Below are 66,842 nucleotides of genomic sequence, written 5' to 3' on the forward strand. Positions count from 1 at the left end.
TACTTTTGTCTAAGGATAAGGATAACCCAGTGAAATTATCTTCAAAAGGAAAATACGGGGGATCACCAATCACAGCCAATCACAGCTCACCTTTCATCAGTTTAGGACACTTAGAACAATGAAAAGATAATTTCTGATTGGCCGCTTTTGCTTCCTGTATATTTTGTATTGCTTTCTGTCTAAATACATAAAATCACATGCTATACCACAGAATATTGACTCACCTGCCTATACACGGGATGTGGTGGCCAGGTCTTGGAAGACGGTATGGTTCTCACCTCCATTTTATCAGTTCCCATTGCTGTAGAAGAAATGGAGTAGATGTTAAAGTTATATAAATATCAATAACAAAATGAATACAAGAAAATATAAATATATTTAACTGCCACTGGGTGAGTATTTTTATTTTATGGATAGAATCTTTATTTGGGTTACAGTAGACAGTTGACCTGTAAGCTATTGTAGCCCGTTGACCGTTTTTCCGATTTCTCAAAGCCTAGGCTAGGAAATTTAGCAAAGATTTTACACGCCGGTGGTAATAGGGTAGTGAACTGGTTAAAAACAATGTGCCGAAGGCTTCTGAGGGTTTTAGGGTTACAGTAGACAGTTGACCTGTAAGCTATCGTGGCCCGTTGACCCATGTTTCTGATTTCCTGCAGCCTAGGCTAGGAAATTAAGGGAACATTTGATACGCCGGTGGGAGTAGGGTAGTGATCTGGTAAAAAACAAATTGCAAAGGCTTCTGAGGTTTTTTGGGCTACAGTAGACAGTTGACCTGTAAACTATCGTGGCCCGTTGACTATTTTTCAGGTTTCTCAAAGCCTAAGCTAGGAAATTCAGCAAAGATTTTTACACTCCAGTGGTAGTAGGGTAGTGAACTGGTCAAAAACGAATTGCTGAAGGTTTCTGAGGGTTTTTGGGTTACAGTAGACAGTTGACCTGTAAACTATTGTAGCCCATTGACCAGCCCATTGACAATTTTTCCAACTTCTCAAAATCTAAGCTAGGAAATTCAGCAAAGACTTTACACACCGGTGGTAGTAGTGAACTGGTCAAAAACAAATTGCTGAAGGCTTCTGAGGGTTTGTGGACTACAGTAGACAGTTGACCTGTAAACTATCGTAGCCCATTTACCATTTTTCCAATTTCTCAAAATCTAAGCTAGGTAATTCAGCAAAGATTTTACACACCGGTGGTAATAGGGTAGTGAACTGGTCAAAAACAAATTGCTGAAGGCTTCTGGGGGTTTTTAGATTACAGTAGATAGTTGACCTGTAAGCTAGTGTAGCCTGTTGCCCGTTTTTCCCTTTTCCCAAAGCCTAGGCTAGAAAATTCAGCAAAGATTTTACACACCGGTGGTAGTAGGGTAGTGAACTGGTCAAAAACAAATTGCTGAAGGCTTCTGAGGGTTTGTGGACTACAGTAGACAGTTGACCTGTAAACTATCGTAGCCCATTGACCATTTTTCCAATTTCTCAAAATCTATGCTAGGAAATTCAGCAAAGATTTTACACGCCGGTGGTAGTAGGGTAGTGAACTGGTCAAAAACAAATTGCTGAAGGCTTCTGGGGGTTTTTAGGTTACAGAAGAGAGTTGACCTGTAAGCTAGTGTAACCTGTTGCCCGTTTTTCCCTTTTCCCAAAGCCTAGGCTAGAAAATTCAGCAAAGATTTTACACACCGGTGGTAATAGGGTAGTGAACTGGTCAAAAACGAATTGCTGAAGGCTTCTGAGGGTGACAGTTGACCTGTAAGCTATTGTAGCCCGTTGAGCATTTTTCCGATTTCTCAAAACCTAAGCTATGAAATTCAAAGATTTTAGATGCTGATGGTAATAGGGTAGGGAACTGGTAAAAAACAAGGAAATTTGAATGTGCCGCTCAAACCTGGAGCTCATAGAAACCTAAATCCCCAAAAAAGGATATACTTTGAAACTAGTTAAAAACTGGCTAAAAACAAATTGTCGAAGACTTCTGAGGGTTTTTAGGCTATAGTAGACCTACTGTAAGCTATTGTAGCCCACTGACCGTTTTTCCAATTTCTCGAAGCCTAGACTAAGAAATTCAGTGACAATTTTTACACGCCGGTGGTAGTAGGGTAGTGATCTGGTTAAAAAAAAAAAAGCTTCTGAGGGTTTTTGGACTACAGTAGACAGTTGACCTGTAAGCTATTGTAGCCGTTGGGTATTTTTCAGATTTCTCAAAATCTAAGCTAGGAATATCAGATAGATTTTACACGTCAGTGGTAGTAGGGTAGTGAACTGGTTAAATGCAAATTGCTAAAGGCTCCTGAGGGTTTTTTGGCTACAGTAGGCAGTTGACCTGAACTGATTGTAGCCCGTTGACCGTTTTTATGATTTCTCAAAGAAATTTAGCAAATATTTTGCACGCTGGTGGTAGTAGGGTGGTGAACTGTTTAAATACAAATTTCTGAAGGCTTCTGAGGGTTTTTGGGTTACAGTAGACAGTTGACCTATTGTAGCCGGTTTTTCAGATTTCTTGAAGCCCAGACTAGGATTCTCAGTGACAATTTTACACGCCGTAGTAGTAGGGTAGTTAACTGGTTAAATACATATTGCTGAAGGCTTCTGAGGATTTTTAAGTCACAATAGACATTTGACCAATTGTAGCCCGCTTTTCAGATTTCTTGAAACCCAGACTAGGGATTTTACACGTCGTAGTAGTTAAACACAAATTGCCAAAGGCTTCTGAGGGTTTTTGGGTTACAGTAGACAGTTGACCTGTAAGCTATTGTAGCCTGTTTTAGTTTTTTCCAATTTATCAAAATCTAAGCTAGGAAATTCAGCAAAGATTATACACGCCGGTGGTAGTAGGGCAGTGAACTGGCTAAACACAAATTGCTGAAGGCTTCTTAAGGGTTTTTAGGCCACAATAGACAGTTGACCTATTGTAGCCCGTTGACCGTTTTTCGATTTTTCTTGAAGCCTATACTAGGAAATTCTGTGACAATTTTACACGCCGTAGTAGTAGGGTAGTAAACTGGTTAAACACAAATTGCCAAAGGCTTCTGAGGGTTTTTGGGTTACAGTAGACAGTTGACCGGTAAGCTAATTTAGCCCGTTGACCGATTTTCCGAGTTTTCAAAACCTAAGCTAAGAAATTTAGCGAAGATTTTACACGTCGGTGGTAGTAGAGTAGTGAACTAGTTAAAATAAAATTGCCGAAGGCTTCTGAGAGCAACTGGAACGTGTTACTATTTGGCCGCATGCTAAATAGTTTGAAAGGCTGACACAGCTGTCCTCTAGGCCCTGTTTCGGATGTCCCTTTTAACCACCACCGCCGACACTATTGACCCTCAGCAATGACAGAAGACGTCTCCCTCACAATAAACATTTGCTTCAGTTTCTGCTCTTTATTTACATGTGTGGGGAGAAGTTGTCCTCACCTCCTTTGAGCCGCCGCGTTCCGTAGGATTTCCGTTGGTCCCGCGCTCTCCGAGTGCCCCGTTTGACCTGGAGTCATGGCTTGGTTGGTGGCTGCCTAAATCATCAGCCTCTGCTCCTCACCTACATCTGGGCTCCCACAGACCTTCATGAAAAGGCTCAGTCTTTTATCTCAAGAGGGCCCTTTCATCTTGAAGCCAGGTACTGACGTCATATCAACCTGTTTTGCCCGGCAGAGGGACACCAGATCTTCTGTAACCAGGCAGAGAACTTAATCGGGGACAACGGCAATCTCATTTCATTACCATAAGGCCGTGCAGCTCGACGACTGCTGATGGTATTGTCAGTGTTTTCGTTTTATAAGACTCATTTCAAGACAAGAACTTTGTGCCTATTAAATGTTAACACTTATTTTTGGAACTGTGCCAATTATAATTAAAGAAGCGCTGTAGGCAAAAATACAAAGTTCAGTCCTAAATATACATTCACGTTTTACTTGCGTCTGTTTATTGCTTTGGGGTGCATCACCTGGAGGAAAATAATAAGATTCCCGATTTTTTTTTTTTTACTAGTAATGGCGGCGATCAGCGATTTATAGTGGGACTGTGACATTGTGGCGGACAGATCAGACCCCTAACTGACATTTTTGACACGTTTGGGGGGACCAGTAACATTACCACAGTAATCAGTGCTACAAATATGCACTGTTACTATAATAATGCCACTGGCAGGGAAAGGGGATAACCCAGGGGCGATCAAAGGGTTAAATGTGTCCCTAGGGAGTGTTTTCTAACTGTTGGGGGATTGGCTTGTGAAATCAACACAGAGACCGGTGTACCTGTGTTCCTAAATAGGAGGAACACAGAAGCTCTGCGTTGATAGCTAAGAGAATAACGGTCTGCTGTGTTTACAACAGCAGACCGCCGTTCTCTCTTCACGGGAAGCGATCGCAGGTTCCCGGCTGCAATCGTGGCCCCCGGCCCCAAGGATCGGCTTCCCAGCTTCCCCGGCTTCCCCGCTGATGAGTGATTGCGGGCACGGCGATTCGCGGGTACATGCCGACCTCCCGACATATAACTGTGGCGGCTGATCGACAAGTGATTAAAATTATTTATAATATTTGTTATTTATTCCTTTTTTTCTTTACTTTTTTTTTTACATACAGTGACCAGAGCAATACAGTATTACCATAGTAAGATTGTACTACTCTAGTGGGTTGTTCAAGATTTTTTTTCTTTTTTTTTACACATTATGGTTGCTTATACCTATGAATTTTACAGTTATAAGCAACATTTTTATTCTGAATAAAAAAATTAAATAATAATAATAATAATAAAATTCAGTGTTTACTATTGTGATTAGCTCTGTGATTGGCCACAGGCTGCTATCTGATCGTTTAGGTCCTGCACACTCTGCCAAATGAATGAAGATTTACAGAACCCAGAACATACTTCTGTTTTCAATACTACATAGGCTGTTATCTGATCGCTCAGCTCCTGCACACTCTGCCAAATGAATGAAGCTTTACAGAACCCAGAACAGACTTCTGTTTTCAATACTACATAGGCTGTTATCTGATCGCTCAGCTCCTGCACACTCTGCCAAATGAATGATTTATGCAAGATAAAAGTAAGGTAGAAGAAAAAAATTGATGGCTGTGTATTATTGAGAACAGTGATCACTGATTGTATAAGGAAAGCATGCACCTGAGGGGGGACGACAGCTGCAGGGTGTGTGCTAATCAGGTCAGCTAGTTAATCCCTTGTGCCTAAACAGTTTTCACATCCTTAGGGGCGTCCAGGAACTAATGGAGACTTGTTTTTATACAACAAGCTGGACACTGAGGTAAGGAATGTGTGGGATAAATAGAAAGATTTTTCTTTTTTGAAAAAGAAGTACAATAATGGTATGTTGGTACATAGGGGAGCTAGAATTTAGCAAAAAAATAAAAAAAAAAAGTGAATGTAATGGGGTGAGGTCTGCTGCAACTGTGAATGAGCCCTTTGCCGACCGGCCCATAGTAAATATATGTCATTACTTTTTTATTTCGGTCTTATCGCAATTGGCTGAAATAACACCAGTATCATTTTTTTTACAATGGCGGATTCTGCGTCTGATAAAAGTGATCCCGCGGTCGGATCACTTTTAGAAGCGGCGGTAGGGGTGCCCCACTTCCTTTCACTTTCCGGTCGTTTCTGGGCTTCCCAGAGCCATCAGTAATGTGAGGTTTGCTGGGCAGGGAATTAAGTTAGGGCAAGATGGCCACCCCTCGTCTCTATGGCCTTGGAGGACCAGAGCAACCTATGACATCACTTCCCGTTCTTGGGCCAAAACAAATAATTATTATTTTGTTTTTTGTTTTTTTTGTCAAAATTACCCCAAATCTCTCCATAAAGGGGACGGTCATCCTTATTTCTATTACAAGGAATATTTAAATTTGTAATAGGAATAAATTGAAATAAAAGTGATAAACAAAAAATGAAATAAAAGTGATAGAAAAAAAAGGTACAGTATAAAAATAAAAAAATTAAAAGGTAAAATAAATAAGAAAAAAAAAATACATTTAAAGCACCCCCATCCCTCCGTGCTCACGTGCAGAAGCAAGCCCATATGCAAGTCACTCACGCATATGTACACAGTGTTTGAACCACACATGTGAGGTATTGCCATTTTATTCTCTAGGGTCTCTACTAAAAAAAATAAAAATAATAATTATATATTATATATATATATATATATATATACATACATACATATGTATAATATATATATATATATACACACATATTATATATATATATATATATATATATATATATATATATATATATACATACATACACACATACATACATACATATCTATAATATATATATATATATATATATATATAAAAAAAATGTTTGGGGGTTATAAGTAATTTTCTAGCAAAAAATACTAATTTAAACTTGTAAACAAAAAGTTCCAGAAAAGGCCTGGTCAGTAAGCTGTTAAGAGGTCCGTACCACCACTGCCACGCTCACCAGCTGCCAAGGAAGAGCAGCAAACAGAATCTCCAGCCCTTCACACCTGGTCATCCAGCTCCTCCACCGTGTTTATTTTGCCTGGTAATACCACCTCTTGCCACTAGAGACAGTAACATGGCATATTCAATGAAAGACGGCCGCCCCAACACGTTTCGTCTCCAGAGGACACTAGAAGCATTTCTGGTTTTGATTTATGTTATTTGCTTATCAGATTTGTGTGATATATTTATTGATTAGAGAGCATTTGTTGTTATTTTGGCGCGGCACTAGGGTCGTCTTTAACACAGGGCAAAGGGGGCAGCTGCCCTGGGCCCAGTGATTGTTGTGGGGCTCAAAGCAGCTGCCCCTCGAGCCCTGCGCTGCCTGCAAATAGTTGATAAGTGAATTTTAGAGGGCCTAAGAAAATATTTGCCCAGGGTCCAATCAGTATTAAAGACAGCCCTGCGCGGCACGATTATTTATTTTACACGTTTGGGTCAAAAAGTTATGGCTGATCGGTGCAAATCCGTTTTAAAACAAAAAATTCTGTTCTTTGTCTGGTAAATGATTCCCGTACAAAACATCCAGCGAGTGTTATTGATTTTGGCGCCTTTTGAGATATTCCAGAAATTAGGGGGCTAAAGGTTAATTTTCTTCCGAAAGACGAACTGCTAAACCCTGGAAATGTTTTCAGTATTTCTTCAACACTTCATTAGTATGAGATACCTCCATCCAGATCCATCCGCTGGTCAGAGGCCGATCGCTGATCCATGGCGCTGGATAGAGAAATATAGAAGAATAAGAAACATTGGATAAACAAAGAAACCATTCTTTAACAAAGTATCGGAATGTTCACCCTTCCAAGGTCCTAGAAATGTGTAAACCTTCATAACGATCGTCCCCGGGGCCCTCCAACCGTTCCTTAATGCTGAAATAGCAACGTACTAACCCGCCGCTGTCTCATTATTCGGGTTGCTTCGCCGCACAGCAAATCCTGGCTTTACTTTCCTCTACGGCGGCTAAAGAGAAACGGTCACCAAATAAAAGATTTCAGGTTTGATTTAAATGTCTGAACCACTTCTGCCTTGGAAGCCGTTCCCTATTCCCCATGTGACAGGCACTCACTCCAAAATCCACCCATTCCTTCCTATGCGGGTCTACCTCCCCTCCGCCTCCCCCTCCCTCCTCCTCCTCCTCCTCCTCCTCCCTATCAATGTCATCACTTGACAAAGAAATAAAATTAAATTAACTATTTCGTCCACTGGCACCAATGCTGGGGGTTATTACATCCGTGTCTCCATCCATCCTTCCACTCCCCCGTCCATCCATGTCTCCATCCATCCTTCCACTCCCCCGTCCATCCATGTCTCCATCCATCCTTCCACTCCCCCGTCCATCCATGTCTCCATCCATCCTTCCATTCCCCCATCCATCCATGTCTCCATCCATCCTTCCACTACCCCACCCATCCATGTCTCCATCCATCCTTCCACTCCCCCATCCATCCATGTCTCCATCCATCCTTCCACTACCCCACCCATCCATGTCTCCATCCATCCTTCCACTCCTCCATCCATCCGTGTCTCCATCCATCCTTCCACTCCCCCGTCCATCTATGTCTACATCCATCCTTCCACTCCCCATCCATCCATCCTTCCACGCCCCCATCCATCCATCCTTCCACTCCCCCATCCATCCTTGTCTCCATCCATCCTTCCACTCCCCCACCCATCCGTGTCTCCATCCATCCATCCACTCCCCCACCCATCCATGTCTCCATCCATCCTTCCACTCCCCCCATCCATCCATGTCTCCATCCATCCTTCCACTCCCCCGTCCATCCATGTCTACATCCATCCTTCCACTCCCCCACCCATCCATGTCTCCATCCATCCTTCCACTCCCCCCATCCATCCATGTCTCCATCCATCCTTCCACTCCCCCCATCCATCCATGTCTCCATCCAACCTTCCACTCCCCCCATCCATCCATGTCTCCATTCATCCTTCCACTCCCCCGTCCATCCATGTCTCCATCCATCCTTCCACTCCCCCCATCCATCCATGTCTCCATCCATCCTTCCACTCCCCCATCCATCCATGTCTCCATCCATCCTTCCACTCCCCCATCCATCCATGTCTCCATCCATCCTTCCACTCCCCCCATCCATCCATGTCTCCATTCATCCTTCCACTCCCCATCCATCCATGTCTCCATCCATCCTTCCACTCCCCCGTCCATCCATGTCTCCATCCATCCTTCCACTCCCCCCATCCATCCATGTCTCCATCCATCCTTCCACTCCCCCATCCATCCACTCCCCCCATTCATCTATTTCTCCATCCATCTTTCCAGCCCTCCATCCATCCTTCCACGCCCTTATCCTTCCATATCTCCATCCATCCTTCCACTCCTCCATCCATCCTTCCACTCCCCCATGTATCCTTCCACTCCCCAATCCATCCATGTCTCCATCCATCCCTCCACTCCTCCATCCTTCCACTCCCTCATCCATCCATCCATGTCTCCATCCATTCTTCCACTCCCCCCATCCATCCATGTCTCCATCCATCCTTCCACTCCTCTATCCATTCACTGACACCACCGTTGGGGGTTATTATTGCGTCCACTGACACCAATGCTGGGGGTTATTATTGCATCCACTGACACCGATGTTGGGGGTTATTATTGGATCCACTGAGACTAGTGCTGGGGGTTATTATTGCGTCCACTGACACCAATGTTGGGGGTTATCATTGCGTCCACTGACACCAATCCTGGGGGTTATTATTGCGTCCACTGACACTAGTGCCCGGGGTTATTATTGCTTCCACTGACACCAATGCTGGGGGTTATCATTGCGTCCACTGACACCAATGTTGGGGGTTATCATTGCGTCCACTGACACCACTGCTGGGGGTTATTATTGCGTCCACTGACACTAGTGCCCGGGGTTATTATTGCTTCCACTGACACCAATGCTGGGGGTTATTATTGCGTCCACTGACACTAGTGCTGGGGGTTATTATTGCATCCACTGACACCAATGTTGGGGGTTATTTTTGCGTTCACTGACTCCAATGTTGGGGGTTATTATTGCGTTCACTGACACCAATGTTGGGGGTTATTTTTGCGTTCACTGACTCCAATGTTGGGGGTTATTATTGCGTTCACTGACACCAATGTTGGGGGTTATTATTGCGTTCACTGACACCAATGTTGGGGGTTATTATTGCGTTCACTGACACCAATGTTGGGGGTTATTTTTGCGTTCACTGACTCCAATGTTGGGGGTTATTATTGCGTTCACTGACACCAATGTTGGGGGTTATTTTTGCGTTCACTGACACCAATGTTGGGGGTTATTATTGCGTTCACTGACACCAATGTTGGGGGTTATTATTGCATCCACTGACACCAATGTTGGGGGTTATTTTTGCGTTCACTGACTCCAATGTTGGGGGTTATTATTGCGTTCACTGACACCAATGTTGGGGGTTATTTTTGCGTTCACTGACTCCAATGTTGGGGGTTATTATTGCGTTCACTGACACCAATGTTGGGGGTTATTTTTGCGTTCACTGACTCCAATGTTGGGGGTTATTATTGCGTTCACTGACACCAATGTTGGGGGTTATTTTTGCGTTCACTGACTCCAATGTTGGGGGTTATTATTGCGTTCACTGACACCAATGTTGGGGGTTATCATTGCGTCCACTGACACCAATGCTGGGGGTTATTATTGCGTCCACTGACACTAGTGCCCGGGGTTATTATTGCTTCCACTGACACCAATGCTGGGGGTTATCATTGCGTCCACTGACACCAATGTTGGGGGTTATCATTGCGTCCACTGACACCAATGCTGGGGGTTATTATTGCGTCCACTGACACTAGTGCCCGGGGTTATTATTGCTTCCACTGACACCAATGCTGGGGGTTATCATTGCGTCCACTGACACCAATGCTGGGGGTTATTATTGCGTCCACTGACACCAATGTTGGGGGTTATTTTTGCGTTCACTGACTCCAATGTTGGGGGTTATTATTGCGTTCACTGACACCAATGTTGGGGGTTATTATTGCGTTCACTGACACCAATGTTGGGGGTTATTTTTGCGTTCACTGACTCCAATGTTGGGGGTTATTATTGCGTTCACTGACACCAATGTTGGGGGTTATTTTTGCATTCACTGACACCAATGTTGGGGGTTATTATTGCGTTCACTGACACCATTGTTGGGGGTTATTATTGCGTTCACTGACACCAATGTTGGGGGTTATTATTGCGTTCACTGACACCAATGTTGGGGGTTATTATTGCATCCACTGACACCATTGTTGGGGGTTATTATTGCGTTCACTGACACCAATGTTGGGGGTTATTATTGCATCCACTGACACCAATGTTGGGGGTTATTTTTGCGTTCACTGACTCCAATGTTGGGGGTTATTATTGCGTTCACTGACACCAATGTTGGGGGTTATTTTTGCATTCACTGACTCCAATGTTGGGGGTTATTATTGCGTTCACTGACACCAATGTTGGGGGTTATTATTGCGTTCACTGACACCAATGTTGGGGGTTATTATTGCATCCACTGACACCATTGTTGGGGGTTATTATTGCGTTCACTGACACCAATGTTGGGGGTTATTATTGCATCCACTGACACCAATGTTGGGGGTTATTTTTGCGTTCACTGACTCCAATGTTGGGGGTTATTATTGCGTTCACTGACACCAATGTTGGGGGTTATTTTTGCATTCACTGACTCCAATGTTGGGGGTTATTATTGCGTTCACTGACACCAATGTTGAGGGTTATTTTTGCATTCACTGACACCAATGTTGGGGGTTATTATTGCGTTCAATGACACCAATGTTGGGGGTTATTATTGCGTTCACTGACTCCAATGTTGGGGGTTATTATTGCGTTCACTGACACCAATGTTGGGGGTTATTTTTGCGTTCACTGACACCAATGTTGGGGGTTATTATTGCGTTCACTGACTCCAATGTTGGGGGTTATTATTGCGTTCACTGACACCAATGTTGGGGGTTATTTTTGCGTTCACTGACACCAATGTTGGGGGTTATTATTGCGTTCACTGACACCAATGTTGGGGGTTATTTTTGCGTTCACTGACACCGATGCTGGGGGTTATTGTACTCCAATTTGAATTGCGATACACTGCAAAAAATGGCAGCAGGACCAACATTTTTGGATATTGAGTTGTGAAAACACACGGCTGTTGTTCCGTCCTCTGGGGGTGTCAGCTGACCACAACTGCCATGTATCAGCCAATCACATCCATCCCTCTCTGTGCCTCCTTCCTCATATACAGCCAGAGATCACACCGGGACAATCTGGGGAGCGCTGTGACCACATTGTATCCATCTTCTCTCCTCGTCCCCTGACAATGATTGGGTGGCGGGACGGTGGGATGGGAGCAGATGGGAGATGCTGATTTATTTATAGAGGTCACAACACCCCGAGGGAGGGGGGGGGGCAGGAGAGTCCCTCCACACTGCCAGGATTTACACCTTTGCTGGAACCCGAGGCAACCAAGCCCATCCATCCATCCATCCATCCACTCCCCTATCCATCCATTCCATCCATCCTTCCATTCCCCTATCCATCCATCCATCCACTCCATCCATCCTTACACTCCCCTAGCCATCCATCCAATCCATCCATCCTTACACTCCCCTATCCATCCATCCACTCCATCCATCCTTACACTCCCCTATCCATCCATCCACTCCATCTTTCCTTCCACTCCCCTATCCATCCATCCACTCCATCCTTCCACTCCCCTATCCATCCATCCACTCCATCCATCCTTCCACTCCCCCATCCATCCATCCACTCCATCCATCCTTCCACTCCCCTATCCATCCATCCACTCCATCTTTCCTTCCACTCCCCTATCCATCCATCCACTCCATCTTTCCTTCCACTCCCCTATCCATCCATCCACTCCATCCTTCCACTCCCCTAGCCATCCACTCCATCTTTCCTTCCACTCCCCTATCCATCCATCCACTCCATCCATCCACTCCCCTAGCCATCCACTCCATCTTTCCTTCCACTCCCCTATCCATCCATCCATCCATCCATCCACTCACCTAGCCATCCACTCCATCCTTCCTTCCACTTCCCTATCCATCCATCCACTCTATCCTTCCTTCTTCCCCCTTCCACCATCCACCCCCCTCCCCCATCCCTCTATGTCTCCATCCTTCCACTCCCCCATCCATCCATGTCTCCATCCATCCTTCCACTCCCCCATCCTTTCATGTCTCTATCCATCTTTCCAGTCCCCCATCCATCCATCCATCCATCCATCCATGTCTCCATCCATCCTTCCACTCCCCCATCCATCCATAGATGTCTCCATTCATCCCTCCATGTCTCCATTTATCCATGCATCCACTCCCCCATTCATCCATGTCTCCATCCATCCTTCCACTCCCCCATCCATCCATGTCTCCATCCATCCTTCCACTCCCCCATCCATGTCTCCATCCATCCTTCCACTCCCCCATCCATCCATGTCTCCATCCATCCTTCCACTCCTCCATCCATCCATGTCTCCATCCATCCTTCCACTCCTCCATCTATCCATGTCTCCATCCATCCTTCCACTCCCCCATTCATCCATGTCTCCATCCATCCTTCCACTCCCCCATCCATCCATGTCTCCATCCATCCTTCCACTCCACCATCCATCCATCCTTCTACTCCCCCATCCATCCAGGTCTCCATCCATCCCTCCACTCCCCCATCCATCCATGTCTTCATCCATCCTTCCACTCCCCCATTCATCCATGTCTCTATCCATCCTTCCACTCCCCCATCCATCCATCCATCCATCCATCCATCCATGTCTCCATTCATCCTTCCACTCCCCCACCCATCCATGTCTTCATCGATCCTTCCACTCCCCCATCCATCCATGTCTCCATCCATCCTTCTACTCCCCCATCCATCCTTTCACTCCCCCATCCATCCTTGTCTCCATCCATCCTTCTACTCCCCCATCCATCCATGTCTCCATCCATCCATCCACTCCCCCATCCATCCTTCCACTCTCCCATCCGTATCCATGCTTTATGTTGTGAGAAATCACTTCGAATTCCCCCCCCCCCCAGCATTTCTGGCAGTGGCCATCTTGAGTAAGGGCAGATGATGATTCATGTAGCATTTGCTTTCTGGAATCCATCTGCCCTTAGCTCAGGCATGCAGACAGGAGGGTGTGCCTCAGCTGAGAAAGCCCCTCCTCCCATGAAGACTCCTGGGATGTATGACATCATTTTGGCCTAGGCCAGAATGAAGAAATGTACATCTGAACAATCCCTCTGATCAATGCGATTGGTGGCAACCTCAGCCTGTACTCCAATAGGCCACGCCCCCAACACGTTTCGGGTATTCTACAGAAAGTGATCTACACCAGTGTTCTCCTTTCCCTGTAACCCCCTACTACAACATGCAGATTGAAGCATACACAATACAATCTGATTGTACAACCTTCTGTAGATATACCAACAGACATGTAATGTGAAGCTGACCATACACTATACAATCGGATTGTACAATCTCATTTAGATTGATGAAGACAATATAATATAAAGTCAAACCTGGAGAGCCGCTTCAATTAGCGTACAATCAGGGCGACCCTTATACTCCGGAGGTGATGGGAGATGTAATGGAGATTGTACAATCAGATTGTAGTGTGTATGGCCACTACAATGGCTGTTTGTTATATTTGACTGAAAGGACTGCTTTGCAATTCAGGTCTGCCAACACGCTGGCACCCGGCGTCCTACCACTACCTGGGTTAGGCAGACCGTACACTATACAATCTGATTGTACAATCTCCTATAGGGTAAGCAAAACAATGTAATACGAGGGCAACGCTTTTGCACTATATAGTTTATGGGTAGACCCAAAGGAGATCATACAAACGGATTGTATAATAAATGGTCATCTTTAAGGCGATTGTACAATTAGATTGTATAGTGTATGGTCATTGTTAGAGAGATTGTACAATCAGATTGTACAGTTCATAGTCATCAAATTGTAAAATCAGATTTTAGAGTGAACGGCCATCTTTAAAGGAGATTGTGCAATCAGATTTTATAGTGCATGGTCATTTTTTGGGAGATTGTACAATCAGATTGTACAATGCATGGTCATCTTTACAGAGATTGTACAATCAGGTTATATAGCGAATGGTCACCTTTAAGTATATTGTACAATCAGATTGTATGGTGTATGGTCATCTTTACGGAGATTGTACAATCAGATTGTACAGTGAAAGGTCATCCTCTCCTTAAGAGCCTGTAGAGCCCTGGTGCCAAGCCTTTAGTCCATGGGCCCCGTCGAGCTTGGGTGGTGCAGCCCTGGGGGGGCCCCAGTGGCTGGGACCCGCTGGAAACTGTTACATGATCCCCTCCCTTGTAGTCCAATAAGATTCCCCGCCCCAGAGCTGCACATAGAGGGCGGACTGCTGGTGACATCATTGTCTTATTATGGTCACATGAGCAATTATAGGACTATATTATACATATGACCATATAAGGAGGATATTCTCACCAGCAGCCCCGCCCTGCCCCGCCCCTTTGTTATGTGCAGCTCTAGGGCGGGGAATCTCCCGCCTGCATCTCATTGGGCCAGCAGGGGGGGAGGGGATCATGTGGCAGCTTCTACACCCCTAAAGGTCCTCCACTCTCTTCTTGATCCGTTCCTGTCTACGCTCATTTCTCTGCTGTATCCATGGAGACAGCCATGGTGGTCACCCTGCGAGATGGAAACACCACACCAAAATGTAATGGTCCAGCACAGATTTATTCCAAGCAGAGATCCGGATATCCCATTCTATATCCTGATATCCCATTCTATATCCTGATATCCCATTCAATATCCTGATATCCCATTCTATATCCTGATATCCCATTCTATATCCTAATATCCCTTTCAATATCCTGATATCCCTTTCAATATCCTGATATCCCTTTCAATATCCTGATATCCCATTCAATATCCTGATATCCCATTCTATATCCTGATATCCCATTCTATATCCTGATATCCCTTTCAATATCCTGATATCCCATTCTATATCCTGATATCCCATTCTATACCCTGATATCCCTTTCAATATCCTGATATCCCATTCTATATCCTGATATCCCATTCTATATCCTAATATCCCATTCAATATCCTAATATCCCATTCTATATCCTGATATCCCATTCTATATCCTCATATCCCATTCAATATCCTGATATCCCTTTCAATATCCTGATATCCCTTTCAATATCCTGATATCCCATTCTATATCCTGATATCCCTTTCAATATCCTGATATCCCATTCTATATCCTGATATCCCATTCAATATCCTGATATCCCATTCTATATCCTGATATCCCTTTCAATATCCTGATATCCCATTCTATATCCTGATATCCCATTCTATATCCTAATATCCCATTCAATATCCTGATATCCCATTCTATATCCTGATATCCCTTTCAATATCCTGATATCCCATTCTATATCCTGATATCCCATTCTATATCCTTATATCCCATTCAATATCCTAATATCCCATTCTATATCCTGATATCCCATTCTATATCCTAATATCCCATTCTATATCCTGATATCCCATTCAATATCCTAATATCCCATTCTATATCCTGATATCCCATTCTATATCCTAATATCCCATTCAATATCCTGATATCCCATTCTATATCCTGATATCCCATTCAATATCCTGATATCCCATTCTATATCCTGATATCCCATTCTATATCTATATTTTTTATATTCCATGCTGTATCCTTATATTCCATGCTATCTCTTGATAGTCCAAGCTATGTCCTTTTATCCCATGCTATATTCTATGCTATATCCTGATATCCCATGCTATATTCTAATATTCTATGCTATATCCTGATATCCCATGCTATATCCTGATGTCCCATGCTATATCCTGATATTCTATGCTATATCCTAATATTCCATGCTATAGCCTCATATCCCATGCTATATCCTTATATCCTATGCAATATCCTCATGTACCATGCAATATCCTCATATCCTATGCTATATCCTTATATCCCATGCTATGTCCTCATATCCAATGCTATATCCTTATATGCTATGCTATGTCCTGACATCCCATGCTATATCCTAATATCCAAAGCTACTGTATACCCTTATATCCCAAGCTATATTCACATAGACCATGCTATACCCTTATATCCCAAGCTATGTCCTCATGTAAATTGTCGGCGCTATATAAACCCTGAGTAATAATAAATAATAATATTCCTTGATATATCCTAAAATCCCCTGCTATATCCTTATATCCCAAGATATGTCCTCATATCTCATGCTATATCTTGATATTTCCCATGCTATGTCCTAATATCTCAGGCTATATCTTCATATCCCATGTTATATCCTTCTATCCCATGCTATACCTTTATATCCCATGCTGTATTCTGATATCCCATGCTATATCCCGATATCCCATGCTGTATCCCGATATCCCCTACTATATCCTGATATTCCATACTATATCCTGATATCCCATGCGGTATCCCGATATCCCATACTATATCCTGATATCCCATGCTGTATCCTGATATTTCATACTATATCCTGATATCCCATGCTATATCCCGATATCCCATACTGTATCCCGATATCCCATACTATATCCTGATATCCCATGCTGTATCCTGATATTTCATACTATATCCTGATATCCCATACTGTATCCCGATATCCCATACTATATCCTGATATCCCATGCTGTATCCTGATATTTCATACTATATCCTGATATCCCATACTATATCCTGATATCCCATGCTATATCCCGATATCCCATACTGTATCCCGATATCCCATACTATATCCTGATATCCCATGCTGTATCCTATAGGAAGCCTTCTTGTCTGAAGGACACCTATCCGACGTCCCAGGTTAAATATCCCGTCCGGCAGGAGCGATCAGAGGGGCATTACACCAATATTTGTTGCTCTCTGACCGGGCAGAGAGGACTCAATGGATTAAAGATTAGCAGGGATGCTCTGCAGGACTCCTGGTGATGCTCTGCGGGGACTCGGAGGTAATGAATGACATTTCTCTCGTTAGGAAGGCGACGTGCGGATGATGAATCTGTGGAATCAAAGCCTTCCGCTTCCAAAGCCGATACGTCCTGGCCGGTGAGGCTGAGAAGGAGACAGATTAATGGAGCGTCCTCTGTACCCAGACCCAGTGCAGCTTTCTGAATGATGTCAGCTGGGAGCAGAGGAGGGATGGAGCCCTATCCCTGCGAACATCCGGAGCCGACAAGTCATCCGGCTCCTGTATCCATGGCAACTAGAGGCGGATACCTCCCCACCATCAGCATCCCCCCACCACCACCACCACCCTCCCTCCTTTCTCCATCTCTATCCTTCGCTCCCTGCCTCCCCCTCCCCACCATGTAGAAGATGGCTGGTTTCCTTTTGCTGGAGTGGCCTGGAAGGAAAAATCAGACGGGCACCCCCGACAGACCATTTCCTGGTGCCATCTCCAGCTGGGTCACCGCTAACGCCCAGCAGCCGAGCAGGTAAGGCTGGGATCGTTTCCTGCGTTGCTTGTCACATACCTGGAGGGGTCATCTGTGTGTCCGTCTGTCTCCCCCCCCCCCCATCTCCTGTCTAAAGACATCCCTAGTTCCTCGTAGACCACCTCTCCTATAGTGATGGTTACTGTATCACTCTACGATGTGTACGCCTGGGCATCCCCTCCCCCCACTCTCCATCGTTTTCTCCGTCTACCCTGCACTCTCCGTATCTCCAGGCAGTAGTCATGTCTACCATCCTTTTTTTCCGTCTGTCACTCCACAAATGGCAGGAGGGATGGTGCAGCCATACAGTAATGGGGATGTCAGGTTGAACACCATCCTATCCTCCGGCTCATCAAACACCTCTAATGGTAGCTTTGGGGGGGGCTTCTGTCCGCTGCTCCTAGCCTTCACCCTTTCTCCACCAGAAGGGCCTTGGTGGTGCTCTGGCTGTGAAAGGGTTACTGCACCTTTGTATAAGGAGGCAGATCATGAGGCTATTGAACCCAAAAGAGGCTCCAGGCCTCCTTTGTGTGCGATGACGGTCCTATGCCTGGCCATTGTCTAGGCAGTATTGTTGTTGCAGGTACATAAAAGCTTCCTCGGAGACACAGGCCTTTCTATTCAATGTGTTACTGCAGCTTCTGCTTGGCTTGTTAACCCCCCACCTCTGCACGGACATAGCCCCCTGTGTGCTACAGTGACCCCCCCCTATGGGGGGCTGCTGGGTTATGAATGTAATGCCCACTTGGCATGCCAAGGCCTTGGAGATTGCAGCCAGGCCAGGGGGTATCTGATGTGCTTCCCCGAGAAAGGCATCCAGATCGTATAATAAAAGGGGACGTGGCACTGACAGCTGGCGTGTGTGCCTGTGTGTGCCAAGCATGCTGCAGGAGAACCAAGGGGTAGGCATCCACTGCTACGGCCTTTGTCACCGACAGTAAAGGCACGTACAGCCCTTGGCAGAGATAGGCATCCACCGTTATGGCCTTTGTCACCAACTTTGAAGGCAAGCAGCATGCACAGCCCTTGGCGCTGGTAGGCATTCAACGTTATGGCCTTTCTCACCAATGTTAAAGGCAAGCAGCACGCACAGCCCTCGGCAGAGATAGGCATTAACCGTTACAGCCTTTGTTACCAGCATTGAAGGCAAGCAACATGTAGAGTCTTTGGCAGAGGTAGGCATCCAATGTTATGGCCTTTGTCATTAACATTAAAGGCAAGCAGCAAGTACAGCCCTTGGCAAAGGTAGGCATCCAATGTTATGGCCTTTGTCACCAACACTGAAGGCAAGCAGCATGTGTAGCCCTTGGTAAAGGAAAGCATCCACTGCTACAGCCTTTGTCACCAACACTGAAGGCAAGCAGCATGTATAGCCCTTGGCAGAAATAGGCATCCACCAATAGGGCTTTTATCACCAACACTAAAGGCAAGCAGCACATTCACCCCTTGGCAGATGTTGGCTATGTAGCCCTTCGCAGAGGTAGGCATCCACTGCTATGGTCTTTGTCACTGACGCTGAAGGCAAGCGTTACTACAGTCCATGGCAGAGGTAGACATCCATTGCTATGGCCTTTGTCACCAACATTGAAGGTAAGCATACGTATAACCCTAGGCAGAGGTAGACATTCGCTATTACAGCCTTTGTCACCAACATTGAAGGTAAGCATACGTATAACCCTAGGCAGAGGTAGACATTCGCTATTACAGCCTTTGTCACCAACATTGAAGGTAAGCATACGTATAACCCTTGGCAGAGGTAGACATCCGCTATTACAGCCTTTGTCACCAACATTGAAGGTAAGCATACGTATAACCCTAGGCAGAGGTAGACATCCGCTATTACAGCCTTTGTCACCAACATTGAAGGCTATCATTACTCCAGCCCTTTGGCAAGTTAGGCATCCACTATTACGGCCTTTGTCACCACCAATGAAGGCAAGTATCATATACAGCCCTTGACAGAGCGGAGGCACCCACTGACATGGCCTTTGTTACCAGCAACAAAGGCAAGCATCACGTACAACTCTGGAGTCAAACCTGCATCCCGAGGGCTGCATGCCGTTCTTTGGTACTTCTGTGCCCTTTGGTACCCAAAGGGCACATTTATACTGTTTGTGTTACTGCAGGTTCTGCTTGGCTTACTAACCCTATTTGCTTACCACTCCCACTGCACAGACATAACCTCCTGGAATGACCCTTCTATGGGGGCAGCTGGCCAAGACTTTGTTGTCCAATTAGAATGCCAAGGCCTCTGAGATCACAGCCAGGCCAAGAGTGGGTATCTGAGGGACTTATCCATGAAAAGCATTCAGATCCTATTATAAAGGGGACATGGCACTGACAGCTGGTGTGTGTGCCAGGCATGCTGCAGGAGAACCAAGAGAAGGCATGCAGCACATACAGGCCTGGTGTTCAACCTGCAGCCTGGGCCCGTTGGTACTTATGGACCCAACAACCAGGACCGGGGGCATTGTAAAAGATCTGTAATAGCATTGATCTCTACCGGTCTAATGTAAGAAGACCCCAGAAGACCCCATAGATGAGTCAAGTTTAAGCCGACACCTGCTAAATTGGCCAGAATTCGAGCCATGGGTGGTCCTGCAGGCACCACCAGATTCAACAAAAGTTGATTTAAAAATCAATGATGCACTATTAAGTTATAAAATGCCAGCTCCACCCAAAACTGGTATTCCATTGTATTGAATTGTATTGTAACTGTCTGCCCTCGTGTTGTAAAGTGCTACGCAAACTGTTGGCACTATATAAATCCTGTCTAATAATAATAATAGCAGAGGAGAAACTCCGGGATCAGGACTGGGAATCGGGACTGCATTAGACATAAAGGGTTATAACAAAGGAGAAACTCTGGGATTAGGACTGCATTAGGCATACAGGGTTATAGCAGAGGAGAAACTCTGGGATTGGGACTGCATTAGACATACAGGTATATAGCAGAGGAGAAACTCTTTGGGATTGGGACTGCATTAGATATACAGAGTTACAGTAAAGTAGAAGAAAAACTCTGGGATTGAGACTGCATTAGACATGAAGGGTTATAGCAGAGGAGAAACTCTGGGTTTGGGACTGCATTAGTCATACTGGGTTATAGCAGAGGAGAAACTCTGGGATCGGGACTGCATTAGGCATACAGGGATACAGCAGAGGAGAAACTCTGGGATCGGGACTGCATTAGACACACAGGGATACAGCAGAGGAGAAACTCTGGGATCGGGACTGTATTAGACACACAGGGGTATAGCAGAGGAGAAACTCTGGGATTGGGACTGCATTAGTCATACTGGGTTATAGCAGACAAGAAACTCTGGGATTGGGACTGCATTAGGCATACAGGGATATAGCAGAGGAGAAACTCTGGGATCGGGACTGCATTAGGCATACAGGGATATAGCAGAGGAGAAACTCTGGGATCGGGACTGCATTAGGCATACAGGGATATAGCAGAGGAGAAACTCTCGGATCGGGACTGCATTAGGCATATAGGGATACAGCAGAGGAGAAACTCTGGGATCGGGACTGCATTAGACACACAGGGGTGTAGCAGAGGAGAAACTCTGGGATTTGGACTGCATTAGTCATACTGGGTTATAGCAGACGAGAAACTCTGGGATCGGGACTGCATTAGGCATACAGGGATACAGCAGAGGAGAAACTCTGGGATCGGGACTGCATTAGACACACAGGGATACAGCAGAGGAGAAACTCTGGGATCGGGACTGTATTAGACACACAGGGGTATAGCAGAGGAGGAACTCTGGGATTGGGACTGCATTAGTCATACTGGGTTATAGCAGACAAGAAACTCTGGGATTGGGACTGCATTAGGCATACAGGGATATAGCAGAGGAGAAACTCTGGGATTGGGACTGCATTAGGCATACAGGGATATAGCAGAGGAGAAACTCTGGGATCGGGACTGCATTAGGCATACAGGGATATAGCAGAGGAGAAACTCTCGGATCGGGACTGCATTAGGCATATAGGGATACAGCAGAGGAGAAACTCTGGGATCGGGACTGCATTAGACACACAGGGGTGTAGCAGAGGAGAAACTCTGGGATTTGGACTGCATTAGTCATACTGGGTTATAGCAGACGAGAAACTCTGGGATTGGGACTGCATTAGGCATACAGGGATATAGCAGAGGAGAAACTCTGGGATCGGGACTGCATTAGGCATACAGGGATATAGCAGAGGAGAAACTCTGAGATCGGGACAGCATTAGGCATACAGGGATATAGCAGAGGAGAAACTCTCGGATCGGGACTGCATTAGGCATATAGGGATACAGCAGAGGAGAAATTGTGGGATCGGGACTGCATTAGACACACAGGGGTGTAGCAGAGGAGAAACTCTGGGATTTGGACTGCATTAGTCATACTGGGTTATAGCAGACGAGAAACTCTGGGATTGGGACTGCATTAGGCATACAGGGATATAGCAGAGGAGAAACTCTGGGATCGGGACTGCATTAGGCATACAGGGATACAGCAGAGGAGAAACTCTGGGATCGGGACTGCATTAGGCATACAGGGATACAGCAGAGGAGAAACTCTGGGATCGGGACTGCATTAGGCATACAGGGATACAGCAGAGGAGAAACTCTGGGATCGGGACTGCATTATACATACAAGGATTATTTCAGTCTGTAGCAGACATTTGGAGAGCAACAAATCTACACTGCTGAGATGCGGTCAGGGGTACTACTACTACTTTTATGAATGAGAGTACCCGGACTGAAATCACTCTGTGGATGGATTGATCCGCACCTGACAGATCTGAAATAAATTTGGTGCTACTGTGCCGGGAAAGATACCATTAGAAGAGTACTGGCAAGCAGTATGGTATGCTCATCTGTGGTTCTTGTCCCAAGGTAAGTACCACCATTGAAACCAATGGTTTGAGGGCCAATCTGCCTTGGGGGCCACTATCGCACGCACACTATTGATGAGGGGCCATTTTCCCTTAGGGACCTCTATTCCACTGACACCAATAATTAGAGGGGCCATTCTTCCCTGGGGCACAATATTCCACTGACACCAACGATCTGAGGGACACTATCTAACTGATGCCAATGATATGAGGGGCTATTCTCCCGTGGGGACCACAAACCCACTGACACAAATTAACTTTGGGTCTCTTTTCCCTTGGGGGCCACTTTGGAGGAGCTGTTATCCCCCAGAGGCCACAATCCCACTGACATCAATGAACTTAGGGTCTGTTTTCCCCTGGTAACTATAATCCCATTGACATAAAAGATTTCGGGAGCTTTTCTCCCCTGGGGAACACAAGTTTATTGACACCATTAACTGAGGGAGCTATTCTCTCCTGGGGGCCACAGGTCTAATGACACCATTAACTGAGGGAGCTATTCTCTCCTGGGGGTCACAAGCCCACTAACGCCATTAACCGAGTGAGTAATTCTCTCCTAGCGGCCACAAGCCCAAGGACAGCATTAACTGAGGCAGCTATTCTCTCCTGGGGGGCCACAATCCCACTGACACCATTCATTTGGGGAGCTATTCTCTTTCTCTCTGGGGGGGGGCACAAGCCCACTGACACCATTAACTGGGGAAGCTATTCTTTCGTGGGGCCACAAGCCCACTGACGCCATTAATTGAGGGAGCTATTCTCTCCTGCGGGCCACAAGCTCACTAACACCATTAACTGGAGAAGCTATTCTGTCCTGGGGGCCACAAACCCACTGACACCATTAACTGAGGGAGCTATTCTCTCCTGTTTTCCCCTGGTAACTATAATCCCATTGACTTAATAGATTTCTGAGCTATTCTTCTTCCCTGGGGACCACAAGTCCACTGACACCATTAACTGAGGGAGCCATTTTCTCCTAGGGGCCACAAGCCTACTAACTCCATTCATTTGGGGAGCTATTCTCTCCTGAAAGCTACAAGCCCCCTGACACCATTAACTGAGGGAGCTATTCTCTCCTGGGAGGTCACAAGCCCACTGACACCATTCATTTGGGAAGCGATTCTCTTTCTCTGCTGGGGGGGGGGGGGGGGAGCACAAGCCCACTGACACCATTAACTCTTCTGCGGGCCAAAAACCCACTAACACCATTAACTGGGGAAGCTATTTTCTCCTGGGGCCACAAGTCCACTGACACCAACTAACTGAGGGAGCTATTCTCTCCTGGGGGATCCACAAGCCCACTGACACGATTAACTGAGGGAGCAATCTTCTCCTGGGGGCCACAAGCCCCCTGACACCATTCATTTGGGAAGCTATCCTCTCCTGGGGGCCTCAAGCCTACTGACACCATTCATTTGGGAAGCTATTCTCTTTCTCTCCTGGGGGAGGGGGCGGGCCACAAGCCCACTGACACCATTAACTGGGGAAGCTATTCTCTTCTGGGGGCCACAAGCCCACTTACACCATTCATTTTGCAAGCTATTTTCTCCCTGGGGGGGCGCACACGCTCACTGCCACCATTAAATGGGGGAGCTATTCTCTCCTAGAGGGGGCAAAAGCCCACTAACACCATTAACTGGGGGAGCTACGCTCTCCTAGGGGCCACTAACACCATTAATTTGGGGAGGGGAGCTATTCACTTTCTCTCATGGGGGGGGGGGGGGGGGAGGACACAACTGGTGCAACTGGGGAAGCTATTCTCTCCTGGGGCCACAAGCCCACTGGTGCCATTAACTGAGGGAGCTATTCTCTCCTGCGGGCCACAAGCCTACTGGCACTATTAACCGGGGAAGCTATTCTCTCCTGGGGGCCACAAACCTACTGACATCCTTAACTATGGAAGCTATTCTCTCCTGGGTGCCATTCCTGGGGGCCACAAACCCACTGACACCATTAACTGGGGAAGCTATTCTCTCCTGGAAGCCACAAACCCGCTGACACCATTAACTTGGGAAGCTATTCTCTCCTGGAGGCCACAAACCCACTGACACCATTAACTGGGGAAGCTATTCTCTCCTGGGGGCCACAAACCCTCTGACACCATTCATTTGGCGAGCTATTTTCTCCTGGGGGGCACACGCCCACTGCCACCATTAAATGGGGGAGCTATTCTCTCCTGGAGGGGGCAAAAGCCCATGTTCACCATTGACTGGGGGAGCTACGCTCTCCTAGGGGCCACAGGCCCACTGACACCATTAATTTGGGGAGGGGAGCTATTCTCTTTCTCTCATGGGGGGGGGGGGGGAGGAGGCACAACTGGTGCAACTAGGGAAGCTATTCTCTCCTGGGGCCACAAGCCCACTGATGCCATTAACTGGGGGAGCTATTCTCTCCTGCGGGCCACAAGCCCACTGACACCATTAACTGGGGAAGCCATTCTCTCCTGGGGGGGGGGGGGGGGCACAAACCTACTGACCTCCTTAACTGGGGAAGCTATTCTCTCCTGGCTATTCTCTCCTGGGGGCCACAAACCCACTGACACACACCATTAACTGTGGAAGCCATTCTCTCCTGGGGGGCCACAAACCCGCTGACACCATTAACTGTGGAAGCTATTCTCTCCTGGGGGGGGGGGGGGACACAAACCTACTGACATCCTTAACTGGGGAAGCTATTCTCTCCTGGCTATTCTCTCCTGGGGGCCACAAACCCACTGACACCATTAACTGTGGAAGCCATTCTCTCCTGGGGCCACAAACCCACTGACACCATTCATTTGGCGAGCTATTTTCTCCTGGGGGGGGGGAACACGCCCACTGCCACCATTAAATGGGGGAGCTATTCTCTCCTGGAGGGGGCAAAAGCCCACTTTCACCATTAACTGGGGGAGCTGTGCTCTCCTAGGGGCCACAGGCCCACTGACACCATTAATTTGGGGAGGGGAGCTATTCTCTTTCTCTCATGGGGGGGGGGGAGGCACAACTGGTTCAACTAGGAAAGCTATTCTCTCCTTGGGCCACAAGCCCACTGATGCCATTAACTGGGGAAGCCATTCTCTCTAGGGGGACACAAACCCACTGACATCCTTAACTGGGGAAGCTATTCTCTCCTGGCTATTCTCTCCTGGGGGCCACAAACCCACTGACACCCTTAAATGGGGAAGCTTTTCTCTCCTGGGGGCCACAAACCCACTGACACCCTTAAATGGGGCAGCTATTCTCTCCAGGAGGCCACAAGCCCACTGACACCATAAACTGGGGAAGCTATTCTCTCTTGGAGGCCACAAACCCCATGACACCATTAACTGGGGAATCTAGTCTCTCTTGGAGGCCACAAACCCCATGACACCATTAACTGTGGAAGCTATTCTCTCCTAGGGACCACAAGCCCACTGACACAATTTATTTGGTGAGCTATTCTCTCCTGGAGGGCCACAAGCTCACTGACACCAATGATTTAGAGGCTATTCTCTTGCATTCTCATATTGTATGGTTATAAACTTTTTTTTAACTATTGGAGGGTTTTAGAAGAGTTTATCGGGCCCCGGTCTTACTAGGGTTGAGGGCCCCTGGACTAGACAACCCCAAGGTTTGACAAATTTCCCATACTAAGCTTTACAATTCGTTTTTTCCTAATAGTCACCCTAAAAAGGTGCCCCTCCTATCCCAGGCCCTAAAGCAGCTACGTGGGCTGCTATGGCTATTCTTACGCCGCCGGTCCTCATCTATGCCAGACAGGGTCGTGCTGTGTGGCGGAGCTGTGTAAATCTCAGAACCGGATGGGCAGAAATACAACTCTTTTGGCAGTTAAACAGCTCCCTTATATGTATTTCATTGAAATTTGATTTTAAAAGCAAGGGAAAGGGACATTTGTGTAGACTTAATCCTACCGATGACTACTAACACTACTGACTGATGGGGCGAAAGGGTGGATATTTTCCAGGCAGGTTGGATTTTTCTACTTGTTATAGAGCTGGTGCACACCCACCAACCCAGGGGCTGCATGTGACCCTCCAGCACCATTTTAATTGCACCTCTTATTCACAATAAAGTATAATTAAAAGCAAACAGCTTAATACACAGTGAAATGAACATACACTATATTACCAAAAGTATTGGGACGCCGGCCTTTACACGCACATGAACTTTAATGGCTTCCCAGTCTTAGTCCGTAGGGTTCAATATTGAGTTGGCCCACCCTTTGTAGCTATAACAGCTTCAACTCTTCTGGGAAGGCCATCCACAAGGTTTAGGAGTGTGTCTATTGGAATCCAAACTACTCTTGACTTCTCCCCACTCCATCCTACCGTAACACTGTAGGCAATGAACCCACCCGAGCTACACCCATAGCTTCTCATGTGGCCTTACGAACTGTTGAAGTCCTATGTAACAAGGGCTCTGATCAGATTTCCTCTTCTATATCCAAAATATTCTTGACTTTTCCCCACTCTGCCCTATCCTGACAATGTAGGCACTGACCCTACCCCAGCTACACCTGTGGCTTCCCATGTGGCCTTACAAACTGTTGGAGGTCCTAACTCTCCAACGAGGGCTATGTTCAGTCTTCTCTCTCGAAACCACTCTTGACTCTTCTCCACTCTGCCCTTCCTTGACATTATAGGCACTATCTCCACCTATACTCATGGATTCCCATGTGGCCTTACAAACTGTTGAGGGCCTAACTCTCCCATGAGGGCTCTGATCAGATTTCCTCTTCTCTATCCAAACTACTTTTGACTCCTCCTCACTCCACCCTACCCTGACACTGTAGGTAATAACCCCACCCCCAGCTACACCCATAGCTTCTTATGTGGCCTTACGAACTGTTGAGGGCCAAACTCTTCCACAATGGCTCTGGTTAGACTCCTCTTCTTGAACCAAACTACTTTTGACTCCTCCCCACTCCACCCTACCCTGACATTGTAGTCACTGACCCCACCCCAGTTAGAGTCAAGGCTTCCCATCTGGCCATAAAAACTGTTGAGGCCCTAGCTCTGCCACAAAGGGCTCCAACCAGACCTCCTCTTCTCTCTTCAAACTGCTCTTGACTCTACCCCACTCTGCCCTACCCTGATACTGTAGGCACCAACGCCAACCGAGCTATACCTATGGTTTCCCATGTGGCCTTACAAACTGTTGCGGACCAAACTCTCCCACAAGGGCTCCAATCTAAACTTTTCTTCGCTCTTCAAACTACTCTTGACTTTTCCCCACTCCACCCTACCCTGACAATGTAGGCACCGACCCTACCCCAACTACAACTGTGGCTTCCCATGTGGACTTAAAAACTGATGAGGGCCTATCTCTGGATCAAGGGCTCAAATCAGACCTCTTCCTCTCTCTTTAAACTACTCTTGACCCCACTCTGCCCTACCCTAAGAATGTAGGCACCAACCCCACCCAAGTTATACCTATGGCTTCCCATGTAGCTTTACAGGGTGTTGAGGTCCTAACTCTCCTTCAAGGGCTACATTCAGCCCTCCTCCTCCAAACTACTTTTGACTCTAACCTCACTCTTCCCTACCCTAAAACTGTAGGCAGCAACCTTATCCAATACTCATAGTTACATAGTAGGTGAGGTTGAATAAAGACAATAGTCCATCCAGTTCAACCTGTGTAGGTGTGTGTGGCTGTAATCATCTCACATAGCCCTTAATGTCCTGATCCTTGAGATGTAAGTCTAAGAGTCTTTTGAAAGCCACCATACTTCCCACAGAAACCACCTCTTGTGGTAGAGAATTCCACAATCTTGTAGCCCTAACAGTAAAGAACCCCCCGCGTTGCCTGAGGTTAAAACGCTTCTCCTCTAATCGCATTGTATGCCCTCTTGTCCTCATGCAATCCCTTCGAATGAACAGCTTTTTTTCTAAGCTTTTTTCCCCATTGAGATATTTATAAATTGCTATCATGTCCCCCCTCAGGCGTCTCTTCTCCAGAGAGAATAAATTGAGCGATTGCAGCCGCTCTTCATAGCTAAGGTCCTCCAATCCCCTATTCAGTTTAGTTGCCCTTCTCTGGACTCTCCCCAGCTCCAACACATCCCTCCTGAGGACTGGCGACCAGAACTGGACAGAATACTCCAGATGCGGTCGGACCAGAGTTTTATAAAGTGGAAGGATTATAGTCTTATCTCTGGAATACATCCCTTTCTTTATGCATGCTAATATTCTGCTGGCTTTGGCAGCTGCCGCTTGACATTGCATGCTGTTGCCTAATCTATCATCAACCAAGACTCCCAGATCTTTCTCCATTTTTGATTCCCCCAAGGGTTCCCCTCCTAATGTGTATTGTGTTTTGGCCCATGTGGAATACAAACTGGAATCGCAAGCTATCAATTAATGCATGTGTCACAGCGGCACTGTATTTATAAGTAGTGAGGCCTCACCTGAGGATGCTCTAAAGGGCTAGTCCAACAGGGTTGCCAATCTAGGCCTGCAAGAAACCTCTCAAAAGTTCAAAACTCTTCCAAACCCTCAAAAAAAATCTAAAATACCCTACAAAAGTCCTATAAGGTACATCTAATAGGTAGATGATAGTACATGCACAGTTAAGTGCAGGAAAGAGATGTATTGACTTTGACTAAGCCTCAGCATCCATCTATTACAGTTACCCCCCATGAAGTCATTATGGATATATGAAGTTAATCGGGCTCCTCTCAGGTTCTTACTGTCAAAGAAAGCTTTTTGCAATATATATAGTTCCGACACCTGTGTCGAATCATTGAACATGTAATTATTGTGTACCATGCAGTGTAGCTTTGTTGTTTTGAGCTGCGGTATTTGGTGTGTAGGCGTAATATTATCAATGCACATGAATTGGGAAGTGGCACAGCGTAGGCCCTTTAATTTCCAGTATACTTTATAGATGAGTCAATAATTAAAAATACTTTTCACCTTCAGTTTGCCCAGTTGGTTCTTGGATTTCTCTGCATTCAAATAGAACATTTCACTCTTCTAAAGCCCGCTGTCAGATGAGGTCACTCAGCCGCTCTAGACTCTGGAGAGATCCTGACTTTAATGTTAGGATCCACCCAGATGCATAGACCGGCAGATGGCTCAACCTCTCAGCGAGCCGCTGAGAGTCTGAGCCTGCCACTCCCACCCCTCTCCACAGCCCGGCGTTCCATTGAGGACTGGAGGGACTGAGCACTGACAGTCACAGGTTTTCTGCTCACTGAAGATCAAGAACTACGCAATCAGCATTCTTTGATCACTCAGTTCTTGGTGTAGATGTGGTGAGGGACAGATGCAGCATCGGATTGCACTCAGGGAGGATGGCTAGGATATAGTGCCATGTGCCCTGAGAGGCACCTCTTAGCATAGGCAATAAGTGAAGGTCACTGTGACACCTCCTAGACACAAAGAGTCTCTTACAGGCTATTTCTGCCACTCCTACAGCGAAACCCACTGTGTAGCAGCTGTAAAGGGACAGTCTTTAATCCTAACTCTTCAGCTTGCTAGCGTTGGGGCCCACAGGTATCACAGGTGCACATGAGAATAGTCCCAATCAAGCCTGCTGGCAGAAAAAGGGCTGCTAGTTGACTATATGGTCAGTTCCTAAAGGGCTCAGTCTCTCTGGCAGCAGATAGTAGATCCCCACAACAGCAGCTCACCATTCCCAGTAACACAGGGAACAGCTAAAAAGACCAGTCAGCACTGGAGCATGAGTAGTCCGTCTGGCGCCAAAATGCATTGATTGCGCAGATGTGCTCGCCTGCGCTCGCCCATGCACATTCCTGTGCGCATGTGCGAGCCTAGTCACCATTCTGCCGAAATTTCTGCGTGCATACGCATTTCTATTAGTCATTCTTCGTGTATCCATGTTTCTATTAGCCAAACATCTGGTAGGCCCTCTCTGACAGTCAGTGCCCCCAAACTGAGCAGTTGGGATCCTGCTCAGGCAAAAAAAAAAGAAAAAAAAAAAAAGCGCACAGGTGATCAAATACCACCGAAAGAAAGCTCCATTTGTAGGGAAAAAAAGGACATCAATTTTATTTGGGTAGAGCATCGCATGACTGCGCAATTGTCAGTTAATGGTAAAATATAAGTAAATAAATAAAAATTACATTAAAATACCTCATATTTTGTAGACGGGATAACTTTTGCACAAACCAATCAATATACACCATCCCTTCCCACTCGCTGGGATAATGGCCGTGCGGCTCCCGAGCTGCATCGTCTGTTATCTTCTGAAAAATCGAATCTGGCTTTGTTAGGGACTCCAATTAGCCGGCAAACGTGTCGGCTGGTTGCTCAGGTCTCCTGGTGGGCCAAGAGACCCAGGCAGAGCAATGGAAGGCGGCGGGGGGTGGTCCCCTCCTGCTCGCTGGGATAATGGCCGAGCGGTTCCTGAGCCGCATCAGCTGTATTCTTCTGAAATCCGACCGCCGGCTCCAGTGGCGGCCCGTCCATTGGGGGGGGCGCAGGGACGCCGCCCCTCCTAGCCATGCGTCCGGCCCCCTAATCTACATGCAGGGCACCGGACGCATGGATTCCAATGGGATTTTTTTTTTTTTGAAGCATGTGATTAAAGCCAGAGGCTCTAATAGGCTTCAAAAAAGGGTGGGTTCGGGGGCGCAGAGCACTGTGCCCTGAGCCCACCCAGTTGTGGGACAATAACGAATAAATATTCGCTATTGCCACACTGATTCTCCTCCCGGCCAATCAGGAAGTGGGTCCTGAGATCTGTTTTCTGATTGGCCGAAAGGAGAAGGCATGCTATTGGCAAAAAAGGGGGGAGGAGACGGCCGCTGAGAAGGGATATGAAGGAGCCTGAGGGGGAAGCCTCCGCCGCCCGTCACGGACAAGGTAGGTAAACTGGTGGGCAGGGGGGAGAGATGTGGTGGTGCAGGCTGCAGTGATATGGGGGGGGGGGGGGCGAGGTCGGCTGCCACCCCCGACTGATGGAGCACCAGCCACCACTGACCGGCTCTAACAAACACTAGTGTTAATTTTCATGTCGATTTTTGATTTAGTTTTAGTCATATTTTAGTCTTTTGACTAAAATGCCGTTTTAGTTGTTTAGTCATATTTTAGTCATCTGAATTGTTTTAGTTTTAGTCGTATTTTAGTCTTTTGACTAAAATGCTGTTTTAGTTGTTTGGTCGTATTTTAGCCATCTGAACCGTTTTAGTTTTAGTCGCATTTTAGTCATCTGAACTGTTTTAGTTTTAGTCGTATTTTAGTCGACTAAAATTGTGTTAATTTAGTCGGCGAAAATATTTTTGTTGACAGTTACATTTTTTCAGGCATAATTCTAATTCTAACATGCGACCGTCCTACAAAATCACAGCGTCTTGTTTCAGGATATCAAAGATCTGCAGCAGATCAAATCCTTTGCCGGTCTGCACAACCTTCTGTCAATAAATGGCCTTTTGTACCTGCAGTGATACCGAGAAACATTTTTTTTTTTTTTTTTAAACGATAGTTTAAATCTGAAAAGAAAGAAAAATAAGCCGAAGAATTCAGACTACATTTGACCTCTTTTGAAGCAAGAAGAACCTTTTCCAAAAATAACAACCTCCGTTACACATTTAACTGCAAGAAAGGTCAGGTAATCCTATTCTAGACTAACATGTCAGCTACATAAAAAAAAAGTGATATTTTAAAGCGTGGCGCTAAGCGGCCGTGGAAAATGTCACAGTGAAGTATTTTACACTCCGGATTATGTATTGCTCGGGGTTTTTGGAAGTGTCAGACGAATGTAAAATAAGATAAAATAGACAAGAATACAAAATCCAGCCAGACAGGAAACAATCACACGTCGGCGGAATTCATTGAACCAAAATTCAGTAGACTTTGTTTAGGGGCAGATTTCCAAAGCTGGCTCTACACCGGACTTACTCAGCATTTTTACCCTCGAGGAACCCTTAACCACTTGCCTACCGGGCACTTTCACCCCCTTCCTGGCCCCCCCCCCCACAATACTGGGCACTTTCTCCCCCTTTCTCTGCCCCCCCAATACCGGGCACTTTCAGCCTCTTCCTGCCCTCAATTGCGCAGTCATGCAACGCTGTACACATATGACATTTTTTTCACACAAATGGAGCTTTCTTTTGGTGGTATTTATTCACCGCTGGTGTTTTTATTTTTTGCTAAACAAATGAAAAAAGACCGTTATAACATTTTGCTAACAGGTAATTTTTCTCCTTCACTAATGTGTGCTGGTGGTGCTGCACTGATGGGCACTAATAGGTAGCACTGATGGGCATTAAAAGGCTACACTAATAGGCACTAATAGGCTGCGCTGATGTGCACTGATGAGGCAGCACTGATGGGCACTAATAGGCTGCACTGATGGGCACTAATGGGCTACACTGATAGGCACTGATGAGGCTGCACTAATGGGCACTAATCGGCTGCACTGATGAACACTGATAGGCTGCACTGATGAGTCAGCACTGATGGGCACTAATAGGCTGCACTGATGGGACTGATGAGACTGCACAAGTGGGCACTAATAGGCTGCACTGATGGGCACTGATGAGAATGCACTGATGGGCACTAAATGGATGCACTGGTGGGCACTGATGAGGCTGCACTGATGAGGCAGCACTGGTGGGCACTGATGAAGAGGTACTGATAGGCAGCACTAATGGGCACTTATAGGTAGCACTGATAGGCTGCACTGATGGGTGCTAATAGACGGCACTGATGGGCAGCATTGATGGGCACCGATATGCTGCACTGATATGCTGCACTAATGGGCACTGGTGAGGCAGCACTGGTGGGCACTGATGAGGAGGCAATGATAGGCAGCACTGATGAGCAATGATAGGCGGCACTGATGGGCACTCATAGGCAGCACTGAAGGGCACTGATTGGCAGCATTGATGGGCAATGATACGCAGCATAGATATGCTATACTGATGGGCACTGGTTAGGAGATACTGGTGGGCACTGATGAGGAGGCACTAATAGGCAGCACTGATGAGCACTGATAGGCGGCACTGATAGGCAGCACTGAAGGGCACTAACTGTTAGCACTGAAGGGCACTGAATGGCAGCACCGATAGGCACTGATAGATTTTTTTTTTTTAAATTTTTTTATTGGATGCGTTTTATTAAATCTAGTCTGTGTACAGCATTGCATGATCGAGCAATTACTAGTTAAAGTAGCGCAGTGCTAAAATCTTCTGGAGTGGTAAGGAGGTGAGGGTTAGGGGTCCCAGACACTGTAGCAGATCACTTAGAGAGTCTCCAGATTTGGATCAATATCCGGCTTCACAGTGTCAGAACCTTGAAGCAGACGCAACAACGCTGTAAGCACATTCCCAAATTTCATTGCATCCTCCCAAGTGACTCACCAGGCCCTTCTGAATGACCAGCCTTCTTCCTGGCTCTCTCCAGCAACGGGCCTCCCATGGGTCCCCCCCCTTGGCACAGCCTGCTCCAGGACCACTTCAGCACACCCTAATCCCAAATACAGGCTATTGGGCCTATCAGCAGAGCACCATCCAGCAGCACTTCCCTAGGCCTAAGCCTAGAGGAAGAGAGAGAGAGCACATGGCCTGTTCCAACTATTTATATCCTCCGCCCAGCATGCACCAGTGACATAAACCTCCTACTGGATTGGATGAAGAAAAAATAAATATTCATACCTTGTGTTATATATTTATAAATATATAAATATTCATACTTGTTTGTGAAATCTCATACTATGACCAGAGATACCAGTGACCTCTACTGGCAACAGTGAGAAATCACAAGCCAACTTAAGCTTAGGGGAAAAACAGGTGAAAAACTATACAATCAGTCTCGGCTAACTACAGCCCAGTCAAAAAGGAAATTGACATAGTAGCCTCTGTTTAGGACAAGGGGGCTACAATAATATAAAAAAATACAATCGCATACTAAATACCAAAATGCCACAGTCATAAAAAACAACCTTTTGCATTGGTATTCAGCGGCAGCACTAAGGGCTGTATTTTTTAAATATTTGCATTACCTGTTTGCCCAATTGAAATTGCAGGTAAATTGGTTCATAGGCTCAATTTTCAATGCGTGAGTGATTGAAAATACCACATTATGGCCACTAGATGGAGCTGACTATCATAGGAAATAAGATGCTACAAAGCTCCATCTAGTGGCCATAGGGCAAAGACATATGAGGATGTCAGACAGGCTATGATACAGCTTGATGCAGTCCAAATCCAACGGTTTCTTTTATTCCACCCATGTATAAGCAAATATCTGCCAGCCGGGAATGTCATTGGTGTTCCATGCACAGACCGATAAATAGGAAGGGTAGGTTTGAACCAATTTTTGGCCAATGACACAATCCCTGTTCTAGGATGACTACGCTCACTCACTGTACTGTATCTATGGAGGAACAATGTTATCTAGAACACCATTGATGAAGGAAAGCTGCCTAGCACTCCGTCATTGCTAGGGAGCTAGCGGCTTCTACCACCTAGTATCCTTCTGTTGCTAGGAAGCTGGCGGCTTCTACCACCTTGAGCATCCTTCTGTTGTTAAGATACAGGTGGCTTCTGCCACCTAATATCCTTCTCTTGCTGGGTTGCAAGTGGCCTTATGCCACCTAGCATCCTTCTGTTATTAGGATACAGGTGACATCTTCTGCCTAGTGTCCCATGTTGCTAGGACACCGTTGGTTTCTGTCCCCTATTATCTTTTGTTTCTAGGATGCAGACAGCTTCTGCTACACAGCATCCTTCATTGCTAGGGTGCAAGTGGTTTCTGCCACCTAGCCTCCTTCTGTTGCAAGGATGCAGGTGGTTTCTCTTGCCTAGCATCCTTCATTGCTATGACACAGGTGACATCTGCTGCCTAGCATCCTTCATTGCTAGGATGCAGGTGGAATTTGCCCCCAGTATCCTTCATTTTTAGGATGCAGGCAGCTCTGCCCCCAGCATCATTCATTGCTAGGATGCGGGTGGCTTGTGCCACTTAGCCGTGTTCTATTGCAAGGATGCAAATGGCATCTTCTCCATAGTGTTCATCGTTGCTAGGATGCAGACGGCTTCTGTTACTAGGGTGAAGGCAGCTTCTGTCCCTTGGCGTCCTTCATTGCTAGACCACAGATGACTCTTTGTACTTCAGTAGAGTTCATTTGTGCTTTAAGTTGCTACATTGCAGACAGCTTCTGCCACCTTGTGTCCTTTATTGCTAGGATTCAGGTGACGCCTGCTACCTAGTGTCCTTCATTGCTAGGACCAGGGTGGGTTCTTCCCCCCAGTATCCTTAATTTTTAGGATGCAGGGAGCTTTGGCACCTAGAATCCTTCATTGCTAGGCTGCAGGTGGTTTTTGCCACCTAGTCTTGTTCTGTTGCTAGGATGCAGGTAACTTCCTATGCCTAGTGTCCTTTGTTGCTAGAACACAGATGACTTCTGCCACCTAGCGACCTTTATATTCAGGACGCAGAAGGCAGAGGCCACTTAGTGACCTTCTGTTGCTACAGAGCAGGCAGCTTCTGCTGTCTAGCGTTCTTTGTTGCTAGGACTCAGGTGCCATCTTCTCCATAGTGTTCATCGTTGCTAGGATGCAAACGGCCTCTGTTGCTAGGGTGAAGGCAGCCTCTGTCACTTGGCGTCCTTAATTGCTAGGCCACAGATGACTCTTTGTACTTCAGTACAGTACATTTGCACTGTAAGTTGCAACATTGTAGACAACTTCTGCCACCTGGTGTCCCTTATTGCTAGGATGCAGGTGGCTTCTGCCACCTACCTAGTCTCCTTTTGTTGCTAGGACGCAGTTATGTCTGCTACCTAGTGTCCTTCATTGCTAGGACCAGGGTAGCTTCTTCCCCCAGTATCCTTCATTTTTAGAATGCAGGGAGCTTTAGCACCTAGAATCCTTCATTGCTAGGCTGCAGGTGGTTTCTGCCACCTTGTGTCCTTTATTGCTAGGATGCAGGTGGCTTCTGCCACCTAGTCTCCTTTTGTTGCTAGGACGCAGGTGACATCTGCTACCTAGTGTCCTTCATTGCTAGGACCAATGTGGCTTCTGCTCCCCAGTATCCTTCATTTTTAGGATGCAGGGAGCTCTGCACCCTAGAATCCTTCATTGCTAGAATGCAAGTGGCTTCTGCCACCTAGTCTTGTCCTGTTGCTAGGATGCAGGGACCATCTTATGGCTGGAGACCTTTGCTGCTAGGACTCAGATGCCATCTGCTTAATAGTGTTCATCGTTGCTAGGATGCAGACAGGTTCTGTTACTAGGATGAAGGCAGCTTTTGTCACTTGGTTTTATTGCTAGCTAGGCCACAGATGACTCGTACTTCAGTAGAGTAAATTAGCGCTCTATGATATAATTATGTAAATGTTAGAGCAAAGGTTTACATGGGTAAAGGGTAAAGTACGACCCATGGATGCAAATTTTTCTAATTTCATTTTATGGATCTGGGTCATGAGTCCTTATCTACACTGTACAGCCAGGTTGGGGACACCACTTCTTGGCCGTTTCATGCTTGTAGCTGGACCATTTCCCTTGACTCTAGCTTGTTCACCAGACAATGAATTAGCACAAAATTGATTCCCTGTCCAAGTGACGCTACAGAAGGAGATAGTGGATTCATATTCAGGGATAATTAACATGGCACAAAATCATTTGCAGGCCATACAATCCTCATATAGACTATATTGTCAAAAGTATTGGGACGCCTGCCTTTACACACACATGAACTTTAATGGCGTCCCAATCTTAGTCTGTAGGGTTCAATACGGAGTTGGCCTTTGCAGCTTTAACAGCTTCAACTCATCTCGGAAGGCTGTCCACAAGGTTTAGGAGTGTGTCTATGGAAATGTTTGACCATTCTTCCAGAAGCGCATTTGTGAGGTCAGGCAGTCTTCGCTCTAATTCATCCCAAAGGTGTTCTATCGGTATGAGGTCAGGACCAGTTAAGTTGCTCCACCCCAAACTCACTCGTCCACACTATATTGCCAAACATATTGGGCGACCCCTCCAAATTATTTGGTGGAGGGAGGATTATGGTGTGGGTTTTTTGTTTATGGGTTGGAAACTCTTAAAGTGGAGTTTTGGCCACGAAAAACATTTTTCAATAAAAATACCCCCGGGACAGTCAGGGTTAGTACATTTCACAATGGATAGCCTCTGTATTGTCCCGGGTCGCACTTACCGTTTAGAAGAAATACTTACCTTGAAAATTTCTTCTCCAGTGCTGCCATCTCAGGTGTGGGCAGCTTGAAGCCAGCGCGATCCTCTTCTGCGTCCTCTTCCGTCCTCTTCAGTCCCACGATGCACTGCACCGGCCCTGCCGTCACTTCCAGGGCTGCAGCGTCATCCCTGCACAGCTTCTGGGCATGCCCAGAAGCTGTTTAGCAAGGTATGACGCGCCTGCACCGGAACTGACGTCGGGGCCGGTGCAGGCGCATTGATTCCTGGGAGCGATGACGTTCAGCTCCCAGGAATCATTGCAAAGAGGAAGTGACGGCGCGGGCCGCAGCCGCAGAGGGAGGAAGTGGAAGAAAGGTGAGTATATTTTTCTTCAATTACAAGGTAAGTAAAAAAAAAAAAAAATCGTAACTATCCATTTATTGTTCAGGTGACACTTAGCAAGCGGATGGCCCAAAATTGACTATGTCGATTTTGTGGCCGGAACTCCGCATTAAGGCATCAGCATACCAAGACATTTTTGACGATTTTAAGCTCCCAACTTTGTGGGAACAGTTTGGGGATGCCCCCTTCTGTTCCAACATGAAAGCAAGGTCCATAAAGACATGGATGAGAGAGTTTGGGGTGGAGGAACCTGGCTGGCCTGCACAGAGTCCTGGCCTCAACCCGATAGAACACCTTTGGGATAAATTAGAGCGGAGACTGTGAGCCAGGCCTTCTTGTTCAACATCAGTGCCTGACCTCACCAATGCTCTTCTGGAAGAATGGTCAAACATTCCCATAGACACTCCTAAACCTTGTGGACGGCCTTCCCAGAAGAGTTGAAGCTGTTATAGCTGCAAAAGGTTGGGCCAACTCAATATTGAACCCTACGGACTAAGACTGGGATGCCATTAAAGTCCCAATACTTTTGGCAATATAGTGTATATTTCCGTTTTGTATTTAGCTGTTTGCCTGACGTTCCTCTCTAAATATTGGTATTCAGTATGCCAACCCTTTTATTCTAATTACAACGTATGATACGAAAAAGCTTGGACGGCCCTCCGAAGGAATTTTTATTTCCCATTTTAATGCTATGAGTGGAATTTTATGCAGAGATGACAGGTCCACTTTCATTCGTTCTGAAAGTCTGCCAAGGTATGTGCGTGTGTCTGCAGGGAATGTAAATCTCTGGCCATTCATACCTCATCCATTTTCATGTCGTCTGATCGCGTCGGAAGGCGGGGAAGCAAAAACTGAAACGTTTTGAAGGAATTTGCAGACGGCGTGTGACTTCTAATGAGAGGTTTTAGGCTTTACCTATATATGTGACGTTTTAGACTTTTTATATATTAATGCTTCTGTGTCCAAAATTCTAAAAATAAATAGACAATGGAAGAATTGGACATTAGCTATTAGCTGGATAGGGGGCTCCGTATTCTTGGCCATATTATTAATGGTTTTGGAATGGGATGAGCAACAAGCTCATATAGGTGTGATGGATAGGAGATCACAAACGTTTGGCCTCGTAATATATTTCTTTCCCTTACACAAAGGTGGACATTGTCATAAAGAAATCTACTATGAGGTCAAACGTTTGTCATCACCTGTCCACAGGGCTTTTTTTTCCTCAGAGAATAGGTGCTGGAACTCCCCACTTCTAAATCAACCCTCGTCTCCGCCCCTACCCACCTCCGAGCACCGTCCCTTGGTTCCACCCCCCTACCCACCTCCAAGCACCGCCCCTTGGTTCCACCCCCCTACCTTACCTCCAAGCACCGTCCCTTGGTTCCACCCCCTACCCACCTCCAAGCACCGCCCCTTGGTTCCAATCCCCTACCTTACCTCCAAGCACCGTCCCTTGGTTCAACCCTCCTACCCACCTCCGAGCACCGCCCCTTGGTTCCACCCCCTACCCACCTCCGAGCACCATCCCTTGGTTCTACCCCCTACCCCCATCCCAGCTCCATCCCTTGGTTCCACCCCCTACCCCCCTCTGAGCACCATCCCTTGGTTCCACCCCCTACCCACCTCCGAGCACCATCCCTTGGTTCTACCCCCTACCCCAATCCCAGCTCCATCCCTTGGTTCCACCCCCTACCCCCCTCTGAGCACCATCCCTTGGTTCCACCCCCTATCCACCTCCGAGCACCATCCCTTGGTTCCACCCCCTACCCCCATCCCAGCACCATCCCTTGGTTCCACCCCCTACCCACCTTCCAGCGCCACCTAATTCAGAGAATACAGAATAAAGTATCAATTTGTTGTGCTAAGTAGTTTGCATGGAATTCGTTAATGGTAACAAGAAAAACAGTAAAATAGATCCCCTGGAATCAGCAACAATAGACCCCCCCCCAACAATAGATCCTCCCAACAACAATAAATCCTCCACTGCAACAATAGCCCCACCCACAACAAAATGCCCTCCAGCAACAATAGATCCCCCAGCAGCCAGCATCATAAGGCCCTTCAGCTCACCCCACTGACCCCAACACCCCTTTGCCATTACATACATTCAGACTGGAGGTTCCGGAACAGCGTTCCTGCTGAAAAAAAGCCCTGCCTGTCCATCACACCTATCTGAGGTTGTTGGTCATCCCATTCCAAAACCTTTAATAATACGGCCAAGAAACTGAGCCCCTATCCACGTGGCCATTAATACTGAACAAAATTCTAAATGCAACACTTTTGCTTTCGCCCCCATTTTTCATGAGCTGAACTCAAAGATCTAAGACTTTTTCGATGTACACAAAAGGCCGATTTCTCTCAAATATTGTTCACAAATCTGGCTAAATCTGTGTTAGTGAGCGTTTCTCCTTTGCCGAGATAATCCATCCCTCTCACAGGTGTGGCATATCAACATGCTGATTGGACAGCATGATTATTGCACAGGTGTGCCTTAGGCTGGCCACAATAAAAGGCCACTCTAAAATGTGCAGTTTTATCACACAGCACGATGCCACAGATGTCCCAAGGTTTGAGGGAGCGTGCAATTAACATGCTGACTGCAGGAATGTCCACCAGAGCTGTTGGCCGTGAATTGAATGTTCATTTCTCTACCATAAGCTGTCTCCAAAGGCGTTTCAGAGAATTTGGCAGTACATCCAACCGGCCTCACAACCGCAGACCACGTGTAACCACACCAGCCCAGAACCTCCACATCCGGCATCTTCACCTCCAAGATGGTCTGAGACCAGCCCAGGACCTCCACATCCAGCATCTTCACCTCCAAGATCATCTGAGACCAGCCCAGGACCTCCACATCCAGCATCTTCACCTCCAAGATCATCTGAGACCAGCCCAGGACCTCCACACCCAGCATCTTCACCTCCAACGATCATCTGAGACCAGCCTAGGACCTCCACATCCAGCATCTTCATCTCCAAGATGGTCTGAGACCAGCCCAGGAACCGCCAAGATCATCTGAGACCAGCCCAGGTCCTCCACATCCAGCATCTTCACATCCAAGATCATCTGAGACCAGCCCAGGACCTCCACACCCAGCATCTTTACCTCCAAGATGGTCTGAGACCAGCCCAGGACCTCCACACCCAGCATCTTCACCTCCAACGATCATCTGAGACCAGCCTAGGACCTCCACATCCAGCATCTTCATCTCCAAGATGGTCTGAGACCAGCCCAGGAACCGCCAAGATCATCTGAGACCAGCCCAGGACCTCCACATCCAGCATCTTCACCTCCAAGATCATCTGAGACCAGCCCAGGACCTCCACACCCAGCATCTTCACCTCCAACGATCATCTGAGACCAGCCTAGGACCTCCACATCCAGCATCTTCATCTCCAAGATGGTCTGAGACCAGCCCAGGAACCGCCAAGATCATCTGAGACCAGCCCAGGTCCTCCACATCCAGCATCTTCACATCCAAGATCATCTGAGACCAGCCCAGGACCTCCACACCCAGCATCTTTACCTCCAAGATGGTCTGAGACCAGCCCAGGACCTCCACACCCAGCATCTTCACCTCCAAGATGGTCTGAGACCAGCCCAGGACCTCCACATCCAGCATCTTTACCTCCAAGATGGTCTGAGACCAGCCCAGGACCTCCACACCCAGCATCTTCACCTCCAAGATCCCCTGAGACCAGCCCAGGTCCTCCACATCCAGCATCTTCACCTCCAAGATGGTCTGAGACCAGCCCAGGACCTCCACATCCAGCATCTTCACCTCCAAGATGGTCTGAGTCCAGCCCAGAAACTCTACATCCAGCATCTTCACCTCCAAGATCGTCTGAGACCAGCGCAGGACCTCCACATCCAGCATCTTCACTTCCAAGATGGTCTGAGACCAGCCACCTGGACAGCTGCTGCAACAATCGGTTTGCATAACCAAATAATTTCTGCATAAACTGTCAGAAACCGTCCCAGGGAAGCTCATCTGCATGCTCGTCGTCCTCATCAGGGTCTCCACCTGACTGCAGTTCATCGTCGTAACCGACTTGAGTGGGCAAATGCTCATATTCGATGGCGTCTGGCACTTTGGAGAGGTGTTCTCTTCACGGATGAATCCCAGTTTTCTTAGATCTTTGAGTTCAGCTCATAGAAAATGGGGGCAAAAATAAGTGTTGCGTTTATAATTTTGTTCGGTATATGAAGTTGCCCCCTTTGTGGCTATAACATCCTCCACTCTTTTGGGGAGACTTTCTACAAGATTCTGTGGGAATTTGTGCCCATTTTTTAGGTCAGATAATGACGTTGGATAAGAAGACCTCACAATTGGCCTTCACATTTTTTCTCAAAGGTGTTCAGCAGGATTGAGGTCAGGGCTCGGGGCTTGTTGGATATCCCATTCCAACCATCACCAAGGTTATTCATTTAGTGTTGCTTTGTGGCCAATAGTAGCCTCCATTCTTCTGGGAAGACTTTCCACAAGATTTTGGAGGGTCTCTGTGAGAATTTGCGTCAATTTGTGAGGTCAGGTACCCTTTGAGGCTCCAACACCCTCCACTCTTCTGGGAAGACTTTCCACAAGATTCTGTGGGAAACTGTGTCCATTTGTGAGGTCAGATAATGATGGATAAGAAGACCTCACAATTGGCCTTTTCATTCGTCCCAAAGGTGTTCAGTAGGGTTGAGGTCTGAGGTTGAGATGGCTCTGAGCTTCTTGGATATACCATTCCAAAACTATGGCCATTAACATGGTGTTGCCCCCATTTGTGGCTATAACATCTTCCACTCATCTGGGAAGACTTTCCATAAGATTTTGGAGGGTGTCTGCGGGAATTTCTGCCCATTTGTGTAGTCAGGTACTGCTGTTGGATGAAAAGACCTGGCTCACCACCGGTGTTCAAATTCATCCCAAAGGCGCTCAGTAGGGATGAGGTCAGGGCTCTGTGCAGGACATTTGAGTTCCTCCATGACCTAAAACCAGCTGAACACCTCTGGGGTGGGAAAACCTCATTCCAAAGGTGTTCTGTAGAGTTAAGGACAGGTACTGATGCTGGGCAAGAAGACCTTATTCCAAAGGTCTTTCAAAAGTAGGGTTGAGGTCAGGGCTCTGTGCAGGACACTCAAATTCCTCCACACCAAACTGTTCACACCATATCTTTATGAAGCTGGGTTGGTACACAGGGGCACAGTCATGTTGGAACAGATAAAGTTCTTCCCCAAACAGTTGGTCAGGTGATCACAAGCTTTTGGCCCTATAGTATACTTTAAATCTTACCTTGCAAATCTTTCTTTTTTTTTTTTACTTCTCCAAAGAAGGTTAAGAGTTTGAAACTCAAACTAGAACTACTGCCTCCTACTGAAAAAAAATAAATGTGGCTCAGAATCGAAATATATTATTGTAGTCCCCATAATAAATCCACAAATACCTGTTGATCCTGCCAGTGAAGTCCTCCCAATGAAACTTCCCGTGATGGGGGGGGGGGGGGGGGTACATAAATGCTGCACTGCTCTCGAATTCAGAGCAGAGTTGTCACTCTCATGTAGGCTGTGTCTGCTTGCAGTACAGAGGGAAGAGAAGGTGTTGTAGGGGTTTGTGGCTATCAGTATTGTCGTTGCTGATTCACAATCCTGTAGCTTGTCAATCATCACCTGGCCACACCCAATCGTGCCCACTACTTTCTGGATTTTCAGAACTGTCCCTCCCACTAGGAGCTGCAATGTCTAGGACGGGAGCCTGTGACACACACATGAGGAGGATTTGGCTAAAGTAGGAAATATTTGTTCAGCAAGACCATGTAAAACAACTAACACATTTTGGGGTTCAAAGGTATCCCTCTTTTTCAGAAAGTAAGAAGCTCAATGATCTACTGGCAGGATCAGCAGGCATTTTCCTGTTACATAGTTACATAGTTACATAGTAGGTGAGGTTGAATAAAGACAATAGTCCATCCAGTTCAACCTGTGTAGGTGTGTGTGGCTGTAATCATCTCACATACCCCTGAATGTTCTGATCCTTGAGATGTAAGTCTAAGAGTCTTTTGAAAGCCACCATACTACCCGCAGAAACCACCTCTTGTGGTAGAGAATTCCACAATCTTGTAGCCCTAACAGTAAAGAACCCCCCACGTTGCCTGTGGTTAAAACGCTTCTCCTCTAATCGCATTGTATGCCCTCGAGTCCTCATGCAATCTCTTCGAATGAACAGCTTTTTTTCTAAGCTGGGATCCCCATTAAGATATTTATAAATTGCTATCATGTCCCCCCTCAGACGTCTCTTCTCCAGGGAGAATAAATCGAGCGATTGTAGACGCTCTTCATAGTCAAGGTCCTCCAATCCCCTAATTAGTTTAGTTGCCCTTCTCTGGACTCTCTCCAGCTCCAACACATCCCTCCTGAGGACTGGCGACCAGAACTGGACAGAATACTCCAGATGCGGTCGGACCAGAGTTTTATAAAGTGGAAGGATTATAGTCTTACAGCATTTTTAAAAAGACGGATCAAGTGGCATGTATTGCCTTACTTATAGTTAAAGTATAACTAAAGACAAAACTTCTTTTAGTTTTGTAAAGAGCGAAGAGGGATCGAAAACACCCATCATTGGTATAGTCTGTGTCCTTGTCAGGGAGATTCAACCTCTCTATTTGCCCTGTTTACTGTTGCCCCCAGGAGTGAAATAAAATCCCAAACGTTGGGTTGTCACCAGGACAAGTATAAAAGTCTTTCAATGGGGACACTATACCAATCAGCCATAACATTATGACCACTGACAGATAACGTGAATAATATTGATTATCTGCTTACAATGGCACCTGAAAAGGGGTGGGATATATTATGCAGCAAGTAAACATGTTGTCTCCTAAGTTGATGTGTTCAAAGCAGAAAAAATGGGCAAGTGTAAGGATGTGAGGGACTTTGGCAAGAGTCAAATTGGAATGGTTGGATGACTGGGTCAGAGCAACTCTAAAACTGAAGCTCTTGTGGGATGTTCCCGGTCTGCAGGGGTTAGGACCGAGCAACAGTGGTCCAAGGAACAAAAACCAGCCAACCGGCGACAGGGTTATGGGTGGCCAAGGTTTATTTATAGAGGTGGGGTGGGAAGGTTCATTGATGGAGGTGGGGAGGGAAGGCTCATTGATGGAGGTGGGGAGGGAAGATTCATTGGTGGAGGTGGGGAGAGAAAGCACATTGGTGGAGGTGGGGAGAGAAAGCTCATTGGTGGAGGTGGGGAGAGAAAGCTCATTGGTGGAGGTGGGGGGAGAAAGCTCATTGGTGGAGGTGGGGGGAGAAAGCTCATTGGTGGAGGTGGGGAGGGACGGCCCATGGATGTAGGTGGGGAGGAAAGACTCATTGGTGGAGGTGGGGAGGGAAGGCTCATTGATGGAGGTGGGGAGAGAAGGCTCATTGAAGGAGGTGGGGAGGGAAGGCTCATTGATGGAAGTGGGGAGTGAAGGCTCATTGATGGAGGTGGGGAGTGAAGGCTCATTGATGAAGGTTGGAGGGAGGGAAGGTTCATTGATGGAGGTGGGGAGTGAAGGCACATTGATGGAGGTGGGGAGGGAAGGCTCATTGATAGAGGTGGGAAGGGAAGGCTCATTGATGGAGGTTGGGGGGGAGGCTAATTGATGGAGGTGGGAAGAGAAGGCTCATTGATGGAGGTGGGGAGGGAAGGCTCATTGATGGAGGTGGGGAGGGAAGGCTCATTGATGGAGGTGGGAAGGGAAGGCTCATTGATGGAGGTGGGAAGGGAAGGCTCATTGATGGAGGTGGGGAGGGAAGGCTCATTGATGGAGGTAGGGAGGGAAGGCTCATTGATGGAGGTGGGGAGGGAAGGCTCATTGATGGAGGTGGGGAGGGAAGGCCCATTGATGGAGGTGGGGAGGGAAGGCTCATTGATGGAGGTGGGGAGGGAAGGCTCATTGATGGAGGTAGGAGGAAGGCTCATTGATGGAGGTTGGGGGGAGGCTCATTGATGTACAGTAGGTGGGGAGGGAAGGCTTACCCGTGTAGTCTGATCCAATAGAAGAACTACTGGAGCTCAAATTGCTGAAAAAGGGAATGCTGGTTCTGATAGAAAGGTGTCAGAACATACAGAGCACGCAGTTTGTTGTGTATGGGGCTGCATAGCCGCAGACCAGTCAGGATGCCCATGCTGACCCGTGGCCTCAGCCAAAAATGCCTACAATGGGCACATGAGCATCAGCATTGGACCACAGAGCAGCGGAAGAAGGTAGTCTAGTCTGATAAATTATGTTTCCTTTTACATCATGTGGATGACCAGGTGGGGTTAATGTGAGTCACCTATCTGGGGAAGAGAAGGCACCAGGATGCACCATGAGATGTCCAATGCATGGAGGGCCTACTTTACAACTTACAGAACTTAAAGGATCTGCTACTGATGGCTTAGTGCCAGATACAACAGCATACCTTCAGAGATCTATTGGCATCCATGCCTTGATGGGTCAGGGCTGTTTTGGCAGCAAAAAGGAGACCTACTCAATATTGGGTGGGTGGTTATAAGGTTATGGTTGATTGGTATAGTTCTGGTGACAACCAGGGATTCCTTCACTTCAGAGGGACTTCCTATCACTTTCTGTTTTGGCTATGGAACAGAAAGTGCAGAAAGTGAAGGGAAATCTCCCCAATGGGACACAGATAACAAAAAAATAATATTACTGACGGGGGTTATAACTAGTGATTGACCAATATCGGTTTTTCGTTGCCGATACCAATATTTTGGCCAATGCATATCGTTTTTTTTTTTTCTTGACAGGTACTCTTGTGGAGCGATCTGGGGGCCTAAAAGACCCCAAACCCCTCCTCTGCCCTTAAAAGCATTCAAAACGCCAAGTTTGGCTTTTTTGAATGCAGCCATTTTTTTTTATATTTTTTTGTATGGAGACCCGATCAGAGCCGAATGCGGCTTTGATCGGGTCTTCGGCAGCCGTTCAGGCTGGTTGCCCGGGTCTCCTGGTAGGACGACAGGAGACCCAGGCGAGCCGAGGAAGGCGGCGGGAGGGGGGGGGGAACACATCCCCACCCGCTCCTTTCAATGACAGCCGAGCGGCTTCTCAGCCACTTCGGTTGTCATTACAAGACAGTCGACCGTCGGCTATGGACTCCCGTACAAGCACTTTCCCGATATATCAGCAATATCGGTAACCTCTGGGGCGGATTCCGATATATCGGGTAAAGTGCATATTGGCCCTCGATATATCGGCAATATCGGTAACTTCCGGGGCCGATTCTGATATATCGGGGAAAGTGCATATTGGCCCTCGATATATCGGCAATATCGGTAACCTCCGGGGCGGATTCCGATATATCGGGGAAAGTGCATATTGGCCCTCGATATATCGGCAATATCGGTAACTTCCGGGGCCGATTCTGATATATCGGGGAAAGTGCATATTGGCCCTCGATATATCGGCAATATCGGTAACCTCCGGGGCCGATTCTGATATATCGGGGAAAGTGCATATTGGCCCTCGATATATCGGCTTGGCCGATAATCAGTCCATCCCTAGTTAAAACCCTCCCTTACTTTATCCAAAATAAAAAAAATAAATAAATAAGTTTTGCTTTTAGTTGTACTTTAAATTGCAAAATTTAGTTGTACTTTAAATTGCAAAATTTGAAAAAAAAATGGTTATTTTATCTGCATTTGTAATACTCTCACCATGACTCTTTTCTTGACTAATGTATTACTTTTTTTAGATGTGTGGATGATTAAATAATAACCTCTGTTTTTTTTTTTTCCTTTCTCACTCCCGTATTTTCTCCTCCACCATTCTCCTACACCAAACACTAAATCAACATATGCTGCACAGTCATTCTCATAGTTTGGTCTTCCCACACAACCCTTGCCTGTTTGTTCTCATTTTCACCCATTCCCCTTTGATTCCATCACCTCCCCTTGGCAAACCCTCACCCCCGGCCCCCCTGAAAAAAAACACTGTTCTTGGTAATGGAGCAGCACAGAAGGAGAAGGGGCCGCTGACCAAAGGCTAGTTGGAGCCAGCCTCCAACATGGCTAATGGCAGCGAGTCAGAGGAGCTGTCTGGCTCTCTAAACCAGTCAACAGCAATCTCTACCCACCTCAAGCTGGTGCTTCTGGGTTTCATCATATGCGCCAGCTTAGCGGGCAACTTACTGGTTTCCCTGCTCGTGTTGAAAGACCGCTCCTTGCACAAAGCCCCCTACTATTTTCTGTTGGACCTCTGTCTTGCCGATGCCGTCAGATCATCTGCCTGTTTTCCATTTGTCCTGCTTTCCATCCGCAATGGCTCAGCCTGGGCTTACAGCCTCTTAAGCTGTAAAGTTGTGGCATTCATGGCCGTCCTGTTTTGCTTCCATGCCTCATTCATGCTTTTCTGTATCAGTGTTACTCGCTACATGGCCATCGCCCACCATCGATTCTACTCCAAGAGAATGACGCTGTGGACGTGCATTGCAGTGATCTGCATGGTCTGGACACTCTCGGTCGCCATGGCCTTCCCTCCAGTATTCGATGTGGGAACTTACAAATTTATCCGGGAGGAGGACCAATGTATTTTTGAACATCGCTACTTCAAAGCCAATGATACCCTTGGATTTATGCTCATGTTGGCGGTGCTGATTGTTGCCACTCACATTGTCTATGCCAAACTGCTCCTCTTTGAGTACCGCCACCGCAAAATGAAGCCAGTGCAGATGGTTCCGGCCATCAGCCAGAACTGGACATTCCATGGACCTGGAGCTACAGGGCAGGCTGCTGCCAACTGGATTGCTGGATTCGGAAGGGGGCCGATGCCGCCCACTTTGTTGGGTATACGTCAAAACACCCATACTGCCAACCGGCGTCTCTTGGGGATGGATGAGTTTAAAAGTGAGAAGAGGTTGGGGCGGATGTTTTACGGGATTACCCTCAGCTTCTTGGTGCTTTGGTCACCCTATATTGTGGCCTGTTACTGGAGGGTTTTTGTCAAAACCTGTAGCATCCCTCACCGCTACTTGTCCACTGCCGTGTGGATGACTTTTACTCAGGCTGGGGTAAACCCTATTATGTGTTTCCTACTTAATAAAGACCTGAAGAGCTGCCTTCAGCTCCACATCCCCTTTTGGAGGACGAAAGCCTTGCTACCTAGGGAGCCTTACTGCGTAATGTAAGAGGGAAACCATTCCACTCCCAACGTCACACTAACCTCAGTGATTGGGAAATATGGATTTACATGACCAACTGGGCATGATCAAGAAGGATTTCATAAATTGGACCACCAAGAGTAAAGAAGACATAAAAAAGAACCATCAAGTTGAAAGACCATAGCTTTTTTTTTTTTTTTTTTTTAAAGTTTCATTTTCTAAAAGATACAATTGGTGAAAGAAGGACTTGGTCGGGAGGGAGGGGAAGGGGTGCGTGAGAATTTCTTGGATGTCTTTTTTTATTCCAGCTAATGCATTAGGGATGATGGACGAAGCTCGGGTGGGAGGGTGGTTGTGACAGAGGGAGCGCAAACGTTTGTCTGATGAGTTTGTGAAGGGGAGGCTGGTGGGAATTTATGTATTTGTTTATGGACATATTTATTGACAATGGTTGAAATGCCATCACTTGTATTAATGTCTTTTGATTGATACAAATATGAGGGAGTTTGCTTTCCAGTTTGTCTGTTCTTTACAATTCTTGGAATCTGCACATTGTAAAATGGTACCACATTGTAGGACCATCAACTGGCCGCTTCACACAACAAATGGTACCAGTTCTCCTATCATTCAAACCTCCACATGGACCTGCACCTCATACATTCTCCATGGGCATCTACTGTAGACTGCTGGCTCAAAAAAGACCATCTCAGCTTGCTGTTCACAAATATAGATAAATCCGAGATGTACACCAGAGAGCTCTTCCTTCTAAGTGTTCTTTATTGAACCATCCATAAATATAGCTGCTTCCAAGATGTCCCTTCCTAAGGATCACCTTGCCTTAAATCAGTGGTGTATTTTGGTTTTGTGCTGCCCTAGGCAAGACTAAATTTGGGCACCCCCCTCCTATGTAAATTTGCCCCACTCCTTCCTTTTTAACGGATGTGACTCCCTCCAAAATTGAAGGACTACAAGTTCCAGCATGAACCCCTGGGATCTCACGAGAGGAGGGGGTGAGAGGGGGTGGGAGAGAGAGGGGGGGGTGGGTGAGGGAGGGAGAGGGGGGTGAGGGAGAAGGGGGTAATGCCTCGTACACACGCATCGATAGTTGGCCGTGAATTTTCGGCCAACATCCGATCGGCCGATTTTCGGCTTGTTAGTATGATGCTTTCGACAACCGACTCCGACTTTTCGGCCGAACAAAATCTGGTGTGCAGGCTATAAAATTTTTGTTGGCCGTCAACAGAACGGCCGATTTTCCGTCAGTCAGTACAGATTTCGGCAGACAAAAATCTGATGAGCAAGACTGGGCATGCTCAGAGAAGAAAAAACACACGGAAAGTAAACCAGCACATGACATCACTTCTGAAGTTGGTTTTTCTTGGCCGAGAAAATTTGTGTGCAGTCTAGAGCACATTTCAACCAACACAACAACACTGGACAAAAAACAGCCGATCGGTCAGCCGATAATCGTTGCGTGTGTATGAGGCTTAAGAGTGAGGGAGAGAGGGGGGGGGTGAGAGAGATAGACATAGGGGAGATGAGAGGATGAGAGAGAGAGGGGGGGTGAGAAAGTGAGGAGGGGGGTGAGAGAGGCAGCTCTAGCAACCAGTGGCCAATAGAGTCTCAGGTGGAGGGGGCGGCTTTTTTGCTGCCCCCCTTCAAAGTGCTGGCCTGGGCCTTGTCGGCCTAGGCCAAAATACAGCACTGGTCTTAATTCATTTCACCAAAATGGATGGCTTGATCACAAGGATCACACACATGGTCAAGCGGTTTCAGTGAAACGCGTTAAGTTGTGATCAAGCTGTTTCGCTAAAATGCGTTAAGGTAAGGTGATCCTTGGGCAGGGACATCATGAAAGCAGCTATCTTATGAGTGGTTCAATGAAAGAACAAAAGTTCTTAAAGAAAACATAACTCTGGTAGCTCCTATTCATCTAGTTTTCCTATTATGGAGCATCAAGCCAATAGAACTGGTGCACCTGTGCTACCTAAAAAACACTATTTACATTGTTCCAGGCTGAAGCCAGCCATAACTAAGAAATTACTGTTGCCTGGTCAAAACAAAATTTAAGAGTTTCCAGTAGACACCCGGTCGACCAATAAAGAAAACAATTATATGATCACTTCCCCTTAAGATGAACTGGTTCTAGATGTGTCCGTTTCTATGACTTTCTCCCCACACCATATCCGTAAGCACGCATGTTAGAGCTTGTTCATACGTGCGGCAAGGACTGCCGCTTCTCTGAAAAATGATCCACACCCACCATCATCTCAGGTCTAAAGCCAGCATTAGAATATGATTGGTGGTTCTTGAGCAGCACAATCTATTTTTGTATAGTACGTATTGATAAATGCAACTGAAGGTAACAATGCCAGTGAACACCATGAAAACTTAGGTAAGTTGACGAAGTAGACTCACTTTCTTTGGCCTTCCTGCCAGTATGTCATGTTGGATCCTACTTATTAATACGGGAGGAGAACCAATGGATTTTGGAACATCACTACTTCAAAGCCACTGATAGCCTTGTATTTTTCAGCATGCTCATGTTGGCAGTGCTTCTCATTGCCACGTATATTGTCTAAGAACATACGGTATTGTCTTTGTTCTAGTATGGTATGCATTGATAAATACAACTGAAAGTAACAATGCCATACTAAGTGTAATCAAAATGAGGCTTAAAAAGGAGCATTACCAGGGGCCACCTAATTCTCCTATAATGACCTCCGATTGGAATATCCTTTGCAGTTAAGAATCTAAAGAGTTATAAATGATAACCGAAGAGAAAAAATGGCTGTGAATGAAAGAGAAAAGCTCTATGGAAGGTAATATTGGTGTACAGCTAGTAAATAGAGTGTAATAAGAAATGTAAAGGCGAAATCAAGGCGGCCAAAATAGAACACGAGAGACATATAGCGGAAGAGAGTAAAAAGAACCCCAAGAAATTCTTTAAGTATATAAACAGTAAGAAAGCGAGGCCAGAACACATTGGCCCCATAAAAGACGACAAAGGAAATCTGGCCACTGAGGACAAAGAGAAGGCAGAAGTGTTAAATAATTTCTTCTCTTCAGTCTTCACAAAAGAATCGGGGGGCTACATTAACCCAGCTTGTAAGGCCAAACAAAATAATACACCTCAGGAAATACCGCCATGGCTAACAGAAGATAGACTTAGAACTAAACTAGAGAAACTTAACATAAATAAATCACCGGGACCGGATGGATTGCACCCGAGGGTTCTTAAAGAGCTCAGCCAGGTGATTGCCAGACCATTATTCTTGATCTTTAAGGATAGTTTACAGACGGGTATGGTACCAGCTGATTGGAAAAAAGCCAACGTGGTACCAATATTTAAAAAGGGGCCGAGATATATCCCGGGTAACTATAGGCCGATCAGCCTAACATCTGTAGTCTGCAAGATTTTAGAGGGGATGTTAAGGGACCAAATACAAGACTTTAGTAATGAAAACAGTATTATTAGTAGTAATCAGCATGGATTCATGAAAAATAGTTCTTGCCAAACCAATCTATTAACCTTCTATGATGAAGTGAGCTGCCACCTAGATAAAGGAAGGCCTGTGGATGTGGTGTATCTGGATAAAGGAAGGCCTGTGGATGTGGTGTATCTGGACTCTGCAAAGGCCTTTGACACCGTTCCCCACAAACGCTTACTGTACAAACTAAGGAAGGTAGGTATGGACCATAGGGTGAGTACCTGGATAGAGAACTGGCTCCAGGGGAGGTTGCAAAGGGTGGTGATTAATGGGGAGTACTCAGATTGGGCGGGTATGGAAAGTGGGGTTCCCCAAGGTTCTGACCTGGGACCAATCCTGTTTAATTTATTCATAAATGATCTAGAGGAGGGGATATCTAGTACAATCTCAGTATTTGCGGATGATACTAAACTAAGCATGCCAATATCTTCCATACAGGATGTGGAAACCTTACAAGCGGACCTGAACAAAATAACGGGGTGGGCAACTACATGGCAGATGAGGTTTAATGTTGAAAAATGTAAAGTAATGCACTTAGGTGTCAGAAACATGAAAGCAAGCTACTCACTAGGGGGGGAACCTCTGGGTGAGTCTAGGATGGAAAAGGACCTGGGGGTCCTGGTGGACAACAGGCTTGGCAGTGGCATGCAATGCCAAGCCGCTGCAAGCAAGGCCAACAGAATACTGGGATGTATAAAAAAGGGGATTCACTCCAGAAATAAAGAGATTATTCTCCCTCTCTACAAGACTCTGGTCCGGCCACATCTGGAGTATGCTGTCCAGTTCTGGGCACCGGTCCTCAGGAAGGGTGTGCTGGAACTGGAGAGAGTCCAGAGAAAAGCAACAAAAATAATTAGGGGAATGGAGGACATCAGCTATGAGGAAAGACTACAAGCACTGAACTTATTCTCTCTGGAGAAGAGACGATTGAGGGGAATATGATAGCAATGTACAAATACTGTACTGGCGACCCTAGCATAAGGAACAAACTATTCAGAGAAAGGGAATACAATAAGACACGTGGCCACTAAAGCTAGAGGAAAAACGGTTTAACCTTAAAATACGTAAGGGGTTCTTCACTGTCAGAGCGGTAAGGATGTGGAATTCTCTTCCACAAGCAGTGGTATCAGCAGGGAGCATCGATAGTTTCAAAAAACTATTAGATGGGCACCTTAAAGACCACAACATACAGGGGTATACAATGTACAACATACAGGGTTATACAATGTACAACATACAGGGTTATACAATGTACAACATACAGGGGTATACAATGTACAACATACAGGGGTATACAATGTACAACATATAGGGGTACACAGTGTACATCATACAGGGGTATACAATGTACATCATACAGGGGTATACAATGTACATCATACAGGGGTATACAATGTACATCATACAGGGGTATACAATGTACAACATACAGGGTTATACAATGTACAACATACAGGGGTATACAATGTACAACATACAGGGATATACAATGTACAACATACAGGGGGTATACAATGTACAACATACAGGAGGTATACAATGTACAACATACAGGGGGTATACAATGTACAACATACAGGGGGTATACAATGTACAACATACAGGGGGTATACAATGTACAACATACAGGGGGTATACAATGTACAACATACAGGGGGTATACAATGTACAACATAGAGGGATATACAATGTACAACATACAGGGGTATACAATGTACAACATACAGGGGTATACAATGTACAACATACAGGGGTATACAATGTACAACATACAGGGTATACAATGTACAACATACAGGGTATACAATGTACGGTTAACAACACACACACACACACACATCATAGGTTGAACTGGATGGACTGGTGTCTTTTTTCAACCTCACAAAAAATGTAACTATGTAAAAATAAAGGGCAGTTGTTGGGCATCCTGATCTAATGGGCCCGGGCATTGTTGCAATCTCTGCAGCCCTGTAACTGCATCTCATCGTATGTCACATAGGTCATATGTGGAATGTTCCTGGAACTGATAAAGCCCATAATCTGAAAGCAGAGAAAAGTGGGGGGGGGGGGGGGAATTAAGTAAATATTCACTCATATTTGATGCTACAGTATTATTTATCACAGAAGCGTTTTCAAAAACCCAGCAGGAGGAAGGAGATCCTAATTCCTCTATATAGATCTTAATATCACTTAAGGGGTCACCAGCAGGAGGAAGGGGGTCCTGATTCCTCTATATAGATCTTTATATCACTAGAGGGGTCACCAGCAGGAGGAAGGGGGTCCCGATTCCTCTATATAGATCTTTATATCACTAGAGGGGTCACCAGCAGGAGGAAGGAGGTCCTGATTCCTCTATATAGATCTTTATATCACTAGAGGGGTCACCAGCAGGAGGAAGGAGGTCCCGATTCCTCTATATAGGTCTTTATATCACTGGAGAGATCACCAGCAGGAGGAAGGAGGTCCTGATTCCTCTATATAGATCTTTATATCACTAGAGGGGTCACCAGCAGGAGGAAGGAGGTCCTGATTCCTCTATATAGATCTTTATATCACTAGAGGGGTCACCAGCAGGAGGAAGGAGGTCCTGATTCCTCTATATAGATCTTTATATCACTAGAGGGGTCACCAGCAGGAGGAAGGAGGTCCTGATTCCTCTATATAGATCTTTATATCACTAGAGGGGTCACCAGCAGGAGGAAGGAGGTCCTGATTCCTCTATATAGATCTTTATATCACTAGAGGGGTCACCAGCAGGAGGAAGGAGGTCCTGATTCCTCTATATAGATCTTTATATCACTAGAGGGGTCACCAGCAGCAGGAAGGAGATCCTAATTCCTCTATATAGATCTTAATATCACTTAAGGGGTCACCAGCAGGAGGAAGGGGGTCCTGATTCCTCTATATAGATCTTTATATCACTAGAGGGGTCACCAGCAGGAGGAAGGGGGTCCCGATTCCTCTATATAGATCTTTATATCACTAGAGGGGTCACCAGCAGGAGGAAGGGGGTCCTGATTCCTCTATATAGATCTTTATAACACTAGAGGGGTCACCAGCAGGAGGAAGGAGGTCCTGATTCCTCTATATAGATCTTTATATCACTAGAGGGGTCACCAGCAGGAGGAAGGAGGTCCTGATTCCTCTATATAGATCTTTATATCACTAGAGGGGTCACCAGCAGGAGGAAGGAGGTCCTGATTCCTCTATATAGATCTTTATATCACTAGAGGGGTCACCAGCAGGAGGAAGGAGGTCCTGATTCCTCTATATAGATCTTTATATCACTAGAGGGGTCACCAGCAGGAGGAAGGAGGTCCTGATTCCTCTATATAGATCTTTATATCACTAGAGGGGTCACCAGCAGCAGGAAGGAGGTCCTGATTCCTCTATATAGATCTTTATATCACTAGAGGGGTCACCAGCAGGAGGAAGGAGGTCCTGATTCCTCTATATAGATCTTTATATCACTAGAGGGGTCACCAGCAGGAGGAAGGGGGTCCTGATTCCTCTATATAGATCTTTATATCACTAGAGGGGTCACCAGCAGGAGGAAGGGGGTCCTGATTCCTCTATATAGATCTTTATAACACTAGAGGGGTCACCAGCAGGAGGAAGGAGGTCCTGATTCCTCTATATAGATCTATATATCACTAGAGGGGTCACCAGCAGGAGGGAAGAGGTCCTGATTCCTCTATATAGATCTTTATATCACTGGAGAGATCACCAGCAGGAGGAAGGAGGTCCTGATTCCTCTATATAGATCTTTATATCACTAGAGGGGTCACCAGCAGCAGGAAGGAGGTCCTGATTCCTCTATATAGATCTTTATATAAATAGAGGGGTCACCAGCAGGAGGAAGGAGGTCCTGATTACTCTATAAAGATCCTTATATAGCTCGAGGAATCACCAGCAGGATATCTTTGACCCTACCAGCTCAAATCCTCTCTCTCCCCATATGCCCCTAGCACAAAGCCCCCCCCCCCCCCCCCCAAAAAAAAAAAAAAAAAAAAAAAAAAAAAAAAAAAAACTTTCCCCTCCAAGCACAACCCCCCCCCCCCCAAAAAAAAAAACCTTTCCCCTCCGAGCACGAATCCTCTCCCCCCCCCCATAAAACAAACTGAGCACTAAGCTGCATGCTTGCCCCATAAGCATAAATCCTCCCTTTCACCCAGTACAAATCTGCACCCCTGCTGAAATCCCCCCTCCTGGCGCATATCTTTGACCCTCCCAGCTCAAACCCTCTCTCTCCCCACATGCCCCCAGCACAAATCCCCCCCCCCCAAAAAAACAAAAATTCCCTCCGAGCACAAATCCTCTCCCCCCCCCCACTCCAAATCCCCCCTCCTAGCACAAATCCCCCCTCCCTAAAAAAAGTCCCTTCTTAGCACAAATTCCCCCTACCATATTACCTTTTCTAGCACAAATCTCCCCTCCTAGCACACAACCTCTTGCCCCCATCCCACCTCTGGACACAAATCCCCCGAAATACTACTCTTAGCACACCTCCCCAATTTTCCACCCCTACAACAATTCTCACCCCCTGCCGCTCCCCTACAAATTCCCTCTTCCAACACAAGTTCCCTCCCCCCCACAATCTCCTTGTGGTGCTCTCCACCTCACATGATACCATAGTGCCCAGGGCAGCCGTCCCTCCTGCCCACCCTTTGTCCCGGTGTTCTAAAATTTTGTCGGACCCATGAGAATTCCAGACCTCGTCACTTCCGGTGACGCTACGTCATAACCCAGCTGGTGCGAGCCCCCCGGTGCGCATGCGCACAAGACATTTTCAAGGTTCGAAGAAATTCTAAGACTTAGCGAACAGCTGATTGAGAGGAGGAGGGGCTGAGGTGGGACGCACACACCGCCGCGGGCGAACCAAAGGTGCTGGAGACCCCAAAATCGTATCGCACGTAGCCAAGACGCTCCCCTACAGCTGATGGGGTCTCGTGGATGAAAGGGCGCGGAGCAGTGACCCGCACCGGGGCTCGCCCCAGCCGGAAGTGACGAGGTCCGGAATTTTCATGGGTCCAACAAAATTTTAGAACAACGGCCTTGAGCAGGCCAGTTTGGGCGCACAGACATAAAAAATCTTCAGGCTTTTGTAACCAATGGTCACAAAAAAACAAAAAAAAGCTGGAATTGGAGTCTTTAACCACCATCTGATGTCTACAGTCAACCACAGGAGGACCTTTCAGGATAATGGATACCATTTTATTACCTTGTTATCTTCTACACAGCTGTATGCACTAAATCTACGTATATTACCCTAGGCTGAACAGGGACTATTCTTCGAACTCCCATTATACTGACCCTGACTTGTTGCTCATATAGATAAAGGCCTTTTCAAGATCTCTGAGACAACACAGTTGAGTCCTGTTCATGGTTCCTTCTCTATTTGCACTAACAGTTTAATCCCCTTCACCGAGATGTCTGTGTAACTTCATTGTTGATCCAGATCAGTCTTTGTGGTCCCTATTGTCCATGGAAGTAGAGGTACTGAATGCTGACCCTTCCCCCCAAGTGATATGAGGAATGTTTGGCCAGGGCAATGCATACCATATGCTCTCCTGAAGCCTCCAAGCAGAGGTCCTGAATGACGCAGAGACCTGTACACAGGGCAGCCATCGGAAATTTTGGGGCCCCTAATACAGCTTTAGGTTAGGCCAGGCAGTGGCGTCACTAGGGGGGGCCAGAGGGGGCCTCGGCCCCCCCCCCAAAAATTACAGTGTGTCCCCCCTCCCCAAAAAATGCCTGACCACCAACATTCCCCAGGGCCCAATGACCATCTCTACAAGTCCTTCAGTGCAGGGGCAGACTGGCAACTTTCAGCCCAGGGGGCAAGTACAAACCAGAGGTCCATGGTGCAGCGATTTGGCCCCCCTCACATTCTCCCTCAGCCCCCCCCCCCATCCCAATCCTCCCCCTGACCCCCATTCCAAGCTGAAGTCCTGCTCCAGGATACTCTCTACTTGAAGAGACAAGAACTCACTGCTCAAGGTGGTGTAATTGCCTGATGACTCACACCGGTGCATGCCCCGCCTCGCCTCCACGAAAACTTGATAAAGGAAAAGGAATTGGCAGCACTCCAGGTTGAGTCCAATCCTCCTCCTGACCCCCATTCCAAGCTGAAGTCCTGCTCCAGATACTCTCTACTTAACAGCTGAATTAGGGTTTCGACCTGGCCAGCAGGGGGAGGTTGGGGGGAGCTGGGACAGCTCGGTTGGGGCTGGCCGGGGCAGAAGAGTCCCCCCAGTGGGGCATGGACCCGGCCTCTGCTCAGCTTACACCATCAATGCTGGGGAGAGGCCTGCACTTTGTACTTGTCTTCAAACCGCACTCAGGAATCCTTTAGGCATGACTGTATCAGAAGCATTGCAGCCTTTTTATGGGGCATCAGAGCGGCCCAGGGGGCAATGGCCCCCCTGGCCCAGTCCTCCCCTGCTTCAGTGCACACACTTTTATTTACCACTCCTACAAGCTAATATATGAAAATTAAGAATGCATTCCAAGTAATCAGTGCTTTCAAGAATTAACAGTAAGCAATTCTATTTTGGCCAAAAAATATGAAGCCTGGATGGGAAGTCCCAGATAAGGGGGGGATCCTGGATGGGAAGTCACAGATAAGGGGGGGATCCTGGATGGGAAGTCACAGATAAGGGGGGGATCCTGGATGGGAAGTCACAGATAAGGGGGGGATCCTGGATGGGAAGTCACAGATAAGGGGGGGATCCTGGATGGGAAGTCACAGATAAGGGGGGGATCCTGGATGGGAAGTCACAGATAAGGGGGGGATCCTGGATGGGAAGTCACAGATAAGGGGGGATCCTGGATGGGAAGTCACAGATAAGGGGGGGATCCTGGATGGGAAGTCACAGATAAGGGGGGATCCTGGATGGGAAGTCACAGATAAGGGGGGGGATCCTGGATGGGAAGTCCCAGATAAGGGGGGATCCTGGATGGGAAGTCCCAGATAAGGGGGGATCCTGGATGGGAAGTCACAGATAAGGGGGGGATCTTGGATGGGAAGTCACAGATAAGGGGGGATCCTGGATGGGAAGTCACAGATAAGGGGGGATCCTGGATGGGAAGTCACAGATAAGGGGGGGATCCTGGATGGGAAGTCACAGATAAGGGGGGATCCTGGATGGGAAGTCACAGATAAGGGGGGATCCTGGATGGGAAGTCACAGATAAGGGGGGATCCTGGATGGGAAGTCACAGATAAGGGGGGGATCCTGGATGGGAAGTCACAGATAAGGGGGGAATCCTGGATGGGAAGTAACAGATAGGGGGGGTGGTGGGGGTCAGTCAAAGATAATTGGGGATCCTGGATGGGAAGTCACAGATAAGGGGGGGGATCAGTCAAAGATAATTGGGGATCCTGGATGGGAAGTCACAGATAAGGGGGGGGGGGGATCAGTCAAAGATAATTGGGGATCCTGGATGGGAAGTTATGGATAAACTGGGATCCTAGATGGGAAGTCAGGCAGGGATATGGGGGATCCTGGATGGGAAGTCACAGATAAGGGGGGGGGGGGGATCATACAACATTTCACCTCTTTCCTTTACATGCCCATTTCACAGGGGGGTAACATTTTCACCCTACCTTCCTTTACATGGCCATTTCATTTCAATCCAGCAAGAGACAGTCCCATATATTCAGCAAAGAGACATTCCTATCCCGCAAAGAGACATCCCAATTCAGCAAAGAGACAGCCCTTCCATCAAAGAGGAAGCCCCTCCATCAAAATGGCAGCCCAATCTAGCAAACAAACACATCCAAATCCAGGAAAGAGACATCCCCTCCAGGAAAAAAGGCAGCCCAGTCCAGCAAAGAGACAGCCCTTCCATGAAAGAGACAGCTGAGTCTCTCCATCAAAGAGACAGCCCAATCCAGCAAACAAACACATCCAAATCCAGCAAAGAGACATCCCCATATATTCAGCAGACATCCCTATCCTGCAAAGACACATCCCAATTCAGCAAAGAGACATCCCTTCCAGCAAAAAGGCAGCCCAGTCCAGCAAAGAGATAGCCCCTCCATCAAAGAGGCAGCCCAATCCAGCAAACAAACACATCCAAATCCAGGAAAGAGACATCCCCTCCAGCAAAAAAGGCAGCCCAGTCCAGCAAAGAGACATCCCTTCCATGAAAGAGACAGCCTCCATACTTGCCAACTGTCCCCTTTTTTCCGGGAAACAGGAGCCTGTCCCTGGTAATTTAGTCTGCCGGGACTGTCTCTGCAAATGTGAAGACCCTATAATCTGATGATAAGTAGGTGGAGAATAATTATGCTGAGTGGGCGGAGCTTCAGGGAAGTGGGTGTGGCACATTTTCAAGTAAGTAATTGATAGCTGTGCTGCAAAGTGTCCCTGGAAATTTTTTTTCAAATGTTGGCAACTATGCAGCCTCTCCATCAAAGAGACAGCCCAATCCAGCAAAGAGACATCCCCATGTATTCAGCAAAGAGACATCCCCCATATATTCAGCAAAGAGACATCCCCATGTATTCAGCAAAGAGACATCTCCATGTATTCAGCAAAGAGACATCCCTATCCTGCAAAGAGAAATCCCAATTCAGCAAAGAGACATCCCCTCCAGCAAAAAGACATCCCTTCCATCAAAGAGACAGCCCAATCCAGCAAACAAACACATCCAAATTCAGGAAAGAGACAGCTTGGGACACCAGGGTGGCTAGGTCCCTAGTGATGCCGGGGCCCCGTAAGTGTGTATGGGCTGCCCCCCCCCCCCCCCCCATGGCAGCCCTGCCTGTACAGCAATATTTCATGGGGCAATACCTACAATAAACACAGTCCACACTGATCGTTAGTACGCTGCTACCGAGAGAAAATCACGACAGTTCATCCAAAATGACAAACACGAAATATTTTCTTGCACGATACTAGATCGATCGTTTTTGTTTAACCACTTCTGGACCAGAAGGATTTCTCCCCTTATTGACCAGGCCAATTTTTGCGATTCGGTACTGTGTTACTTTAACGGACAATTGCGCGGTCGTGCGACGCTGTACCTAAATAAAATTGATGTCCTTTTTTTCCCACAAACAGAGATTTCTTTTGGTGGTATTTGATCACCTGTGCGATTTTTTTTTTTCTTTGCGCTATAAACCAAAAAAGAGCGACAATTCTGAAAAAAAAAAATATATATATATATATATATATATGTATATACACACATATATATATATATATATATATATATATATATATATATATATATATATATATATATATTTTTTTTTTTTTTTTTTTTTTCACATTCTGCTATAGAACATTCCCAATAAAAAAAAACCAAAATTTTTTTCACCATTTTTTACGCCAATTTGTTTTCTGCTACATATTTTTGGTAAAAAAAAAAAAAAAACCCCAATAAGCGTATTTTGATTGGTTTGCGCAAAAGTTATCGCGTCTACAAACTAGGGGAAAGATTTACGTCATTTTTTTTTTTTTTTTACTAGTAATGGCGGCGATCTGCGATTTTTAGCGGGACTGCGACATTGCGGCGGACAGATCGGACCCCTAACTGACATTTTTGACACATTTAGGGGGGGGGGAGTGACATTACTACAGTAATCAGTGCTAAAAATATGCACTGTCACTGTAATAATGACACTGGCAGGGAAGGGGTTAACACCAGGGGTGATCAAAGATTTAAATGTGTCCGGGGGGGGGGGGGTGCTTTCCAAATGTGTGGGGGATGGGCTTATGGAATGAACACAGAGACCTGTGTTCCCAAATAAGAGGATCTGTACTGCGTTACTTTCACTCACAATTGCGCGGTCATGCAACACTGTACCCAAAAAAAAAAAAAAAACACAATATTTTTTTTTTGCTTTCTGCTATAAAACATATCCAATAAAAAAAAAATTGTAAAAATTTTTTTTTTTTTTTATAAATTTAGGCCAATATGTATTCTGCTACATGTTTTTGGTAAAAAAATAAATAAATAAAAATCCACAATAGCGTATATTGTTTGGATTGCGCCAAACAGGCGCAAACCAAACAATATACGTACACACACTATGGGATACAGAGTATACTGAAAATTTGAATTATATAAGCGTAGATTAGTAGAATTATACAGTATAAGTGTACAGTAATGTGATCGGCATCAGTAGGCTCTATCAGTGCTGTGTAGTACCACTTGTGTCCACCAGGAGCGCCAATCCTCGAACGCTCAGCGCTCTCCGACCCCCCCTTGTATCGCAGGTAAGGCCCCCTCCTCCTCCCAGCACTCTCCGCTCCCGGCGTTTGACGTTTTCCCCTCAAACCTCTTGCTGCAGTTGAGCCATCCACGCGCGCGAGAAAGCGGGGTAAAGCGCGGGCACGGCAACACAGTCATGGCTCGCAGAACCCGTAGTCTCTGCGCTCCAAGTCCCAACGGCTGTCTGTGGGGCACATGCGCAGTAGCGCAATCCCACGGACACAGGGACTGGACGCAGAGACACTTGTACTTATATATATATATATATATATATACACACACATACACATATATATATACACACACACACACATATATATATATATATATTATATATTTATATATATAGGATAACAGAATGTGAAAAATTATTATTATTATTATTTTTTTTCCAGAATGGTCGCTCTTTTTTTGTTTATGGCGCAAAAAAAAAAAAAAAAATCGCAAAGGTAATCAAATACCACCAAAAGAAAGCTCTATTTGTGGGGGAAAAAACAAACTCGATTTTATTTGGGTACAGCGTCGCACGACTGCGCAGTTATCAGTTAAATTAATGCAGTGCCGAATCGCAAAAAAAAAAAAAAAAAATCGCCTGCTCATTAAGGGGGAAAATCTTAAGGTCCAGAAGTGGTTAAGCAGCGACACAATGATTTAAATACATATTCTAGAGTGCACTTTGCGCTTACAGTATCTCACAAAAGTAAGTACACCCCTCACATTTTTGTAAATATTTTATTCTATCTTTTCATGTGACAACACTGAAGAAATGACACTTTGCTACAATGTAAAGTAGTGAGTGTACAGCTTGTATAACAGTTTAAACTGCTGTATGGTCTTGGCCACCGTGCTGCAGCTCAGTTTCAGGGTATTGGAAATCTTCTTATAGCCTAGGTCATCTTTATGTAAAGCAACAATTCTTTTTTTCAGATCCTCAGAGAGTTCTTTGCCATGAGGTGCCATGTTGAACTTCCAGTGACCAGTAATGGGCTAATTGGGCCCAATTTCGACATTTTCACTTAGGGGTGTACTCACTTTTGTTGCCAGCGGTTTAGACATTAATGGCTGTGTGTTGAGTTATTTTCAGGGGACCGCAAATTTACACTGTTATACAAGCTGTACACTCACTACTTTACATTGTAGCAAAGTGTCATTTCTTCAGTGTTGTCACATGAAAAGATAGAATAAAATATTTACAAAAATGTGAGGGGTGTACTTACTTTTGTGAGATACTGTACATGGAGAGAAAATAAATAAAAAGTTCACATTTGCAAGACAATGGCTAGGCTTTGCGGACCGGTAACATAAATTGCCCCTGATTCAACCAATAGACACAGGTCCATGAAGTGTTGTGCAGAAAAAAGCTGGGGTGTTGTCCTTTTCTCACAGTGGGGGTCACACACCCAAGTCATACTCCACAGTATCACCACAGGCTCTCTACCGGCTTTCCAGTGGTACAAATAAACGGCAACTGGCCCAACCTATAACTGACCTTAACAGCAAGGAGCACATGTTCCCAGCTCAACTTACCATCCAGCCTGCAACAAACTTAATTATCCTGGCTAACAATTCACTGTTATAAATACATGCGTAAGCTTCAGAGGCCGCGACAAGACACCCCAGTCAGTGGTGTATTTAGGTTTTGTGCTGCCCTAGGCCTGACAAAGTTTGTGCACCCCCTAATTTAAATATGACCCACCCCTTCCTGTAAAGGCCACACCTCTTCCTGTTTATGACCCACCCTGTCATCTGTACATCACAGACCCCAACCAGTCTATCTGTGCCCATCAGCATATCCTTATCAGTTCCCATAAGTTCAGCCTCATCAGTGCCCGTCAGTGCCGCCTCATTACTGCCCATCAGTGCAGCCTCATCAGTGCTGCGTATCAGTGTGGCCTTATCAGTGGCCTTCAGTACAGCCCCATCAGTGGCCATCAGTGTAGCCTATTAGTCCCCAATAGCGCAGCCTATCATACTGGCAGTTAGCAGTGTGACTGCTTTATGGGGGTGCCAGACTGATTTGCCTCCTGAACCCTGCCCTCTGGCGCAATTCACCCCATAATACTGGCACTAAACTAAAATTGTAGCGCAAGTTGGCGGGGACCCTTTTCGTGTGGGAGCCAGGAGGAGGCTGTTTTTTTCCATGCGGTGTGCAGCTTTTTTGCTGCCCCTCTGCAAAGTGTCGCCCTAGGCCTGGGCCTTGTCGACCTAGGCCAAGATACAGCACTGTCCCCAGTGTTATCTGCTGTCCTTATTTGCCACTTATTTATTTATTTTCTCCCACGTTTGTCACCTTTCACTTATGTGTGTGATTTTTCTCACTAGGATGGAGGGTGTGAGTCCTTGAGCTTGCCCTGAAGTCTAGGGGGAGGAGGTGTGGCTTTCTGGTTCCTTCCTCCTCTGTCCCTGGGGGGGGGGGGGGTCTCTCTTCGGGAGAGCCCTTCGACCTAGTATTCGGGTGCGGCTTCGGCTGCCCCGAAGAACTGGGTCTGCCAGGCCTTCTGCCTAGGCAGACCATTGGAAACCCTTTATTCCTGTCAGGAGCCTTGCACCCTGAGGGGGGATCAGGATAGAGGTCCTACCCCTTCAGGGCACTTTTTTGTGTGTGTTCCCATGGACCTTTTTTGTTCACTTATCAGGTTTTTTCATTGTATTTTTTGCACCACAGCGGATTTAAAAAAAAAAATGGGTTTCTGTTCCTCACAAGAAGATCCCTCAAGACCCCTCAGGAATTCCAACATACTATCAGGGGCCCCTTACCAATCAAAGAAGCACAGTCAAATCAGGAAAGACCTACCCGGGAAGATACCTTGGGGCCCCCATGATACCAACAGGGGTACTATACAGCCAGCCATCCCAATTCAAAGGCCAGAATGATGGCAGAACTCCCCTACCGTATATAAAAAAATTGAGAAATGACCCTGTGTGTAGTGGCACCACATCCAATAAATGTGAAGGAAAAGAAAGAAAAAGACCCTAAGGGTAATATGACTGAAGACAGGGCAGCCATCAGAAATGTTGGGGCCCCTTACACAGCTTGTAGGCCTGACCACCAAGTTACATCCTGCTCCTCTGCCCGGGCCTGTGAATGCATATAATTGAATGCTAGGATGCCAGGCGGTCCTAGCAACCAATAATTTCGACAGTGGCAGCCAGCGGGAGGCTGGGAGTCAGGAGCCAGTGCAGCGTTGCCAGTGTAGGGGAGGAAAGGAAAAAAGGGGGAGGTGTCAACTTGGAGTCCGGGCATCCCTCAGGACTGGGCCCCTCGGGACGCCCGGGCCCCCTACATCTGTATGGGCTGTACCCCCCTAATGGCGGCCCTGACTGAAGGTAGCCACTGTTAATCCCATTAAGAAAAAAATCAGTACTTTTAGACAGAATAATAGAAAAATGTATTAAACCATCGCATGAATAATGTACACGACAGTGCTATACAGCATGCTCCTATAGCAAGAGAACTCCTAAATTGCCCGACGTATGCCAGGGTCTGGTGTCTATGAGTCACAAGGACGAACGACCTCCTGTGTTCGGGCCAATAGGATTCTAATGTGTGGATACCAATGAATCACTACGCGTTTCGCTATACAGC

The 66,842-nt window shown here is 46.5% G+C and overlaps 1 protein-coding gene and 1 long non-coding RNA gene across 2 annotated transcripts; one reads left to right on the forward strand and one right to left on the reverse strand.

The window, feature by feature from the left end:
- Positions 1-222: 222 nt before the first annotated feature.
- LOC309560080 lies at positions 223-3,445 on the reverse strand. Its single transcript, XR_014225490.1, has 2 exons — positions 3,404-3,445; positions 223-301 (listed from the first exon to the last, which is right to left on the reverse strand). It is a non-coding gene; the product is annotated as an uncharacterized lncRNA (long non-coding RNA).
- A 14,084-nt stretch (positions 3,446-17,529) lies between these two features.
- On the forward strand, positions 17,530-49,827 carry GPR173 (G protein-coupled receptor 173). Its single transcript, XM_082263595.1, has 2 exons — positions 17,530-18,048; positions 48,249-49,827. The coding sequence occupies exon 2, from the start codon at positions 48,448-48,450 to the stop codon at positions 49,564-49,566; it is 1,119 nt and encodes a 372-aa protein (XP_082119721.1). The 5' UTR covers positions 17,530-18,048; positions 48,249-48,447; the 3' UTR covers positions 49,567-49,827.
- The last annotated feature ends 17,015 nt before the right edge of the window (positions 49,828-66,842 follow it).

The sequence above is a fragment of the Pelophylax lessonae genome, assembly GCF_965119305.1.
Source record: "Pelophylax lessonae genome assembly, chromosome: 7".
In the NCBI taxonomy this organism is placed as follows: Eukaryota; Metazoa; Chordata; class Amphibia; order Anura; family Ranidae; genus Pelophylax; species Pelophylax lessonae.

Excerpts from the sequence above, each read along its gene's own strand:
- GPR173 (XM_082263595.1), top strand. The coding sequence starts at position 48,448 with ATGGCTAATGGCAGCGAGTCAGAGGAGCTGTCTGGCTCTCTAAACCAG.